Source organism: Heterocephalus glaber, unplaced genomic scaffold (assembly GCF_053883595.1).
Source record: "Heterocephalus glaber isolate CG9 unplaced genomic scaffold, H.glaber_assembly_v1.0 deba00001687, whole genome shotgun sequence".
In the NCBI taxonomy this organism is placed as follows: Eukaryota; Metazoa; Chordata; class Mammalia; order Rodentia; family Bathyergidae; genus Heterocephalus; species Heterocephalus glaber.
The window spans coordinates 21,799,149-21,868,566 of record NW_028258412.1 but is presented as its reverse complement, the minus strand read 5'-3'; the positions used below and the strand labels follow the sequence as shown (position 1 = coordinate 21,868,566).

The 69,418-nt window shown below is 49.5% G+C and overlaps 2 protein-coding genes and 1 pseudogene across 4 annotated transcripts; 2 read left to right on the top strand and 1 right to left on the bottom strand.

Moving 5' to 3' along the window:
• The first annotated feature begins 19,153 nt into the window (after positions 1–19,153).
• Positions 19,154–30,531, top strand: Morn3 (MORN repeat containing 3). 3 transcript variants are annotated; one of them, XM_021257530.2, is made up of 7 exons: positions 19,154–19,261; positions 22,059–22,287; positions 25,034–25,191; positions 26,985–27,027; positions 29,488–29,672; positions 29,807–29,893; positions 30,346–30,531. In XM_021257530.2, the coding sequence occupies exons 2-6, from the start codon at positions 22,143–22,145 to the stop codon at positions 29,885–29,887; spliced, it is 612 nt and encodes a 203-aa protein (XP_021113189.1). In that variant the 5' UTR covers positions 19,154–19,261; positions 22,059–22,142; the 3' UTR covers positions 29,888–29,893; positions 30,346–30,531. The 3 variants fall into 3 exon arrangements, with proteins under 3 accessions (XP_021113189.1, XP_004843917.1, XP_087054685.1); XM_004843860.3 differs by having other exon boundaries at positions 26,985–27,144; XM_087198559.1 differs by lacking the exon at positions 19,154–19,261 and having other exon boundaries at positions 19,279–22,287; positions 26,985–27,144.
• Positions 30,532–31,114: 583 nt separating this feature from the next.
• LOC101700012 (protein S100-A10 pseudogene) lies at positions 31,115–31,495 on the top strand (annotated as a pseudogene).
• A 4,701-nt stretch (positions 31,496–36,196) lies between these two features.
• Positions 36,197–50,003, bottom strand: LOC101699660 (calcium release-activated calcium channel protein 1). The gene is made up of 2 exons (XM_004843859.3): positions 49,533–50,003; positions 36,197–37,160 (listed from the first exon to the last, which is right to left on the bottom strand). Exons 1-2 carry the CDS (start codon positions 49,815–49,817, stop codon positions 36,558–36,560), a joined length of 888 nt encoding a protein of 295 aa, XP_004843916.2. The 5' UTR covers positions 49,818–50,003; the 3' UTR covers positions 36,197–36,557.
• Positions 50,004–69,418: the final 19,415 nt, after the last annotated feature.

The following is a 69,418-nucleotide window of genomic DNA, read 5'->3' as shown; positions in this document are numbered from 1 at the left end:
CCACTGCGCGACGCCTGGGCCGGGTCACTGCGCGCCCGGGAGTCCAGGGCAGAGCGCCAAGGTCTCACTGTCACGCTGTCCTTGTCGTTTTCTGCAGCCAGTGCCTCGTAGAGTCTTGCCCTCCAAGACTCCGGGTGACTCTTGACAGCTGTTTCTGTCCCTCGCTCCAGGACACAGTTGTCTCCAAGCCAAGCGAAGCCGGTTCCCTCCCCTGCACAGCCCTGCACGACCTGCCCAGCCTGGCGCTCCGGGCACCGCCTACCGCTCCCACTCGCGTCCTGCTCGCCAGCAGCCTTTTTAATTTTAAGACAGTGTCTTGGGCTGGAGATTTAGCTCAGTGGCACCGCGCCTGCCTCGCAAGCTCAAGGTCCCGAGTTCAATCCCTGGTACCAAAAAAAAAAAAAAAGAAACTTTTACTATCAAAATATCTAAAGGATTCGATGCATTTTTGAAACTAAAATTCTAAATATCACTTGAAGAAGAATCTGAAGACACTAGACTCCAGGCTACACTAAATCCAGAGTTCACCTATGACCTGGGTTTTGAAGCTTTTCACCTAAGTTTTTGGTCCTTCATCCTGCTCCTTCCTTGCATGCTTTCTTCATTAGTAAATACAAACTATCAGTTTTTTTACACTGGACCTTCTCCAGTGTCCTATCAGATAACTGTGTAAGCGTGCATTTATAGCCTTCATACACCAACATTTTTAACCGAGACTAATGCCAAGAACCACATTTCTTTTGTTTGTTTGTTTTTGGTGCCGGGGATCGAACTCCGGTCCTTGCACTTGCGCAGCAGGCAGCGAAACCACTGAGCTAAATCCCCGGCCCCACATTTCTTGTTAAAAGTTCAGCACTAAAGATTTACAACTCCAGGGGTCTAACCTAACACGACCTGAAAAATGAACCATGTTCCAGATAGTTCTGTACATCTTAGAAGCCAAAACTGGAATTCTCATAAGGTTTTAAAAAATGTATCTAATGAAGAAAAGGCAACTGCACTTAGTACATCAACACTCTTTAAAGGATAAGTGACTGTAATTCTTTTTTTTTTTTTTTTTTTTTGGTACCAGAGCTCAAATTTGGGACCTTGCACTTTCGAGGCAGGCAGCAGAACCACTGAGCTAAATCCCTGGGCCAGTGACTGTAATTCTTTCTTTTCTTTTCTTTTTGGTACTGGGCATCAAACTTGGGTCCTTGCGCTTGCACAGCAGGCGCCGAAACCACTGAGCTAAATTGCCAGCCCCCAGTAACTGTAATTCTTTTTTTTTTTTTTTTTGGTACCAGAGATCGAACTCAGGTCATTGTGCTTGCGCAGTAACTGTAATTCTTAATTGAGGCCTGAACAGGTGTGTGATCTACCCAAGAGCTAATTAATGACCACCTGTGAATTGGGTTCTTGTCTCTGACTCTTAGAAGCAAGTTCTCCCAATTAGGAAGCCTGAGGTCCCAAAGCTCATGGGTGTGCTGGGGCAGTCAGATTCCAAAGCTGTTTATTGTGCTGGAGTGTCAGACCCCGGGGTAGGGATGCTCGAGTGTACACAGGTCAGTGTTAGGCTGTGGATCCAAAGGGTCCCCAAACGCTCGCTGTGCTGAAGGCTTGGGCTTGGGGGAAGTGATTCAATGAGGGGCTCTGACTTCTTCAAGTGGATTCATAGTTCACCAGGCTGTTAGGAGGGGCCCTGGCTGAGGACACAGATCACTGGGACTGTGCCTGGGGAGTGTGTGTCTTGCCCCCACCCCCTTCCTCTCCCTTTGCTTTCTGCTGCTATGAGCTGAGCAGCTTTCCTCCACCATGTCTTCCACCATGATATTTTGAGTTGTTTTATTTTGGGGGGGGGGTTGCTTTTTTGAGACAGGATCTTGCTATGCAGTTTAGGCTGGACTTGAACTCACTATGTAGCCTAATCTGGTTTCAAACACAATGTGATCCTCCTGCCTCATCCTCCCAAGTACTGGAATTACAGGTATGCGCCACTACACTCAGCTTCACCATGTTTCCACCTTGCCACAGGTCTGAAAGCTACAGAGCCAGCTGACCATGAACTGAAACCCCAGAAACCATAAGCTCAAAGAATTCATTCCTCTTATGTTGTTGTTCTTAAATATTTTCTCACAGCAATTGAAAGCTAACTAATGCAGTTGGTTTCTGACTTTGGACAAGTACTTCCCAGGGTCTAATGCTGGAAAGGAGCATTCTTTCATTTATCTATTAAAAAAATACATATGCAAACCAGACATGGTGCCTCACGCCTATAATCCCAGCACTCAGGAGGCTGACGCAAGAGGAGCACCGAAGTTCAAGGGCAGCCTGGGCTACACAGTGAAACCTTGTCTCAAAAAACAAAACAAAAAGAATGCAATTAACTCATGACCAATTTTGTTTCATCTACATCCGAACCCATTTCCCTACCTCTTGTGTTATTTATTTATTTATTTATTTTTGGTACTGGGGATCGAACTCAGGTCCTTGCTCTTGCGCAGCAGGTGGTGAAACCACTGAGCTAAATCCCCAGGTTCTTGTGTTATTTTGAAGGAAACCATAGACATTGTATTCCAAAGCAGGGCCAGAGATCTAGCTCAGTGGTTTTGCCACCTGCTGTGCAAGCCCAAGGACCGGAGTTCGATCCCTGGTCCCCCCACCAAAAAAAAAGTAGTTTCTTCCTGTAAGATTCAACAAGGTATAACTGACCTGTAGTAAAATTTGCTTTTTCTGGTACACAGTTTCATGTGTGTTGACAAATAGTCATGTAATCACACACCAAAAACGGACAATTCCTAATGTTCACTAATCTTTTCACTAATCTAGTTCACTAATCTTTTCTCTTGTAATGCCTATCCTGCCATTAATCCCACCCAAACTACAAGTTTTCCTTTGGTCTTTGCCATACCTTCCATATGCCTACTTGACCTTGTCAGTATATGAAATACGGGTGCAGTAACGATGTTAAATTTCCTTGTCTGCTAATTGTAACATCTGTGTCAATTCTGGATTATTTGATTAATTTATTTTACTTTTTGCTTTTCTCTTTGTTTTGTTTTGTTTTTTGGTACCAGGCATCGAACTCGGGTCCTTGTGCTTGCGAGGCAGGTGGCGGAACCACTGAGCTAAATCCCCAGCCCTCTTTGCTTTTCTCTTGAGATTGTCTTGCTTGTACCCATGCCTGGTTATTGTGGAGTTATGTCAGATTGAATTGTGAATTTTAATTTGTTAAGGGTTCCTTCTCTCCTTTTTCTTCTTTCTTCTCCTCCTCCTTCTGCTTCTCTTTTATTTCAGAATTCCGAAAACTATTTCTGTCTGTGTGTTTGCTAGGGATTGAACCCAGGACCTTAAAACAAACTTAGATTCTCAGCCCTTTTTCATTTTTTATTCAGAGACAGGCCCTTACTCTGTATTTCAGGCTGACCTTGAACTCACTATGTAGCCCAGGCTGGCCTCTAACTAGTGGTGATCCTCCTGCCTCAGCCTCCCGAGTGCTGGGATTACAGGTCTGTGCCACCCTGCCGGGCAGGGTCAATCCTTAATAAAGTTGCAATAAACGTTGATGTAAGATTTTTTGCCGGGTGTGGTAGCACACACCTATGCATCCTGGCACTGGGGCGGCAGGCCTGAGGGCTTCCCCAGCCAGGAGACTGAGGAGCGAAGGCACATGGAAGGCGCATGCGCGGCATGCCTGTCCGTGCCAGACGTGTGCGTGGGGTCTTCAAACCGCCTCGACCATTACCGTTCCTATCTGACAGCCAGGTACAGCCGCTCACCCACTGCAGTGAGGGTGTAACCCAGGCAACCCCTCAGAGGTTGAAAATATCCTAAACCCAGGCCGGCCGTAGTGCCCCACGCCTGTCATCCAGCACTCGGAGAGGAGGACCTTGTGTTTTCGAGGCAGGCTCGGTGCCACTGAGCTAAATCCCCGGCCTGGTAAATGTTGTTTTTACAGTTTATCTTTAAGACATAGGGAGGTAGGCAGCTGTGTCTCAGCAGTTTATCTTCCGGGCACAGTGACCTTCGTGGGTTTAGCAGGAGGGGCAAGCCTTAGACATCAGCCTTGAGACAGTCTCTGCCAAGCTTTGACGCTGTCAGTCTCTGCTCCATCTTTTGTTTTTTCCATTTTACAGTGAGATGATGTCTCATAAACAATCTCAAGTCCAACCACAGAAAGTCACAGATTGTCCATATTCTAGGGCATGAATTCTCCAACGTTTATTTAATGTACCTGTCTCCTGAGGAAAAATGCAGAAAATGCAGATTCCCCACCCTCACCCCCGTACCAAAAAAAACCCCAAAACCAACTAGGGCTGGGGATTTAGCTCAGTGGTACGGCCCCTGTCTTGCAAGCACAAGGCCCTGAATTCGATCCCCAGTACAAAAAAAAAAAAAGCAGGTTTTTTTTGCTTTTTCAGTACTGAGGATTGAACACAGGGGTTTTGTGCTGAGCAACATCCTCCAGTCCTTTTTTAATTTTTTATTTTGAGATGAGATCTCACTAAGTTAGAGTTGCCTAGTCTGAGCTCAAACTTGCAATCCTCCTGCCTCAGCCTCCCAGAGTGCTGGGCTTTACAGCGCTGCACCACCACACCCAGCACAATGCAGATTAGGATTCCCCAAATGCTAGGAGGCCCAAGATCCTGAATTCTGGGCCATCACATGGAATGCCAAGGCATAGCTCAAGGAAAGAGCTGGCCAGGATCACCAGCTACTAGGAGGTGTGTTACGTTTGCCATGCAAAATGCCCAGCGCCAAGTCTACGAAAAAGTGCATTTGTCTAAGGCAGAGTTAAAATCTCCCTCACCTACTTCCTACAAATGTTTTTGCTCAAAATAGTCCGGAAGAGGGCCGGGGATTTAATGCAGTGGTTCCGCTGCCTGCCTCACAAGCTCAAGGTCTCAAGTTCGATCCCCGGTACCAAAAAAAAAAAAAAATCAAAATAGTCCGGAAGACTATGATCTGCAATCCATGCAGATGTTTATAGCAGCACTTTTCAGACCCGCCACTGGGGGGCTCCACCCCGGGTTTCCACGCGCGGGGACAGTGAAGCACGCATGCTCCGTCTGTATCTTGTAACATGACGTGGCTGTTAGTGGTAATTATGGGGACTGCAGGTGCCTGGAAACATAGTAAATTATGTTTGGTAAGAAAAAAGTAGAGCCACAACCAATGCATTCGTACTGATTATGGTTATTGATCACTTGTAAAAGGTTGGGCGAATTTAATATAACAGAAATGGTCATGCCGGCTGTGGTGGTGCACGTCTGTAATCCCAGCACACAGAAGGCTGAGGCAGAAGAAGCACCGTGAGTTGGAAGCCAGGCTAGGCCACATGGCGAGACCCTGCCTTAAAAAAATAAAAAACAAACAAAAAAACATTTTTTCTGATCCACTTGAGAGTAAATTATAGATGCATCCCCCCCACCCCCCGGCCTTCACTCTCAAAAATTTTGGTGGCATTTGCTAACAATGAAGAACATTCTCCTAGTTGGCCACAATATGATCATCAAAATAAAAGTGGACCAGGGCTGGGGATTTAGCTCAGTGGTTCCACTGCCTGCCTCGCAAGCGGAAGGTTCCAAGTTTGATCCCCGGTACCAAAAAACCAAAAACAAAAATAAAAATGGACCAAAAAAGACAAAAAATAAAAATAAAACTGTCAGCGACCTGTTACTGCCCCCTGCTCTTCAGACCCTACCCTTGTTTTCTGACTATGTCAGTGATACCCGTGTAGCACAGGGGTCTTACCTTGATCTTCCAGTGCATATATAGTTGTCTCATGCCTGTAGTTTCCTGTTTGCATTGAGATATACCTCAGCCCTTTTTGTCTTTTATTTGGAGACAGGATCTCATTAAATTACTAATTTGCCCAAGCTGAGTTTAACGTGGGATCCTCCTGCCTCAGCCTCCCAGAGTGCTGGGATTCCAGGTGTGCATGAGCAGGGCCAGTCTGAGACACTTTACCAATGTAAAGATTCTGCTCTTTGAAACAGCCACCCTTTATACCCTTTAATTTATATCAGCACAAACTCATGTTTCCTACTTTGGTGGATGATTTATGATCTACTGTGACTATGGAATTTTTTTTTCTGGAGTTAGGGTCTTACTACGTAGTTCAGACTGGCCTTGAATTCCCTGTGTAGCCCAGGCTGGCCTCAAACTGACAGTGATTCTCCTGCCTCAGCCTTCTGAGTGCTGGGATCACAGGTGTGAATCACCACGCCTGGCTAGACTATGGATTTTGATACTCAAATTGTCACAAATGTGGCCACATGATCCACGTCCCCAGGCTGGCTTCTGGGCCCCATCATGCTTTGGGCATTGCCTTCCTTGTGACGTAAGAAGCTGCTTCTTGTGCAATTTGTGCTTTCCATCCCCCACCTGTGGAGTCAGCCATTCCTGCAGCAGATACTGGTTCCATTAGTGGGGAGTCATGTGGAGAAACCAGACTGTGGGTTCTGGAGGTGTGTGAGCATCAGGCCATGTCACAGGCCAGGCTGTCTCAGGGGCTGGTGAGAGACTGCATATGTGTGCATGTGTGCGTCCATGTACACATGGATGCCCGTGCATATGTGTGTTGATATGCATTTATACCTTTATAATTGTATCTGTCTACAATTTTGGGGATTTGTTTGTTTGTTTTGGTTTTGGGTTTTTGATTTTGGTTTTTTGGGACAGAGTCTCACTATATAGCCTAGGTTGGCCTCGAATGGCAATCCTCTTGCCTCAACCTCCTGAGTATTCTGATTACAGGCATGAGCCACCATGCCTGGCCTTCAAATTTTATAGATACAGCCAGATATGGTGCTGTACAACTGCAATCCCAGCAAGGCTAAGGCAGGAGGATCATCAGGAGTTCGAGGGCAGGCTGGGCTACATAGTGAGACTCTGTCTCAAAAAAAAAAAGTTAAAACCGCACCAATATCCAGTTTCAACTCACAGTACTCATTAAAGTTTCTTCCTTTTTTCTTTTCTTTCTTTCTTTCTTTCTTTTTTTTTTTTTTTTGGAGAGCGGGTCTCGAGATGTAGTTCAACCTGGCCTCAAACTCATTATGTAGCCCAGACTGGCCCTGAACTCATGGTGATCTTCGTGGATCAGCCTCCAGAATACCGGGATTACAAGCGTGCACCACCACTTCTGGCTAAACCTATTATTTTGAAGCAACAACCCCGCTGCTGAAACCAATGTCTTTCTGTGTTTTTAACTATCCCGTGCATTTGAAGAATTGCCTAACCGTTCCACAGTTCAGCCATATTTAGAAAGTTCTTTTGTCTAATGCCAGACATGGCTGGAAAATTTGGAAAATTAACAAGAAATTTTTTCCAGTGACAAGAGAATGTGGCTTTGTTTGCTTTGCTTTGGGGAGAGCTAATTAAATCTTGTATCATTCCGCCACCTGCTGGCCATGTCTTGAATTTTTCTATTTCCTCCAATAAGAGGCAAAAGGTTTATTCAACAATTTACGAACTAATACTATTTTTTCCCTTCACCTGAAAAGCTACAGCTCACAGAAGAGCCAATTAATATGACTGAGTAGGAAAAATGCTTCAGATGTATTCATGTTTAATAAGGAAAACTATTTGCTTTTTAAATCTTCAAAAATACCTGGGCGAGGGCCGGGGATTTAGCTCAGTGGTTCTGCCACCTGCCTCACAACCGTAAGGACCCAAGTTCGATCCCTGGTACCAAAAAAACCAAAAAAACTTGGCTTGGTGGACCTGCCTATAATCCCAGTACTTGGGAGGCTGAGGCAGGAGGATTGCTGGGCGTTCAAGGCCAGCTTGGGCTACATAGTGAGTTCAAGCCCAGCCTGAACTACATAGGGAGACCTTGTCTCCAAACAAAAACAATGACAAATTTTCAACAATGATATGCAGAAGAAAAGTGTATATACTTCATATGAACAGTTTAAGTCTTGATTATAAAGGAAATCTTTGCAGCTAGGACTGGGGTCAGGAATAAGCCAGTGCTATCACCCTGAGTGAAACATGCTCTTCATCCCTGATCTTAATTTTCTTCCCCCCTCCCTGAATGGTAACCAATATCCTAATTTGCCAAAAATAATTTCAATGTGCATTATTTCTATGACCAGAAAACAACTAAACTATTAATTTTTAAATTAATTGTATAAAACTTATGTGTTGGTATTTAATTTGGAAATTTCCACGGTTGTTCCTGCATGTATGTATGTATGTATGTATGTATGTATGTATTTATTCTGGTGTGATTTTTTTGTTTTTGTTTTTGTTTTGGTACCGGGGATCAAACTTGGGTCCTTGTGCTTGCACAGAAGGCGAAACCATGAGCTACATCCGAAGCCTATTCTGGTGTTTTGCCGGGTGTGGTGGTGCACACATGTAATCCCAGCACTCAGGAGGCTGAGGCAGCAGGATTGCCATGAGTTTGAGGCCAGCCTGGGCTGCATAATGAGTTTCAGGCCAACTTGGACTACGAAGCGAGGACCCTGTCTCAAAAAACAAACAAACAAAAAAATCTGATGTTTTAAGACAGGGTCCTGCTGGGTGGTTCAGGCTGGCCTGGAACTCATGGGAATGCTCCTGCTTCAGCCTCCTGAATGCTGGGATTACATGTGTGCACCATCACACCTGGCAAAACACTAGAATAGGCCGGGGATGTAGCTCAGTGATTTCACCGCCTGCTGCGCAAGCGCGAGGACCCAAGTTCAATCCCTGGTACCAAAAAAAAAAAAGAAAAAAAATGGCTAAGGCCTAAAACAACAAACAATAATAGATGATATTGTGGCTGTTGAGAAACTAAATCCCTTCCATACCACTGAAGCCACTTTGAAAACAGTGTGGCAGTTCTTCAAAATATGAAACAGAGTTGCTGGGAGTTCAAGGCCAGTTTGGGCTACATTGCGAGTTCAAGGCCAACCTGAACTTCATAGGGAGAGCCTGTCTCAAAACAAAAAAATTCTGTTTCTTGTTTGTGCAAGCCTTTGAATAAAAAGCAAAGTTCATTTGATTGGTGGGTCTCCTGAAAGCTGCCAGTGGGCTGTGTGCACTGGGGAGAGAACTGCTGCTTGGAGAAAAGACAGCACTTGGAAGACTTCAGCCCGATCAGATTCAGTGTCCTGTGTTTGACAAGACGCCAAACAGCATCTGGGTGATTTTCCACATCCTTAACACGAGCCTTAGCTCAGTGTTTACAGCCCACTTTCACAAGTACCGTTTCCTTTAGTCCTCATAGAACTCTGAGAGGTAAATGTGATTATTATGTTTTTGAGATGATGAAAATCAGCATCAGAGTAATCACTGCCCAGGTGAGCCAGTCCATGGCAACAAGGCAGCTTGTACTTGAAATTACTTCTTTTCATAACTTGGGGACTAGGAGCCAGAGATAGTATCTTATTGCACAGAATTTTTTTTCTTCTGTTGGTAATGGGATTGAACTCAGGGCTTTTAAACTGAGCTGTATTCCTAGCCCTTTTTAAATGTCTTATTTTGAGCCCAGCGTGGTAGTGCACACCTGTGATCCCAGCACTCAGTAGGCTGAGGCAGGAGGATCACCAGAGTTTAAGGTGAGCCTGGGCTACATAGTGAGACCTTGTCTCAAAATACAAATAGATAAATAAATAAATAAAATTTTTATTTTGAGAGTCAGATGTGGTGGGTCATGCCTGTTATCCCAGTACTTGGAAGGTGAGGCAGGAGGATTGCCACAAGTTCAGGGCCAGCCTAGGCTACATAGTGAGCTGAAGGCCAGCCTGACCTACATAGCCAGGACCTGTCTCAAACAAACAAACAAAACAAAACAAAAATTTTTATTTTAAGATGAGGTCTTGCTAAATTGCCCAATTTGAGACCCTCCTGCCTCAGCCTCTCAGACAGCTGGGATCACAGGTGTGGGCCACCACACCCAGCCAGCAATATTTTTCAAAAGCCTCATTGTAACCAGATCAGCAGAGCCCAAGATCCTGCATAGGCAGAGGGTGTTCCTCTATTCAGTTTTGAATTTGGTCATATAACTTGTTTTGGTCGACATTATCAGTGGTGCATGCCTGTAATCCCAGTTATTTGGGAGGCTGAGGCAGGAGAATCAAGTTTGAGGCCACCCTGGGCAATTTAGTGTGACCCTGTCTCAAAATTTAAAAAGAAAGCAGTTAGGGCCGGGGATTTAGCTCAGTGGTTCTGGTGCCTGCCTCACAAGCTCAAGGACCGGAGTTCGATCCCTGGTACCAAAAAAAAAAGCCCTGAGATGTAGCTCAGCCACCACCCCCATGCCCAATGCAGTAACAATAATCACCACACTCTCTGAGACCCTGTGACTTCCTGTGGCTTGGGCTTCTCACTGTGTCCTGAAACAATTCCTCCCACAAACCACAGGGTCTCCTGTGTCTACGAGGCCATAGCCCCAGTGCTAGCCTGGTACCTGGCACTTGATGCTTATTAAATGAGTGAACACTCACCATACTTGGCGTTTGCCTCTGTTCTGTTTTGGTTTTTGGTTTTTGGTTTTTTTGAGGCAGAGTCTCCCTTTGTAGTTCAGGCTGGCCCTGGACTCACCATGTAGTCCAGGCTGGCCTTGAATTTGAATCTTCCTGCCTCAGCCTCCCGAGTGCTAGGATTATAGACTTGTGCCACTACACCAGGCTGTTTCTGTTTGTTTTTGGTTTTTGGGTACCAGGAATCAAACTTGGGTCCTTGCGAGGCAGGCGGCAGAACCACTGAGCTAAATCCCTGGCCCCTGTTTCTGTTTGTTTTTGAGACAGGATTTCACTATGCTGTTCAGGCTGGCCTTGAACTCACTGTGCAGCCCAGCCTGGCTTCAAACTCACAGCGATCCTGCTGCCTCAGCCTCCCAAGAACTGGGATTCAGGGATTGCACCACCACACCCAGGTCCAGGAGCGATTTTGGCTAAGATACCTGAGAAGCACGACACTGGTCCAGAGTCCTTCGAGTGACCCGAACCCAGGTCACACCGCCCCTCCTCCTGTCCCACCACTCCCACTGCGGTGGCTTCTATCAGCATCCCGGGTCCCCACTGTCGCTCTCTCTTTTCTCTTCTGCTGTGATCTGCGTGTTTGTGTCCACAACCAGTTGAAATCCTAACCCCGAGGTGATGGTGTTGTGAAGTGAGGCCTTTGGGGAAGTAGAGGCAGGGTCAAGAGCACAATTTGTTGGGTCCAGCACAAAATGTAAGTATGTGATTACACAGGTCACACGACCAGGAAGCCAGCCCTTCGGAGAGCATTGGACTGAATCCATTTAAGTTTTCTTTTTTATTATTTTTCTGTGCCCTCTCTGAGGTCCTTACAAAGCAGTTCATTGTGTGCAGTACTGGGAATTGAACCCGAGGCTTTCGAGCTGAGCAATATCCCTCTCCCTCCCCCTTTTATTTTGAGGGTTGCACTATGTCACTAGTCCAGGCTAAGCTGGAACTTGGTTATCCTCCTGCCTCAGCCTCCCAGAGTGCTGGGAATTACAGGCAGGCGCCACCAAGCTGGGCTTCCCGCACTTTTGGATATCATCCTATTTTGGAGCCAAGACACCCTCCCAAGAAACCCTACATGGCCCTGATTCTGTCTGGGCTGGTCCTATGCCTGACTGTGCCGTCCTGCCCTTCGCACTCTGTCCAAGCAGAGGCAGAATGACAGTCACTTGCACTACCTGTGTGTTTCCTCACAAGCTGGTCTCCTAACTGCTGGCAGGTAACAGCTCATGCATACGCGTGGGACTTCAAAGCACTTGCAAACCTTGATGACTGGAACCACACATAACTCTGCAGACTTTTTTCTTTTCTGGCTCGTGTTTTAAAATTTCCCATGAACCCTTATGTTCATGTAGATGAAAATCTTTTTCCCTACCCTCTTTTCCCGCAGTACTAGAGCCCTCTGCCACCAAGCTACTTCCCCAGTACCTTTTATTCTTTGATACAGGGCCTCACTTCGTTGCCCAGGCTGAGAATGCCTCCCCACGCCTGACAGTTTTATTTAAATAATACTGTTTTCAAGCTGGGCACCTACAGGTTCAAACTGGGCACGCGCAGGGATCCAAAGTCTTGAAGTCATCTAGAAATGTATGAGGAAAAAGAACATTAAGGTGTGTGGGTTGGGGTACTTCACTGTCCCTAAAGCCTTTAACACATTTATGGGCAAAAATGATTTTGTGAAACTTTTTCAAAATCTAAAAGTAAAAGCTGGGAGATGTTGTGCATGCCTGTAATCCCAGTATTCGGGAGGCTGAGGCAGGAGAATCACCGGGAAACTGAAGGAGAAGCATAGCCGCGAGTTCGAGGCCAGCCTGGGCTACATAGTGAGTTCAAAGCTACCCTGGACTATATAGCGAGACCCTGTCTCAAAAATATAAAAACTCGAAAAGTAAGTTCTCTGCCTTCGCACTTCGATCTGTACGTTTGTAGGTTTAGTACGTAATCAGGGAGACTGGAGGTTGCCGCCCACAACCTCTGCGACAAGCGCTGTGACCACGCCCTCTCCCTACGCCCTTTCGATTTAGTAACGCTTCCCGCCCACTTCCGGCAAGGATGCTCAGAGCGCAGGCGCAACTCCACCTGCCTTTCAGAAACCTCCTAGTCGAGTGCTGAGGGCTGCGCATGTGCAAAGGGAAGAAGCTGTTTAATTGCGGGGGAGAAAGTGGGTCCTCTGAGCTCACGCGACTATCTCCGCCCACCCAAATAGGCGGGCCGACCAGAGCGCCTGCTCGCCCTTCGACTGGCGCAGGCGCAGTGAGTACCGGAACTTGGTTTTACGCATGCTCATTTAAATAAGGCAGGAAGTTTATGACGTCAGCCTCATAACCCGCCTCCTTTTTCTCTTCACCTGCCTCTGGCTTTAAAGGGCCGGACCGGGGCCCTCTGAATAGTGTATTTTTGTTTTATATAAACATATATATGTGTGTGTGTATATACACACACCACTCACACACACATACAGAGTCGCCCCCAAAATGTATACACACTACAGGAAAAGAAAAACGTATAAATATTTTAGTACTAAATTTATTGAAACATCATGAGATTAATACACGTTACCTCTGGGATCTACAATTATAAGAGGTGCTCAAAGTGGTGGCCATTAGCTTCCAGGCGTTTATTACCGCGAACTGCTGCTTGGATAACCTTGGTCATTGAGATTGATGCTCCTGCATTTTCAATTTCTTCTCTAAGGACCCACAGTGTGGTGGTGGGGTGTTTTTGTTTTTGTTTTTGTTTTCTGGCACTGGAAATTAAACTCAGGATCTTGCACTTCACTGAGCTAGATCCCTGGCCCAGTGTGGTGGGTTTCATGCGATACACCACATCCTCTAGGGTCCCACGTTCAAGGGTAACACCACCTGTTGAGAAAACATCATACTATTTTTCTTATCCTGAAGTCTGTGTACATTTTTTTTGGCGAGCTCTGAATATATATGCATTTTGTGTTGTTTTTGTGGTACTGGAGATTGAACATAGGACTTCTGGAATGAGCTACATCTCCAGATTTTTTTTATTTTTTGAGAAAGGATTTCACTAAGTCCTTAAATTACCCTAGCTGGGCTCAAACTTGTGATCCTCCTGCCTGAGCCTTCCCAAGTCCTGGGATTAAAGGCATTTTTAATTTAATTTTACTTTATTATGATAAAAACACAACAGGAGATCTACACTCTTGATAAGATCTTAAGTATGCAATACAGTATTGCTGGGTATAGGTACAATAGAACTACTTTTTAAAAAATTAAATATTGAGTGTCTGTTGTGTGTCAGGCCCAACCTACATTGCTTCCTGTGGGCATTTTGCAGTTTTTCCTTATATAATAATGTGTAACAATTACATTCATGTGTATATTTTTGCAAAAATGTCTCCCCCTACACATTGAACTATTCCCTTAGAGGTAATTCTGTGAAATGAGAGGTACTGTAGTCTTCCCAGGTCAAGAGGTTTGAGGCTAAACCTTGGCTCCACATAGACAGAGGTCACGTGACATTGGTGACCCTCCGTTTGCTGATTTTTTTTTTTTTTTTTTGAGGCAGGGTCTCGCTGTGTAGTTCAGGCTGCCCTCGAACTCACAGCAATCCTCCTGCCTCAGCCTCCCAAGTAGTACTGGGATCACAGGTGTGCGCCACCATGCCCAGCTAAATTTAAACGTTTGACATTGTTCCCAAGAAAGTCCCAGTGTGTCAGTTCTCACAGAAAGCTGCATTCAGTTTGTGACAATGCCTCAAACTACGCACCGATGATACATCCACTTTCCTACGTATTTTACACTGTAATACGAAAGTACACCGGGGCTGGGGTGTAGCTGAGTGACAGACAAAGCCCTGGCTTCAATGCCTAGCACAGCAGCGAAAGTAATTAAACATGGCAGACCACGCTACAACTTTCGGCATCTCTCTGGTGCTTAGCAGATGTGGAAACGAAGTGGGGCTGAGAGTGTAGCTCCCGAGCAAGCACTGCCCCTGGTTTTACTTCTTAGCTCCACAGCAAACGAAACTAGCCAGGCATGGCTCGTAAGCTTGTAACCCCAGCGCTCTGGAGGCTGAGGCAGGAGGATCAGGAGCTCAAGGCCAGTTTGGGCCACATAGCAAGACCCTGTCTCAAACAAAATTGGTCAGTGACTCACTCTGGAAATTTGAGATCCCCTAGAGGGCGCCCGTTCCGCACTGCAGATTTAAAAATGACTTGCTCGGGCTTGGTGGCGCAAACCTGTAAACCCAGCACTGGGATCAGATCGCTGTGAGTTGGAAGTCTAGCCGGGACTACTACATAGTCAGTTTAGAGTTAGCCTGGAATACATAGGTAGGCCATGTCTTAAAAAATGAAAAAATAAAAATAAAAACGGCCTTCTTTTTGGGGGGGGAGTTAAGGGGATTGAACTCAAAACCTTGAGCTTGCAAGGCAGGAGGCGGCACCACTGAGCTAAATCCCCGGCCCATCTCTTTCTTGAGATATAATTCACATGTCATACAATTTACTCATTTAAAGTGTACAATTGAATAGTTCTTATTCCATTCACAGCGTTGTGCAACCATCACCATTGTCAATCTTATAATTTTTTTTTTTTTTTTTGGTACTGGAGATTGAACTCAGGACCTTGTGCTTGCAAGGCAGGTGGCAGAACCACTGAGCTAAATCCCCGGCCTAACCACTGTCAATTTTAAAACAACTTTGTCATCCCAAAAAGAAATCTCATACGCTCCCCTCTATCTTCTCCCTTCTTCCATTAATCTGTGTTTCTGCCTCTGTGGATGTACCTATTCTGGATAGCTCAGCTATGTGTACATGTTTGCCTGTGTGTGGTACCCAGGGCCTTCACACTGAGCTTTATCCTCAGCCTCTTTTTATTATTATTATTATTTTTTTTTTTTGGTACTGGAGATCGAACTCGGGTCCTTGCTCTTGCAAGGCAGGAGGCGGAAGCACTGAGCTAAATCCCCGGCCCAATTTTTTTAATCTTTTAATATTTATTTATTAATTTTTTGTTTTTGAGACAGAGTCTCACTTTGTAATTCAGGCTGACCCTGAACTCATTATGTAGCCCAGGCTAGCCTTGAACTCAAAGAGATCCTCCTGCCTCTGCCCCCTGAGTGCTGGGATTACAGGTGTGGCCCATCATGCCCAGCCATACTATTTTTTAAAATCTTGAGACAGAGTCTCTCTAAATTGCCTAGGCTGGGCTCAAACTTGTAATCCTCATGCCTTAGCCTCCCAGAGGGCTGATATTTAAAGTGAGCACAACCATGCCAGGGTGATTCTGAACATTTCAAATGAATGGAATCATGGTTAGTGGTCTTTTGCATGTGGCTCCTTTGACTCTGCATTATGTTTTCAAGATTGCTCCCCATCCTAAGCATGTATGGGAACTTCATTCCTTTTAATTGCCAAATAATGTTCCATTGTATGATAGACCATATTTGTTTGCTCACTCACCTGCTGATGGATTCTTGGGCCGTCTCCACCTTTGTCTATTGTGCAGACAGCTGGGTCCTTTCTGCTACTTCTGGGAATGCAGGGACCTGGCTGCTCACCCTTGAGTGCCCTTACTATGGGCTGTGCTGTCAGTGGGAGTGGCACCCCCTGGATAGGACAGCTCAAAAGCCAGAGCTCTGCAGAGGAAAACGTCCCCGGGGCCTCACCTCAGAGAACATTTCGTGGGCATGTGGGGCATCCCTATGCTCCAGACTCCAGTGGGAACTCCCTGTACCCCAAGTTGTAATCAGCCTCCCGTGGAGGAGTCTGTACTCCAGCCATTGATAGGCCAAGCAATAAGGAAGGGTATTTGGGGCAGGAGCCCCCAGGTTGCGGGGGAGAGGCCAGGCCATGCCACCCACATGGAGGCCTGTGGAAAATGCCACCAGATTCGTCCCTGTCACAGGGAGAAGAGTCTGGTAGATTCGTGACCTGCCCTTCCTGCTGCCCTACTCAGATAAGCCACAGCCTGGACTTTACCCTGTGGGGCCAGCCTTGCTGCCCCTGACCCAGGATCTCATCGGGGGCCAGGAAAGTGTCCCTCACGAGGGGGAATGAGGCTGGGGCTGTGCATCAGCCTGGTTACCTTGAGAAGCTGCTCAGCAGGTGGCAGGGCGGCTCAGACAGGGCCACTGGCCAAGGGACAGTTTGTACCAGGGTGAAGGCTGGCTAGGGCTGCTGGCCAGGTGCCTGAGGAGTTGAGGAGAGGTGATGAGGTGTGAGGGTCAGGGTGGACTCCAGAATGTGGCCAGGGCAGTGAGGAAGGCGGGCTTGGAATTTGGGACGGCAGTTGACTTCTGTGAGAGATGGGACAGGTGGTCAGCTAAGGGGCCACAATCTCCACTGTGAGCACAAGGAAGCTGATCGGTGTATAAGATACAGAACGGGGCCGGGGATTTAGCTCAGTGGCACCGTGCCTTCTTGGCCAGAGTAAGATCCTGAGTTCGATCCCCAGTGCTGAAAAAAAAAAAAGATACAGAATGCCAGGCATGATGGCACATCCCTGTAAGCCCAGCAATCAGGAGGCTGAAGCAGGAGGATCACTGGGAGTTTGAGGCCAGTGTGGGCTCCATAGTCAGTTCAAGGCCAGCCTGGACTACCTGGTGAGACCCTGTCTCAAAAACAAAACAAAACAAACAAACAAAAATAATAAATAAATAACCCCCCCCAAAACCCCCTAAATCGCCTAGCCTCAAACTTGGCATCCTCCTGCCTCAGCTTCCCAAAGTGCTGGTGATACAGGAAATAATATTGGAGATGAAATATGAAATATAGGCTGGGGATTTAGCTCAGTGGTTTCGCCGCCTGCTGCACAAGCGCAAGGACCCGAGTTTGATCCCCGGTACCAAAAAAAAAATAAGAAATATGAAATATATCTTCCAACCTGTTAGCTGTTTGATACGCCCAGTTCTTATTCTCTAATAATTGAAGAATGAATTCTAGGAACAACAGAGGTTAAGAGTAGGAAGATAGGGCAGGGGATTTAGCGCAGTGGTTACCCCACCTGCCCCGCAAGCGCAAGGACCTTAGTTCTATCTCCGGTACCAGAAAAAAAAAAGAGTAGGAAGATATTTATTGATAGGAAGGCCCCTGAGGGGCAGAAGGGGTCCCAAGTGGGAAGGCAGGGACCCCACTCTACAGGAGAATTTTATAGAGTGAACCCATGTAGGTACAACATGGGCTACAGCCATGATCATCCAATAAGTTTACAAGTATAGTCACTTTGGTAATGGTGGTCCAGTTGGGAAACAAGTCACGTAACAAGCGTGGATGCAAAGAACAAAGACTTCTCCTAGGAAGTGGGGGGTCCAAGGTCCTGGTCACCCACTGGGGTGGCTGATGTCTGTCTAGACTTCATTAGGCCCAGTGTTTGTCCTTTGAGGACACACGTAGGTCTGGTCACCTTGTCTTTATCTGGAGCCGATGTGTCTCCAGTGCAGCTGTGGTGTGTTTCACCTTTGACCTGACTCTGTCGAGGACCCGGCCCTATCTGACTGCCTACAATATTTCTACCTAACTCAGCTGTCTATAATACTGGGATTATAGGCATGCACCACCAACCCCCACATGAATTTTTTTTTGGTACTGGGGATTGAACCCAGGTTCTCATGCATGCTAGACAAGCACTCTATCCCGAGTAACATTTTTTTATTGAAAATAAAAGTGGAGGGCTGGGGATTTAGCTCAGTGGTTCGGCCACCTGCCTCGCAAGCAGAAGGACCCGAGTTTGATCCCCGGTACCAAAAAATAAAATAAAATAAAAGTGAGTGATAAGAAAATCTTATCTTCAAAGACAAACAATTAGTGTGTGTGCACGAGGGCCCAGGATTTAGCTTGGTGGTTCTGCTGCCTGCCTTGCAAGTGCAAGGACTCGAGTTCAAGCCCCGTGCCAAAAAAGTAAATAAGTGTGTGTGCCCGAATGTGTTGGTGCTAAACACTACACAAAACACAAACAGGATTGAGGACTGGCAAGTAGCTGTGGAAATTCTGATTGTGAACAGGGTGGCTCTAGTGTGTAGAAGACCTAGCAGCCCTGAGGCAGGGACGGACCCAGCATTTTCCAGGAGCAAAAGGAAGTGCGAGTGTGGCTGGGGCAGAGACTGAGGGCGAGGAGTAGGGGACACAGCAGAGAGGAAAGGGGAAGGGCCAGGGAGGTCACCCCAGGTCTCCAAGGCCACTGTAAGGACTGAACCCAGGACCTTTGCACTGAACTACATCCCCAGCACTTTTTAAATTTTTTATTTTTTATTTATTTTTTTTTAATTTTGGTACCGGGGATCGAACTCGGGTCCTTGCGCTTGCAAGGCGGTGGCAGAACCACTGAGCTAAATACCCGGCCCAATTTTTTTTTTTTTTTTAATTTTTTTCTAGTACCGGGGATCGAACTCTGGACCTTGTGCTTGCGAGGCAGCCACGGTGCCACTGAGCTAAATCCCCGCCCCTAAATTTTTTATTTTGAGACAGAGTCTCCCTAAATCACTAAATTGCCCAGGCTGGCTTTGAATTTGCCACCCTCTTGGCCCCCTGAGTAGCTGAGATTACAGGGCTTTGCCACCGTAGCCCGCTAGGACTGTGGCTTTTGGGGACTTGAGCCCACTTGTGTATGTGACATGTATGTATCCTCCGGGGCTGGCGTGTGTACGGAACTTCCACAAGACTAAGACCCAGTGCGATATTGGTTCGCCCTTCAAAATTTCCCGCTACAGGGTCTCAGCAGGAAGGGGCGGGCTCTGCAGTGCTGTTCGCTGGGGCGGCGGGTTGCCATAGCGACCCTGACCCGGCGGCTCAGCCAAGGACAAGAACTGTGAGGCCCACTCGGGAAGCCGCGATCGATCGCCGGTGGGCGCAGGTGGGCCGGGCTGGACCTGACCCCAAGGTGTCTGGGCCCCGTCCCACCCCCTCCACTGTTACTCTCATTCAGGGACAAAATAACCCGGCGGGCTTGCAAGCCTTTCTTCTCCTCTCCACAGCTTTGCAATGAGGCTGAAAGCTCCCCCGGAGTAGAGCCTGTGTTCTCCAAAGTTTGGGGCGGGGGGTGGATTTTAAGATGCACTGGTGAAGCAGTAACATCTGGAAACCTCATCGGAAAGTTATTAGACTCGCGCTGAGGGTGTGGCTCCGTGTGGTGCACTTGGCTACCATGTGCAAGGGAGTAGCTTTGATCCTTTCCACCAAGAGAAGAAATAAAAGGAAATTAATTAGAGTTAGGGTTCTCTTAAAATTCTGAGTAAACCAAGGAGAAAGTGTCAGTTTGGGAATTTGGGGTTAATGTGGTCTCTCCCCCTCTCTGGTATTGGGGATTGAATCCAAGGCCTTCACACTGAGCTATATTTCCAGCCCTTTTTCACATTTTGAAACAGAATCTCACTAAATTGCTGAATTGCCAGGCTAGGTTTGAACTTGTGATTCTCCTGCCTCAGCCTCAGAGTGCTGCTTGTGCCACCGTGTCTGGCTTAACAAACACACACACACACACACACACACAGGGTTTTGCGATGTCTTTCACTATGAGATTATAGATGTGGATCACCATGCCTGGCAACACCTATTTTATTTTATTATTATTATTTATTGATTGATACCAGGGATTGAACTCAGGACCTTGCACTTTTGAGTCAATCCTGGTGCCACTGAGCTAAATTCCAGGTCCAACAACATCTATTTTAAATTTTGCTTATCTCTCATCGCATGGCTTACTGTTTTGTTTTGAGACAGGGTCTGCTATGCATCTCAGGCTGGCCTTGAACTCAACTATGTAGTCCAGGCTGGCCTCAAACTTGTGACAATCCTCCTGCTTCAGCCTCCTAAGTGCTGGGATCACAGGCCTGTGCCACCACAACCAGCACATCTCATTTAACAGAGACCTTAGAGCCTAGCCAATTATAAACCATGGTATCAAACTCAGACTGGAGTTGAGTTGGTCCTTTTCAATATTTTTATTTTTTACAGTTATCTTCAGTTTAAGGTACCTAGTAGTGGTTTTCCAGTTTTAGTAATGATGTGTAAAGTCTACTTTTTGGATAAATGTATCAGTTTTCTAAAGTGAGTTAATTTAAAAATGAGGTACTCATGAGCACGTGGTACTCAGCAGAAAACAATATGATATCTAGGACCTAGTCTGGTTCCTGCTCCCAGTTTTCTTTGCCTGCAATGATTTTCTGTCTTCCTGGCCATGACTGTCAAAGTATGGAACAACTGGTATGGTCCAGGCCTCACTGATGGCTCAGGCACAGAGCAGTGCTCTGCCCATCTGTGTCTAGATGGCCATACGTATAGTCAGACACTGGAAGTCTGAAGTCCCAGGAAATCCTTTACTTGGAGGAAGTGAAATGGCAGAGGGAGGAAGGAGAAGGAAAAAAAGAGGAAGGATGCAGTGAGAGCCCACTTGGCTCTTCCTGGCTGATAGCCTACTATGTCCAGGCACTGGCCATGGTGGAGACACAGTCCCCATGGCCCTGCCAAGGAAACTGCTCTTGGAGGAGGGGGCTGTGCAGGGGTGGGATATTCCAGGCCCAGCATCCCAGAGGGAGAAGGCAGGATTGAGCTTGGACTCCAAGAACACATAAGGATGCTTCGAATACAGACTGGAAACCCTAGTGCTCAGCCAGGAGCAAAACCCTTTCACACTGCTGCCCTGGCCAGCCAGACTCCCTTCTCCCCTTCCTGAGCTCTCCCTGGGACTCTAGACTCCCTCAACATCCAGCAACTGGCAGGTGTGTGCAAGACTGATTACCTAAAGGGCAGTGTAAGGTATAAATGTACCCGGGTAATCCCAGCACTCTGGGAGGCTGAGGCAGGAGGATCACAAGTTCAAGCCCAGGCTGGGCAACTTAGTGACTTAGCAAGACCCTGTCTCAATAAAAGGAGGGGATTTCTGGGGATGTAGCTTCCTAAAGAAGCCCCAGAGAGAGAGACAGATGGACATGAATGTCTGCATGAGGTCCTGAGGACACAAGGAACACAGATATGGGCTCCTAGACACTGTGGGGAGGCCCTGGGCCACCCAGCATCCCTCAGTGACTCCATCAGGCAGCACCAGGAGCACAGCCAGGTCTGGTGGAAAAAAATAACTAGGTGATGGGGTCGACTCACATGCAGAGTCCTGGTGTGCCTGGCACTGTCTTGGTTTTAACACTGAAAGTCTGACATCCCAGAAATCTTTCATTTCCAAAACAGTTGTCACCGTCGAGGCAGTCTCTCCACTTGGCAGTCTCTCCCAGTAGTTCTCGTGCCCCTGCTAAGTCTTCACCACTGTCCCATCTACCGGGCAGCTGTCTACCAGGCACCCCCAGTCCCCTTGCATGGGCCCCAGTGCTCCGCACCACCTTGCCCTTCCCCCTGGAGCTCCTCCAGACTTAAGGACCAGCACCTCTGAGGTTGGTCATTCTGGTCCTTAAATACGTGGGTGTCATCCTTCTCCAGGGACAGCTTCTCCCTGGTGCCATCACAGACCCAGGTTTCTACTGGTCTCCCTGGGTTCCCGAGCAATTGTGCCATCAGACCCCCTCCCCAGAAGGGGCCCCCAGGGGACACCAGAGGAGGGGACAGCAGAGGGTCATTCCAGCACAGCAGGGTCCCCCACCAAAGGCTGCTCACCTGCACTGGGACTCAGCAGACACATGACTCCCCCCACTTTGCTGCAACAGGAGCTGGGCATCACACGAGGGGCCCTGAGCCCCTGATGTTCTCACCCCCTGCCAGTACCCTGTGGCCCCACACAAGCAGCTGACATGCCAGTCTCCAAGTGTCCAAAGAAATCAGAGCCCCTGTGGAAGGGCTGGGACGAGAAGGCCCAGAAGAATGGGTTGAGGTGCCAAGTGTACAACATGAACGGCGACCACTACACGGGCGAGTGGAAGGACAACCTGAGACACGGTACGTGGGGATCTGGGGGCAAGGTGGCCACCATATGGGTGGAGGTGTGGTTGGCAGTGATGGAGCCATGAAGCAGTGTGCAGAGCTCATCGGGGACAGAAGCCATCCTGGAACGCTCGGGAGACTTAATTGGGCTATGGGGCCCTGGGTCTGGCCAGAGTCCTGGCGATACAATCTAAACCCTAATGAGGGAAAAAGTTTTTAATTTGAAAACCTGATCAAACTTCTAACTTGCCTTGAAATTCTAGAGAGTTCACTTTTTTTTTTTTTTTTTTTTTGAGACAAGAACTCACTATGTAGCCCAGGCTGGCCTGCTGGCCTCAAACTTGTGATCCTCCTGCCTCAGCCTCACAATGGTGGGATGACAGGCGTGTGCCACCAAGCCCAGCTGTGTACAAGTTTTTTCTTGAACATCTGTTTTCAATTCTCTTGGAGAGTTGAAACAATTGCTAGGTCAAAAGGTGTTCTATGTTTAACTTTAGTTATTTATTTTGTGATCAAACATAGGGCCTCACACATCTAGGCAAGTACTCTTCACCCTGAGCCTCTTCTCTGTTTCCATGAGCTTTTTGGCTTTTTAAAGATTACACATATAAGTGAGATCGTGAACTATTTGTCTTTCTGTGTCTGGCTTAATTTCACATATCATAGTATACTCAGGTTCATCCATGTGGCCACAATGGCATGATTTCCCTCCTCATCTTCCTTTTCCTCTTCTTCCTTCTCTTCTTTTTCCTTTTTGGTGGTACTGGGAATAAAACCCAAGGAGCACTGAGCTAGATTCTCTAGCCCTTTTTACTTTTTATTTTGAGACAAGATCTTGCTAAGTTACCCAGGCTGGCCTTGAACTTGTGATCCTCCTGCCTCAACCTTCTAAGTAGAATTACAAGTGTGTACCACCATGCTCAATTTCAGCTCCTTTTTAAAAATAAATTTATTTATTTATTTTTGTACTGGGGGTTCGAACTCCGGACCTTGCACTTGTGAGGCAGGCAGCAGAACCACTGAGCTAAATCCCTTGGCTCAGCTCCTTTTTAAAAGCTGAATAACATTCTTTTATCTTGCTCTATTGTCCTGCTTTGTTTTTGGTTTTGTTTGCAGTACTGGGGCTGGAATCCAGGGCATTCACACGGAGCTACATCCCCAGTCCTTTTTATTTTTTGAGACAGGGTCTTGCTCAAAAAAAAAGAAAAGAAGAAAAAGAGTGGCCGGGGACTTAGCTCAGTGGTTCCACCGCCTGCCTTGAAAGTGCAAGGTCCCGAGTTCGATCCCTGGTACAAAAAAAAAAGAGAGAGAGAGAGAGACAGGGTCTTCCTAAGTTGCTAAATTGCCCAAGCTAAACTTGAGCCTCCCAGAGTGCTGGGCTTACAGGATACCCAGGATACTTAGGATATGCTGGGGATATGGCTTAGTGGTAGAGCACTCACCCAGCATGTGTGAGGTCATGGGTTCAGTTCTCAGTACCACACACGCACGCACACACACACACACGCACACTTAGATTGTCCCAGGAGATATTCTTGTCCCCATTTTATACAGGAAGGCTCTCTGAGGCCCAGAGAAACCCAAAGAATTATTTGTCAATGTCACAAAGTTCATAGGGACAATGTTGGCTTTGTCCCAGGCTATCAAGGACCAAGACATGAATTAACCCAGGCAAACACTTCATCAGTATTTTACTCATGGCCAGGTGTGGTGGTGCATACCTGTAATCACACCACTCAGGAGGCTGAGACAGGAGGATCACTGTGAGTTCAAGGCCACATAGGGCTACATAGACCTAGTCTCAAAAAAAAGTATTTTACTCATTCTTTTGCTCACATTTCCCCAGGAGAGGTGGGCAGTAGATGGTAAATGTCAGAGTAAGGGAAGTAGCCACTGTGTTAGGAGCCTCCAAGGGTCATGGAGACAGCAGAGTAAGGGGAGAGGGGTGGGTGTTCAGGGGTGGTCAGAAAGCGGGCTCTGAAGCAAGGCTTGGAGGAGGAGGATGAGACCCTGGACATGAGGGTTCCAGGCCAAAGCGCAAGCTGGTGCAAAGGCTCTGAGGTAGGAGCACAGCCAGTATGAAACCTAGAGCTACTGGACTGCAATCGTGAAGGGAGCAGGCGAGGGGAGGGCCTGGATTAGTAGGACATGGATGTGTTTAGAACTCAAGAAAACATCCAGAACATCTCCTGGGAACCTTGGCCACTTGTGGCATCCAGGTGGAATTATTAAGAGGTAAAGTTAAGGGGGCCAGGGATTTATCTTAGTGGTTTCGCCGCCTGCCCTGCAAGTGCAAGGGCCCGAGTTCGATCCCCGGTACCAAAAAAAAAAGAGGTAAAGTTAGGTGTGTTGACACACACCTGTTATCCCAGTACTCAAGAGGCTGAGGCAGGAGGATCACTGCAAATTTGAGGCCAGCCTGGGCTATGGTGACTTCAAGGCCAGCCTGAGGTACATAGCAGATCCTGTAAAAAAAAAAAGAAAGAGAGAGAGAGATGGGGCTGAAATGCTGAGGGGCAGATTTCTCCTTGGGGTTTAGGGTTTACTTTGTCAGCTTGGCTCCAGGGCAGAAGGCTGGAGAGCTACTCTTTGGAGAAAGGGGGCTGCCCTGGGGTTCTCCTGGGTGGTCAGTCTGGCGAGGAAGTGCACACCCTGACTCAGCCTACAAGAACATCAGGCACTGGTCCCGAGGCCTGGCCAGGCCCATGGCCACCAGCCCCGGGTGGTCATGTCTGCAGCACTGGGCCCTCTTCATCACCAGGGAAGGGAACACAAGTCTGGAAGAAGAGAGGAGCCATCTATGAAGGGGACTGGAGGTTTGGGAAGCGAGAAGGCTACGGCACCCTCAGCCTGCTTGAGCAGGAGACAGGAAAATACAGAAGAGTGTACTCAGGCTGGTGGAAAGGAGACAAGAAATCAGTGAGTGTTCCCTGCATCCCCTGGGGCGTGGCCAGGCAGGGGTGTGTGTATGTGTGTAGAGGAGCAGTCAGAGATGCCTGGGAAGCTGAGTGTGTGGTGGCACATGTCTGCATTCTCAGCACCCTTGGAGGCTGAGGCAGGAGGATTGTAAGCTTAAGTCCAGCCTGGGCAATGTAGCAAAACCCTCCTTCAAAACAAAATTTAAAAAATTAAAGAAATAACAACAAAAAAATGGGCCCGAGAAAAAAGGGAGGGTCCTCTGGGGAGAGATCAGGGTTGCCAGATGGGTGGGAGAGGAAAAGGGTGGGGGAACAGTCAAGGGTTCTCAAAACAAAACCCGGCAAACAGGAAGCGAGAGTGGCAGGCCCGGGAGGAGCCGGGTATGGGGTGAGGCCTCCTCCACCCTCTTCCCCTGGTTTCCGGCTTCCTTTCCTCTGGGTGTCCCTTTCTGAGAATGCCCCTTGTGTTGGGCCTAAGTCAAAGGGGAGGGTAGGAAACAGGACCAAGAAAGCAGGGGCCATGCCCTTGGGCACAGATGGACAGGAAGAAGGGGTAGAAGCTGGCCAGAGGTGCGCAGGCAGCCACGATGCCCAAAGTGAGAACACATTTCTTCAGCTCACTCTCCTAGACTTGGACAGACCCTCAACCATGGACCATGGCGACCAGTAATGACAGTGTCTTGAGTAAGAGGTGGTGATTCACACCTGTAGTCCCAGGTACTTGGGAGGCTGAGGCATGAGAATCACATGAGCCCATGAGGCCAACCTGGGCAAATATGGAGACTCTGTCTCAAAAATAATGACAACAGTATTGTTATTGAGCAACTATTATTGTGAGCCTGGAATGTGTATGCGGCACCTGAATTAACTCTCAGAATAACTTATCATCGTCATCATCATCATTTCCATTTTGCTGATGGAGTCAAACTCAAAAACACACAGCATCAGCAGGTGTGGTGGTAAATGCCTGTGATTCCAGCACTCTGGGAGGCTGAGTCAGAAGGAGTGATAGTTCAAGCCCAGCTTGGGCAATGGGGAACAGAGGCTTCAGAGTAGACTCGGCTGCTTGACGCAGCCTCCAGAGCGACCTGCAGGCAGTGCCTGGTCCTGGGGGCTGGACTCAAGTGGGGCCTTTTCATTCATTTGAGGAGAAAGTTCATATAGCTTTGATGTGATTCCCAGAGGTGGCTGATGTTAATGGGGCCAAAATCAGAGTTGGCTGGGAGTGCTGGCCTGGTGTGAGCAGATGAGTGGTTAAAGATCTTTCTGAGCTGGCGTGGTGGTGAACGCCTGTAATCCCAGCAACTCAGGAGGCTGAAGCAGGAGGATGGCAAGCTGGAGACCAGCCTTGGCAACTTACCAAACTCTTGTCTCAAAATCAGAATAGAGGGGCTAGGGATTTAGCTCAGCAGTTTCGCCACCTGCTGCACAAGCGCAAGGACTGGAGTTAGATCCCTGGTACCAAAAAAAAAAAAAATTCAGAATAGAAAGGGTGAGGGTGTAGCTCAGTGGTAGACCCCTTGCCTAGCATAGTCTAGGGCCTGTGTACAACACACACACACACACACACACACACACACACACACACACAGAGTCTGTCTGGCTGCTGTATGTAGGGGAGGGGAAGGGACAGAGGAGAAGCGATGGGGCTGCATGACCACGGAGGCAGAGGGCTAGAAAAGGTAGAGGTCGGAGGGCGGAAGCAGCTCAGGTGTGTGCGGCTTGGGTGCCTAGCAAGGTGGGGACACCGTGAACCGGGCACCTCCGCGAACAGGGCCACCTTCTCGCTTTCAGGGCTATGGGATCCAGTTTTTCGGACCCAAGGAGTATTACGAGGGTGAGTGGTGTGGCAGCCAGCGCAGCGGGTGGGGCCGCATGTACCACAGCAATGGTGACATCTACGAGGGCCACTGGTGGAACGACACGCCCCACGGGGAGGGCATGCTGCGCCTGAGTGAGTGCCCCGACCGCCCAGCGCCCCGCCCTCCATAGGCCACGCCCACGCGCACTTCGGACCACGCCCAGACCCCCTCCCCACCCACAAGGTCACTTTCCTCTGGACCCTTCTGGCCACGCCGTGCCTGGCCACCCCCCCCACAAAGCCAGCTCCTTAGTGAGTTCTTTTTTTTCTTTTCTTTTGTACCAGGAATCAAACTCAGGACCTTGTGCTGGCGAGGCAGGCGCGCTGCCACTGAGCTAAATCTCTGGCCCATAAATTTTTAAAAATAAAAGAATCTAGAAAAAAAAAAAAAGAATCTAACAATAAGCAGATAAATAAGACGATTTTCTTATACTAGCAATAATAATCATAGCCCTGAGGTCATTTAATTCTCACAACAATCCTAGAAATTAGACACTCATAACTGAGGTACAGAAAACTGAAGTCCCCACTTAATGTTATACAGGCTCTTAGGTGTGGGTCAAATGCCTTGCAAGTGCAAGGTTCTGAGTTCGATCCCCGGTATCAAAAAAAAAAGAGAGAAAGTGCTAAAGACTTCTTAGGAACCGGTGACAAAGGAGTTGGGAGGCAATGTTTGAGCATTTCAACAGAGACCTGAAGGGAAGGAAAAAGCCAGGTATGCATAAAGCCAAGGAAGACAATCGAGTGGACCTCGTTATTCCTTGCTCCCAGGCCTTCTGTGGCTCCATACTGCCCTGGGCTGAGTTCAGGCCCAGGAGTTTGGCCCCATTCACCCTTCCGCTTCCTCTCCTCCTTGGGGCAGCTGGGAGGGCAAAGGTGGGTATGTTAGTCAGCTTTATGCTGTTGACAAAATGCTTGAGAACAACTTTTTTTTTTTTTTGGTACCAGGGATCGAACTCGGGTCCTTGCATTTGCAAGGCAGGAGGCAGAACCACTGAACTAAATCCCCAGCCCTAACAACTTTATGGAGGAGAGGGTTTGTTTTGGCTCATGGTTTCAGAGGTGGAGTCCATGGTCAACTGCCTCCATCTTGTCATGGCAGAAGGGCCTGACGGAGGAAAGCTGTTCACCTCGTGGCAGCCTGGAAGCAGAGAGAAAGGGGAAGGGCCAGACAAGAGGGGTCAGGGACAAGATACAGTCCCTGAGGTTACCTTCCTATGACCCACTCTCTTCAACTAGGCCCCAAAATCTTTTTTAAAGCACTGGTGACTGAATCCAGGGCTTTCTCACTGAGCTATGTCCCTGGCCCTTTTGAAATTTTTAAATATTAAAAATATTAGGGTCTTGGGCTGGGGATTTAGCTCAGTGGTTTCGCTGCCTACTGTGCAAGCACAAGGACCCGAGTTCGATCCCTGGTACCAAAAAAAAAATATTAAGGTCTTGCTAAATTGCTCAATTGCTCAGACTGGTCCCAAACTTTTGATCTTCCTGCCTTAGCCTCCCAGACTGCTGGGATTACAGGCATGGGCTACCAGGCCCAGTGGGCCCCACCTCTTAGGAGCCTAGTCAGCAGTGCATCACTGGATCAATACATGGGTGATGGATGAGGCTAGCACCTTTGGGATCTGATCGCTTTCCAGAAGTGCCACCCCTTAACACTGCTGTAAGGAGAACAAGGTTTCACCACAGGGAGCCCTATGGGGGACACTTTAGACCCCAAACTTAAGAGCAGCCACTCTGTCCGTCCAGCTCCGGGCAGCCTCCCCTGAGCACCGACCCGAGTGGCTGCACTCAGCAGGTGCCCACTGTGGCCAGCGCAGGGCAAGAGGATCAGTGGGTCTCCTCTCCTGTCCTGGACTCCATGCCGGCCTGCCTGGGTTCAGAACCCAGCCTGCACATGTCCCAGTGCTGGGACCTCAGGTGATTTGCTTGAACTGTGTGCTTGGATCTCTTCATCTATAACAGGGATGAAAACAGACCTTGGAGCTGGGGGTGATGGTACACACCTGTAACCCCAGCATTATGAGAAGCGGAGGCAGGAGGACCCTAAGTTTGAGCCCAACCTGGATGACTTAGGAACTTAGTGAGACCCTGTCTCAAAATAAAAAATTGAAAGAGCTGGGGGTGTAACTCAGTGCAAGGCCTCAGGTTCAATCCCCAGTGCTGCAGCCAATCAGTCACCCTTGGGCAGTGATGTCGCTCAGTGGCAGAGCAGGTGCTTTGTGCCCATGAGACCCTGGGTTCCATCCCCACCACACAAAATACAATACAATACAAAGAGAAGGTATCTCCTAGGCTTATTTCGGAGGTTAAATGATGCTTCTGTTTGTGACGCACTTTCACATGGAGGTTGCACTCACCAGTGATCCCAGGCTGGTGGAGGCCCCAGTGGTGAGCTGGCTGTGCCCCGTACCCACCCACCCCATCCTTTCCCAGAGAACGGGAATCGCTATGAGGGCAGCTGGGAGAGAGGCCAGAAGCACGGGCACGGGCGCTTCTTCCACCTGGACCACGGCCAGCTCTTCGAGGGCTTCTGGGTAGAGGACGTGGCCAAGTGTGGCACCATGATGGACTTTGGTCGTGAAGAGGCCCCTGCACCCACTCAGTTCCCCATTCCTAAGGTGGGCAGCCCTCCGGGGTCCTGGGGCCCCAGACAGAGAGGGACAGAGCCAGGGCCTGGGCCCCGCCAGCCCCAGGAGAAACCAGGACCATGTCTTCTGCATGCTGTCCCAGCACATCCCTCTACCTGCCGCAGGTCAAGCTTCTGGACCCTGACGGCGTGCTCCAGGAAGCCTTGGCCATGTTCACGAAGACAGAGGAGGAGGGAGGAGACTGATGCCAGGTGAGGAGGTGGGCAGGCCTGCCACCTCCAGGGCCCAGAATGACACACAGGTCTCCTGGGTCTCCTGGGGAGGGCAGAGAGAACTGGGTTCTTGCTTTTGTTTTTTGAGATAGGGGCTCACAATGTAGTTCAGGCTGACCTCGAACTTGTGGGGATCCTCCTGCCTCAGCCTCCCAAGCGCTGGGATTATAGGCGTGTGCCACCACTCCAGGCTTGAGGGCCAAGCCCTTGCCTCCGGAAGCCAAGCTCTGCTTTCTGTCCCCGGAAGTCTAGCCCAGCCCTGCCCACATCTTTGCTCTCTGGGCCTCCAGGGTCAGTGCTTCAGATGAGGTGGGGGCCCCAGGCCTGCCTGGCAGATCTCACATGTGCAGACCCTTGTAGAGCAGGTACAAGTGAGGCTTCAAGGAGAAAGCTCCTGTCCAGGTCTTTGAGATGCCATCCCTCCCCTGCAGGAGAGACCTTGTCACCCAGCTCCTCAGACGGGTGCGGCCCCTGGGGAGGAATACAGCTGCTGGCCAACTAACGCCCCCCAGTACCCGAGGGCTCTCTGTCAACAGAGGGGAGAGTGCTCCTCTCCCTGAGAACCTCCTGTCTCAGCCTTCACCCTGTGAGTGTGCAACAATAAAGAACCTGGCGGCTTCCAGGACCTGTGGTAGGAGGAGGCAGCGGGAGGGCTTGGAGAGAGGCCAGGTGTAGAAAAGTTGTGCTGAGGCCTCACAGGTTTGCCTGGGGGGCAGAGGAGGGGAGTGGGCTGCCAGTCTCTGATCCAAGATGCCTCAAAAGACCTGGAGCCAGCACCCGCCATACTGGCCCCCACGAGGCCTGGCCCATCTTCGCACCCTGATATAGGGGTCACAACCTGGGGATCCTGTGGAAGCTTAAAAAAACATGATGGCTGGACGTGATGGCACAGGCCTGTAATCCCAGCACTCAGGAGGCTGAGGTAGGAGGAGCGGTGCAAGTTCTAGGCCAGTCTGGGCTACACACCGAGACCTTGTCTCAAAAAACAGAACAAAACAACAACAACAACAAAACTTTAAAGATAGATAGATAGGGCTTCGGATTTAGCTCAGTGGTTCTGCGTCTGCCTCGAAAGCGCAAGGTCCCGAGTTCAATCCCTGGTACCAAAAAAAATGTTTTTAATTAAAAAAATAAAAAATAGGCCACCACCCGCCCAACGCCCACAACCCGAGAGCCCCAGTTTCGACAGACTTCACCAAAATGCCATCCCAAATGGAACACGCCATGGAAACCATGATGTTTACATTTCACAAATTTGCCGGGGACAAAGGCTACTTAATGAAGGAGGACCTGTGAGTCCTCATGGAAAAGGAGTTCCCTGGGTTTTTGGAAAATCAAAAAGATCCTGTGGCTGTGGACAAAATCATGAAGGACCTGGACCAGGGCCGAGACGGCAGAGTGGGCTTCCAGAGCTGCTTTTCACTAATCGCAGGCCTCACCATTGCGTGCAATGATTATTTTGTAGTGCACATGAAGCAGAAGGGAAAGAAGCGGGCAGAATTGAACATTTACTCCTGCCCAGATGAGAGTTCTCCCAAAGGGCCACTTACGGAATCTGCCCCTCAGCTTCCCCGTGTATAAAGATTCCATGAGCAGATCAGGACCCTTAGAAAATGTACAAATAACATCCAGCTCTCATTGGGCAAGCAGAGAAAGGAAAGTTAGTGAAATGCTAAATAAGCTTTGATTTTTATATTGTTTGCATCCTCTCGCCCTCAATAAATAAAGTCTTTTTTTTAGTTCTGGAAAAAAAATAATAAATAAAAATAAATAAATAAAAAATAGACAGGGCTGAGAATGGAGCTAGGTGTTAAAATGCTTGCTGAGTGTGCATGAGCCCTGGTACCCTCACTACCACGCAGAACAACAAAAACAGGCTATGGATGTTGGGATCCCATGCCCAGGGTTACCTGTACATTCCATAGGGAATTCTTTTTTTTTTGAGGTACTGGGTTTGAATTCAGGACCTTGCACTTGGGAAGCAGGCGTGGCGCCGCTGAGCTAAATCCCCGGCTATCCATACGGAATTCTGACATGGATCTAGGTCCAAGAACCCCCAGCTAACGGGCCACAGGACCCTTAACAAGTGGCCTCAGTTGCTCTTCCTGTAAAACGCAACTAAGGAATCTTTTAAGGCTTTGAGAGCAGATGCAGTAACACGTATTCAAGTTAACTGTGGACCAGATGCCCACAGAGAGGCATCACAGTATTCCTTTATTTTTTATTTTATTTATTTATTTATTTATTTTTGGTACCAGGGATCGAACTCAGGATCTTGTGCTTGTAAGGCAGGCACCAGAACCACTGAGCTAAATCCCTGGCCTCCTATTTTTAATTTTTGAGATAAGGTCTCACTTTGTAGTCCAGGCTGACCTCCAACTCAGTGCGATCCTCCTGCCTCAGCCTCCTAAGTGCTAAAATTACAAGTGTGTGCCACCAATCCTGGCACTATTAGTGGCATTTTAGAGGAGAAAACTGAGGTTCAGGGAGGTTCACAAGTCACCTAGTTAGTACCGTGTCTAAACCTGGGATCCATTGCTGGGCGTGGTGGTGCAGACCTATAATCCCAGCACTTGGGAGGCTGAGGCAGGAGGATTGCACTGAGTTTGAGGCCAGCCTGGGGTACACAATGAGTGAGGCCACCCTAAACTACATAGCGTGACCTTGTCTCAAAAAACCCAAAAAACCCCAAAACAAAACAAAGCAAAAACAAAACAAAAAAACTTGGGATCCATTTCCTTTTAAGGTACAAAAATGGTAAATGGTTTATAAAACCATTTTGTTTTAGAAAAAGTGAGAGGATGTGCTTGTTTATGTATTAAATGTCATCAGAGGGAAACACAATAAACTGGTGACCCAGGAATTGGGCGGGAGAACTTCACATTGCTGTATTTGGAACTGTGTGAATGTATTATCTACTGTGTCCAAGATATAAATAAACCATAGACTGTGTTCTTTGTTTATTTATTTGGAGGCGGGGATGGAACCCCAGGCCTCACACATGCTAAGCATGTGCATCACTACTGAGGTACACTCCGGCCTGATCCTGTGCTGGAAGGACCAGTACTGGCCTGCTTTACTTGGTTGTGGGAGTAGCTAGGTGCTGGTCGCTAGGTTCTGGGGACATGCCCAGCCTGACCGGAGTCAGAGTCTCCAGGGGGAGCAAGGTGACTGGAAATCTACGTTTTCTGTCCTTTGTGATAGAGAGGATTGAACCCAGGGGCTCCCTCTGACCTACACACCCAGCCCTTTTATCTGATAGTGTCTAAAGTACCCAGGGTGATCCTGAGTTTGTCACCCTTCTGAGCACAGTAAGTCCCCGACTTAAGGGATGCTCTCCCAGAAAGGAACTTGTTCACAGAAGTCAGGGACTAACTGTAGCTGGGGTTACAGGTCTCAGCCACTGTGCTGGGCAACAGGCTGGTGATTCTTGAGTCCAGGCAAGTTTAGGAGGGAGAGTCTAAGAGCACAGGATTAGAGTCCAGGAAGTACTGAGCTGAATCCCAGATCTCTGCAGAAGTAGAAGAGGAGCTGGCTGTGGTGGTGCACACCTGTGATCCCAGCACTCTGGAAGGCTGAGGCAGGAGGACTGCAAATTCCAGTCCAGCCTGGACAACTCAGCAACTTAGTAAGACTCTTGTCTCAAAATTAAAAATTAAAAAGGGCTGAGGATGTAGCTCAGCGTGAAGGCCCTGGGTTCAATCTCCAGGATGACAAAAAGGAGAGGGGAGAGGGCATCTGAGAAATGTACAAAAGATGTCCAGGCCTTCTCTGGGGAGAGAGGGGATTGCAGTGAGGCCAGTGCCTAGCCAGAGGTGACGGAGGGACACGTAACAGGCCCATCAATTCCAACCCTCACTTCGGCCAGAGTCCTTTATCCACTGGGCTTCGGAGACAAGCAGGAATCTTAAACTCAGGGCCTACGTGGGGCTGACAAGTTAACGCATTTACTAGGGAAGGTGGCCCGCTGTGGGGCGAGGGAACAGTGGGGATTGTGGCAAAAGTTGGCTGGGGAAGGGGGTGGCTGCATCTCAGCTCCTGCCTTACCACTCGGCAAGTTGGGCCCAGTGCGCCTGGATCGTCCCATTTTTCAACTAAACCAAAGTCAGCCCTGGTACGATTTCTGCAAGGGACTCAGCTGTGAGCCAGAGTTTGTAGGTCGGAATCCTGGCCAGGTTATTCCACCTCCCTGGGCCTCAATTTTGTTACCTGAAGAATGGGAGGATGCAACAGTCCTCAGGCCTAAGGATGCCGGCTGAGCTTGGGCAGCCTGTGCACTTCATGGCTAACTGGTCTTGTTTTCAAATGGGTCCTGACAAGATCTCACAGAATATCCCTCTGGACACACCACACCCTCCGATTGAGATACTGAGAAAACAGCAGAAGCCGAGTGGACAGAGCACGCTACAAAACTATGGGGCTGAATGCTTCACAAACGCTCATGTTACAGACAATAGCTGAGGAACTGATCCACATGAAAGCAGACAAAGTGGACCACCAGCCTCCTGCTGCTTGGTAAGGACGAGAAGCTAGAAAGGAAGCTCCAGGGACAGGTGGGAAACTGAACATCAGTGTCACAGAACTGGGTGTGCGAGTGCCAGGCTGCCCAAGCCGGATCACTGAATTGTGGCCATGCAGGGGAGAGGCCCTGGCTTTAGGAGGAAGTATCAGGCTGAGACCACGAGGTCTGCTGCTAAGGCATGTGGCTCAGGGGCTCAGACACAGCCTACCCTGTTTTTGGTGTTTTGAGACAGGGTCTTGCTATGTAGCTCAGGCTGGTCTTGAACTCAGCAATCCTCCTGTCTCAGCCTCCCAAGTGCTGGGATCACAGGTGTGTGCCACCATGCCTGGCTTTCTAATTCCATTATTTGTGAATTTATTCACTTGCTAAGGTCAAATAATAGCGACACTCAGCTTCCATACTGTGAGCAAGGATCCTTTCATAATCCAGGGCCGGGGATTTAGCTCAGTGGTTTCGTTGCCTGCTGGGCAAGCACAAGGACCTGAGTTCAATCCCCGGTACCAAAAAAAAAAAAAAAAGAAATATCCATAGTCTATTTAGTGTCACAGTTTTGTCCTTTCTATTGGTAGTTTTTTTTTTCCAGTATGGGGGATCGAACTCAGGACCCTGTGCTTGCAAGGCAGGCACAGCACCACTAAGCTAAATCCCCGGCGCTTTATTGGTACTCTTGGTGCTTAATGTGAAACCCAGTGAGCTAAGGATATAGCTCAGTCACAGATGCAAAAGCCTTGGGTTCAGTCTCTTTAGCACCAAAGGGATCTGTGTGGCATTCTAAACCCATGAATGTTGTAATGTGTCTTACAGATAGCCAGGCATGGTGGTGCACACTCAGGAGGCTGAGGCAGGAGGACTGCTGTGAGTTCAAAGCCATCTGGCACTCCACAGTGAGCTCAAGGCCAGCCCAAACTATATAGCAAGACCCTATCTCAAATTTTCAAAAATGCCTTACAGAGAAAATACATGTATTACATTTCAATCAATTCAAAACTATTACATGCTGTTGTCTAAAACAGATTAGAAAATTTATAACTGGAAAATACACGTATTAGATAAGCTTTGTTCAGGCTTGAGCTACATGCTCTTGGCTGTGAGTGCAATGGTCATAAAACAATATAAAGGTATCTTTAAACAGAATTAGACCTACAACAAGGTAGCGCCTTAATCAGGGGCAAAATATCAGGCCCGAGGCTGGCTCCTGGTTTTCCCCAGGAAAACCAGTGGTTCCATATCTGCTAATCCAATGTTCATGGTTCATGGTGACTTCACAGAATGTAACTGCCTCCAACAGAAAGAAATGAGGGTGTGCACATTTTGGTTACCAGTCATGCAGCCTTTCTGTGTGCTTGGAAATCCGCCTCCCCGCCAAAAAAAGGTTAAAAGCTCTTTTATTTTTGCAGTGATGAGGATCCAACACAGGGCCTCCTACAAGCTAGGCAAGGGCTGTACTACTCTAAGCTACAGCCTCTGCCCCCTCTTTTATTTTGCAGTACTGGAAATTGAACCCAGGACCTTCGTACTAAGCTACATCCCCAGCCCCATTTTTATTTTTTATTTTGACACAAGGTCTCCCTAAATTGCCCATGCTAGTCTCAAACTTGTAATCCTCCTGCCTCAGCCTCCCAGAGTGCTGGGATCACAGGCATGCACCACCAACCCTGGCTCCCAAGTTTTTAAACTCTACCTGGAAGCTCCGGTGACCAGGGAACCAGGAGAAATCACACCAGACAGCCGAGCCATGACACACACACAGACACAAGGAGGAGGTGTCCCTTAGGAGTATATTTCTGTGTTCACGCGTGCACACACACGCACACGCTCGACACCAAATGGGGAGGGAGGTGGGAACGGAAGTGTCTGGGTGGCACTGGCACAGGGGTGGAGGAAGGGGACAGAGAGCATCTGTCCTCACTCTGCCCCCACCACTTCCTCCCTGGAGCTGGAAGAACAGGAAGTGCTTATTCTCTCCAAGCAAAGTCTCAAGGTGCAGTCGTTTTTCTAAAAGCCTCTTCCTGTCACTCTGTGCCTGCGAAGCCCTGGCTCACACAGGCTGCCCCTGAGCTGGCGCAGGTCGAGGCCACTAGAAGGAAGGGCGTTGAGGCCCAGGCTCCCGGCCCGGGGGGCTCAGGCATAGTGGCTGCCGGGTGTCAGCGGGTGGTCCCCTCTGTGGTCCAGCTGATCCTGCAGGCGTGCGAACTCCGCCAGCTCGTTGAGCTCCTGGAACTGTCGGTCCGTCTTGTGGCTGACTAGCGAGCGGTAGAAGTGCACGGCGAAGACGATGAAGACCAGGCCGAAGGGCACCATGATGGTGGTGGAGGCGATGGCCGCTGCCTGACCTGGCGTGATGCCGCTGCTGCTGGTGTTGGCAGCCGCCTCACCTGCGGGCGGCTTGCTGGTGGGGCACGGCAGGCCCGGCTGCTTCTTGAGAGGCAGGAACTTAACCCAGCAGAGCAGCACGACCTCGGCCAGGAAGAGCAGCGTGCCGATGACGGTGGAGAAGGCCCAGGCCAGCTCGATGTGGCGATGCATGCGCTCGTGTGGTGACTCCTTCACCGAGTTGAGGTTGTGCACATTGCTCACCGCCTCAATGTTGGGCAGGATGCAGGTGCTGATCATGAGTGCGAACAGGTGCACGGCCACCAGCACCGTGGTGCAGGCGCTGAAGGCGATAAGCAGCCCTGGCGGGTAGTCATGGTCCGCATCCAGCTGCACCTCCACCATGGCCACCTGAGGGAAGGGAGGGGCAGTGAGGTGAATGCTAGAGTGGAGAGAGTCCCTCTCAAGTCCTGCTCCTCCTGCAAGCAGAGACTGGCGGGACTTTGGCCTTCAATTTCCACACGGATGTAACTGGGACAATGAAGCCTGCTGTGGATGGTGGTGCACACCTGAAATCCCAGGTCTCAGGAGGCTGAGGCAGGAAGATCTCAAGTTCAAGCCCAGCCTGGGCAATTCAGGGAGGCCCTGTCTCAAAAATTAGAAAAAGGCTAGAGAGATGTACTTCTCTCTAGTGTGTGAAGGCCTTGGGTTCAATTCCCGGTATCACAGAGAGTGGGGGGGCCTGATAAAACCCATCCACCTAGGTTTGAGGACAAAGAAAACTGGTGAAAAAAGAAACCTTGGAGCCCATTAGCTGAGTGTCTTTAGGAAAGTCATTTAACCTCTCTGGTTGAACTTTCTTTTCTTTTTTTTTTTGGTACCAGGGATTGAACTGAGGACTTTGCACTCGTGAGGTGGGCACAGTGCCACTGAGCTAAAACCCCAGGCCTCTTTTTTTTTTTTTTTTTTGAGACAAGGTCTCACTATGTATTTCAGGCTGCGCTTAAACTTTTTATGTACCCTTGGCTGGTCTCAAATTTGTGGAGATACTCCTGCCTCAGCCTCCTGAGTGCTGGGATCCCACCATGCATGCCTGGCTATCCTCAAGAAAGTTTAACTTGTAAGATAGGGATAGCCTATTAATTCATAGGATTATCTTAAGTTCCTTAAGTATCTTCTAGTTCCTGGAATATGGGAAACACCTCCCAAATGGCAGTGCTGCCATAGGCAGCCAACCACCATAAGTGGCTAAAGTAGTAAATCTGACATTATGCACATTTCACTGTCATTTAAAAACAGGGACAGAGGGCCGGGGATTTAGCTCAGTGGTTCTGCCGCCTGCCTCGCAAGCCCAAGGATCTGAGTTCGATCCCCGGTACCAAAAAAAAAATAAAAACAGGGACTGGGCTGTCGCTCAGTAGTAGAGCGCTTGCCTAACATGTGCAAGGGCCCAGGTTCCAAGCAGCATCGCCACCCATTGGTCCCACCCAAGCAGGGCTGCTCCTTGCTGACCTGTGCTGGAGGACCAGGAAGGGGGGACAGGGCCAGCCTCCAGGTTACATGGAGGCCCTTTCTGAGAACGAGCAGAGCACACAGGCAACGAGGAACCAGAGAGGCTTCCGGGAAGAGCCAAACTCAACCCCAGGGGGCAAGCGGGCGCCAGCAGCCCTGGGCTGTCTCCTGGGCGGGGGCGCTCCCACTGCAACCTGCTTCCTGGAGACCTGAGGTCACCAGGGCCACACTCTGGGGCATGCCACCTGCCCCTGTCACCTGGGCCCAGCACATCACATTCACACAAAATAGCCAACTCATCAGATTCGGTGCAGGAGCAGCGAGTGTGCTGCCAGGGCCCAGGCACCAGTGACAGTAACAGCATCAAGCGGGGACTGAAACCAGGGCCCCAGGTATGTTAGGGAAGCACTCTACCGCTGAGTTACACCCCCAGCACCCTGCTTTTGTTGTTTCTCTGTTTTTCTGAGTAGTTCAGGCCTTGAACTCACTATGTAGCCCAGGCTGGCCTCAAACTCACAACAATCCTCCTGCCTCAGCCTCCCGAGTGCTGGGATGACAGATGTACGCTACCACGCCTAGCTACTCCACTTCATTTGTGGTCCTGGGGATTAAACCCAGGGCCTGCACATTGAGCCACCCCTCCAGCCCTTTCTTAGATTACTTATTTTGAGACACCCTGGTCTCTAACTTGTGATCCTCTGGCCTCAGCCTTACCAAGTGCTGGCATTACAGATGCATGCTAGCTTTTTAATGAGTTTGAGACAGGGTATCACTAAGTTGCCCAGGCTGGCCTTGAAGTTGCCATCCTTCCTCAGCCTCCCAAGTAGCTGGGACTGGTCTCACTGCGGCAGCACACACACTAAATAGCTGGGACTGCAGGTGTGTACCCCATGCCTGGCAGGGCAGTGACTCTACAGAGCGCTGCTGTCTCAGTGGCAGGCTCAGAGGGGAGTCTGATGCCGATGTCTGCCCAACAGCCCCAGGCAGGGCGGGAGCTGCTGCAGCCTGAGCCCTGCAGGACCCCAGGGAGGGGGCGAGCTCTCCTCTGCCAGCCTGCCTGGCTCCCAACTCTCACCTCTGCCCTTTGCTAGGCTGCATGACTCTGGCAGGTCTTTGAACTTTCTCTGCCTCAGTTTACACATCTGTAAATGGGAGTAATGGTACATGCCTCAGAGGGCTGTCCGGAGGATTAAGCTCATCCACATGAAATACGTAGTGCCCGGCACAGAGTTCAAAGGTCAGGAAAAGTGAGCTTTCATTATTATTGTTTATTGAGACAGGGTCTCGCTATGTAGCCCAGTCTGGCCTCAAACTCCCCGTGATATTCCTGCTTCAGCCTCCCAGTGCTGGGATGACAGCACACACCACACTCAGCCGTTATTATTCAGTTTAGAACCTCAAACACAAAACCACTGTCTCCCTGAAACTGTCCTGGAGGGTAGACTCAGCCCCAGAAAACCCTGGCTTTACCATAGCGCCTTAGGGAGGACCGTCCCCTATGAGAAAGGGGGCCATGGCCAGAACCAGGTCACAGTCCAGAGCTGACCTCTAAGAATCTGAGGAAAAAGGCAGGCAATCTCCTTACAACACCCAGGTTTGTATGTTCATAGGCCTTTTGAGACCATTTCAAAAGGCTCCCTTGTTTTGCCTAAGAATTCTCATAACTAATCCCATTGTTATGGGAGGCTGAGGCAGGAGGATCAAAAGTATAAACCCAATCCGGGGAAGTGAGCAAGACCTTGTCTCCAAATAGAAAGCACTGGGGATGCAGCTCAGTAGGAAGACCCTCAATTCAATCCCCAATAAGGAAAGAAAAAAAAAGAATTCCCACAAATATAATGAAGATAGATATTTTGTAGCCTGGGAGTTTACCAAACAGCTCCAGCCCCTGTAAATCTGGGACAGTGCCGTCACGATTTTGGCTATAGATCATTGGTGGCCTAATGCCAACCCTGAGAACTCTCAGTCCATCCGGGTGAGGGATCAGGGGCAGTGGGGCAGGCAGGTTAGGGCGACACCCCGAATGCCCCCAGCCCTGCCCTCACCTGGGAAAGGCCTCGCCTCCCCGCCCCCAGGCTTCCTCTTCCTGTTTTGGCCCTTCGGTCGGTCCTGGAACCTGAAACCAGAGAAAGGACAAGAGGAGAGGCCGCAGCCTGGCTGCTCCAGGTCCTTGGTACTCAGCCTCTCCAGAAGCGTCCCCGCCCCTAGGTGGGTGTCTAGGGGAGTAGGGATCCCAAGCCGAGCCTCATATCCCAGCCACCCTCTCTGCCAGAGGCCTGGCTCCACATATGCGCTGGTGACCTCCAAACATATAACAGCCTCCCTCTGATGCAGGTTCCATGTCTGTAAAAAAAGGGCCTACTGCTTGGGGCTGTCACCAGCATCCAAAGATGCTCAGAGGACACAGATCCCCTGACCGGACCTGGCATACAATAAAGAGCTGACAGTTCTTAGTACCATCATTATTACCTTTTCTTTTTTCAGTACTGAGGATTGAACCAGGGCCTTTGCACTGAACTACATCCCAGCCCTTCTTTTATTTTTTATTTTGAGACAGGACCTTGCCAAATTGTCTAGGCTGGGCTTCAACTTGTGCCTCAGCTTCCCAGAGTGCTGAGATTACAGGTATATGCCAGTATGCTTGACTCAATTGTATTATTCTTTTACGAATGTGTCAACTGAGGCTCTAAAGAGGTGAGACCAGCGGTCCAAAGGGTTATCTTCCTACTGAGTACGGGACTTGAAGTCAAAGCCACTGTAAAGTCCATTTATATGTGGCACAGGCCTGTGACACCACTCTGGGAGGCTGAGGCAGGAGGGTTGAAGTTCAAGCCCAGTCTGGGCTTGAGTGACTTAGTGAGACCTTGTCTCAAAGTGAAAAATTAAAAAAAGGGTTGTGATGTAGCTTAGTTCGAAGGTCCTGAGTTCACCCCCCCCCCCAGTACTATAAAGTAAAATAAACTAAAGCCTTGGTACAATGGAGGTCACAGGGCGCTTCCCTCAGTCACTGGGAAGGTTAAATGAGGTTCTGAAGTGTAAATGTTTAGCACAAGCCAGCCCTAGGCAAAGCTCAATAAATCTCAGTTAAAAAGCTAAACAGAGCTCGAAGCGGAAGAGAAACAGGTCCCAGACTCCGACCCAGGCTGGAGAAGGTGAACCCTGCTCGCCCCGGTCCTGGCCCCTGCTCTGGGCTCCTCTGTACCATCCCCAACCCCGTACGGGGAGCGTGCACCCCACCTCACCCGGCCAGAGCCACCCCAATCTGCACCATCTCTCACACTACGGGCTCCAGAGCCAGAAATCGCAGCTGCTGGGACACCAAGCCTCGGGCTGGGGAGAGCCAGCCCTCAGAGGAAGAGGAAGGACACCCCACTACCTCCCTGGACCCCACTGTTCCCGGCTGGCCATGCACGTTAGGAACCAAGTGCAGCCCGGTGGGGCTGTGTGCAAGATGTGATTCAGTGAGGAGAAAGTAACGGCTTGGTGTAAATCATGGGCCCTGATGAAGAGGCTTCGCAGGCATCCAAGTCACTGCTTTCTCCAGAACCCTTCCCATTTGGGAAATGTGTTCCCTGATGGGGACAGTTGAGGCAGGGAGGCCTCCTGCGGTCTGGCAGCTGACTCCAGGGCCCCAGCAGAGTCCCAGAGAGATCAGATCAGATCAGATTGCAAACAGCTTCGCAAGGTAAATATAGCCTGAGAGCAGGCCGTTAACCCAAAATAAACAGCTCACAGCACAGCCCTGGGCCTCCTTGAACCTGGCCGCATGGAAGACCCCCCACACCAATCCCCAGGGGAGACAGAGGCATTGTGACCCTGGCTGGCTCCGCCAGGCGTCTGCCACCCACCCTTCCTCACTTGTGCTGGGCAGGGGGAGACCTGGGCACCTGGAAGCCCAGGTCCAGTCTCAGCACCTGCAGCTGGAGAATCCAGCTTCTCTCACCAGTATTCTCGGGCTCATCCCTTGGGGGCCCTCAAGCTGCAGTCACACTGGGTCACTCAGAGTGGTCCCAGCCCACCAGCCCCACATCAATGGCAAAGCAACTATTAAGAGAGGGCAAGGGCCGGGCATTTAGCTCAGTGGTTCTGTCGCCTGCCTCACAAGCGCAAGGACCTGAGTTCGATCTCCGGTACCAAAAAAAAAAAAAAAGAGAGAGAGGGCAATTTACAAACTCCCTTGATTACGACAGTCCGGTGCTCCAAATGTTCCTATAGATAGACACATGCACTTTTATAACAGACAAAGGCACCACCGAGCACCACTCACCCCTGACGCATGCCAACACTGCCTGTCCTCAGGGACAGTGCAGCTGGCACTTCATTCCTCTCAGGTCATTTACAAAAATGCTGGCTGCCACTCACCAAATTTATGTCAGAAGCCACTAACGAGCTGAATCTGTACATGGAGAAAGGAAGACAGGCCTAGACTTTTTTCTATCTTGCAGAGACTCACCAAGATCCCTGGGCTAGGTCTGAACTTGTCATCCTCCTGCCTCAGCCTCCCAGAGTGTTGGGAATACAGGTGTGTGCCGCCAGGCCCAGTTTCAGGCTGGGACTTTCTCTTCATTAGGATAATTCTGATTTTTGAAAGTTTTCATCGTCCAAGTTACTCCTGTCTCTAGCCTCCCAGGTGAATACCACGGCATTTATTCATTGGTAGAAAAGAGTCACTGCATCAAGGGTTGTGTGGCTTTATTGGAAATAATGCAGGAATAAAACACCAAGATCTCACTGGATGTGGTGGTGCAGGCCAACAATACCAGCAGTTGGGAGGCTGAGGCAGGAGGATTGCCACACATTCAAGGACAGCCTGGGTTATATACTGACAGTGAGTTCAAGTAAGCCCAGACTATACAGCAAGACCCTGTCTCAAAAAACTGAACAAAACAAAAAGCAGTATCGCAGTCCCTAAGAAGGGGGCTAGGGAGATATGGCACTAATAAGCAAATAAATATTTTTAGACTGTGATAAGTACCTTCAAGCCATGCTTCCCTTTTGTCATGCTTACCAATCATGTCCTAAGGTGGAATTATGTCTGCTTCCTCTACTCTCCCCTGGGGGGCTCAGTAAGAGGAAATGAAGGAACAGGGCAGGTAAGGGGCCTGACCTTCACAATGTTCAGCCTAGGGTCTCCCAAGTGTCCAGTGGATGACAACCCTAGGGGATCCCTTGGGAAGTGAAAGACTGTCTTAGACCTTCCATGACATGATTATTTAGCTCATCTGCTACTTTCAACTCTTCCATTTTTATTTTTATGTATGTTTATAATTACAGGGTGGGGTGTTTTTTTTTTGGTACCAGGGATTGAACTCAGGACCTTGTGCTTTCGAGGCAGGCGGTGAAACCACTGAGCTAAATCCCTGGCCCTCTTTCTTTTTCTTTTTTTTGAGTCAGGGTCTCACTATGTAGTTAAGGCTGGACATGAACTCACTATGTAGCCCAGGCAGGGTTCAAACTCGTGGTGATCCTCCTGCCTCAGCTTCCCAAGTGCTGGGATTACAGGCATGTACTAAAGCTACCACACCCAGTTTGTAATTTGTTTTTTGGGGGGGAGGGAGTTTGAGACAGAATCTCACTGTGTAGTCTAGGCTGGCCTCAAACTCAAAGCAATCCTCCTGCCTCAGCCGCCCAGGGCCTGGGATTACAGGTACATGCCACCACACCTGGGATATATGTAATTTCTAACCATACAAATCAGTAAGGTTAGTGATAACATTTTTTTTGAGACAGAGTCTCACTGTGTAGCCCAGGCTGGCCTCAAACTTGCAGCAATACTCCTGCCTCAGCCTCTTGAGTGCTAGGATCACAGGTGTGCGGCACCTCACCCACCCAATGCTAACAATTTTGATAGGGCTTTGGGCTCAAAGGTAAGCTCATTGGTAGAACACTTGCCTGGCATTCTCGAGGACCTGGGTTTGACTCTTAGCACACAGTTTAGAGACCACAACTACAGACTAATTTTTTTTTGCTACCAGGGATCAAACTCAGAACCTTGCACTTGCGAGGCAGGCATGGTGCTGCTGAGTTAAATCCCTGGCAAGACTAATTTTTGTAAGTAAAGTTTCATTGGCCCACTGCCACACTCATTAATTTACATACACTCTACGGTCAGTGGCAGGGTCGGGACAGTACCACAAAGACAGCATTGCCCTTTACTGAAAAAGGTGGCTGAGTCCTGGATCAAAGCCCTGTGCCCCAAACCAAAGCATGTGTGGTCTTCTTTTTTGGGGGGCGTACCAGGGATCGAACTCAGGACCTTGCAGGCAGGCGTGGTGCCACTGAGCTACATCCCGGCCTTGTGGTTCTCTCTTCTGAGATAGCTGAAGTCCCTCAGCAGGGCCATCGGAGGGGAATCTGCTGATCATGTTTAAACTTGGTGTTCAGTTTTCTTCCTCTGAGGAGGGAACTCTCCCCCCACCCCCGGCCCCCGGCTGTCACCATAGTGCCACTTAGGCAACCTGCTCAGGCTCCTCCTTTGCCAGCAGGGACCCGGCAGCAGGAGGGCTCACCCTACTGAGAGGACCAGAAACTCACCTCGGGCACTTGAAGCTGGACAAAGGTTTCTCTGCTGGGCAGACAGCACCCTTGTCTCAGACATTCTGCAAAATTCCATTTACACAAAGCCCAGCACACAAATGGTGCACCCGGAGCCCGGCATCTGGAAGACTGCAAAGGCTCACTCTTCACCAGTGAAGGGGGCAGGGGCAGAGTGGAAAAGGCCCCAAATCAGACAGACCAGAGCTTGAGTCCTATTCTCTAGTGACCTGAGCCTCTAGGAACGTTTGTTTTCCTGTCTAGAGTACCTACTTTCAAGAGCTGTTGTACAGATTAAGATTGAAAGAAAAAGCCGGGGATTTAGCTCAGTGGTTTTGCAGCCTGCTGTGCAAGTGCAAGGACCTGAGTTCGATGCCCGGTACCAAAAAAAAAAGAAAAAAAAGATTGAAAGAAAAGAGTTCAGACTCATGCTTGCCATAACAGGGATTCAGTAACTAATAATAATCATTGCCACCAATATTATAGATTCATACAACCCCTCTGTCTACAGCCTTCGATGGCTCCCTATTGCCTATACAAGGGTTCAAGCTTCCTAAATACCCAATCAAGGGTCCTCCATTATTCATACCCATGAGCCTAGTCACTCCAGCTCCTCAGCCTTGCCCCAAGACCACCTCACTTCTTTCTGTAACTGTCCTGCCATTTCCCTGACCAGAGGGCTCTTCTCCAAGCCCTAACCCCACCATCCCTGATGCTCGGCTGGAATCACCTTCTCACTCAGTCACGCTCTGACAGTAGACTGGATGCCATGCGAAGAGGGCGGTAAGCTTCCTGGTCAGGTACTGTAAATGCTCTGCAAATATACACCAGTTCTCACTCCAACAAGCTGCTATTATGACCCCATTTTACTTTTTTTATTGTCATTGTTTTACGGTGCTAGGGATTGAAACCCTGGGCCTCCTGCATGCTACGCAAGCACTATACTAGCCCTGTTGGTCCATTTTATTTATTATTATTTTTCTTTTGTTGAGACAGGATCTTACTATGTAGTTCAGGCTGGCCTTGAGCTTGTGGCGATCCCCCTGCCTCAGCCTCTGGGGTACTGGGATTGCAGTCATGCACTGCCATGCCTCGCTTGCCCCATTTTATAGATGAGGAAATAGATGCCCAGAGAGAATGACTTCTTCAAGGTCAAACAGTCCTAAGAGGCACAGCGGGGATTTGAACCCAAACTGGGTCCAGATCAGGCTGGGCCCCTGTCTTCCTTTCTTCTGCTGGAATTCAGTTTCTCAGCTCTGTCTTCCTATCACTCAGACTTGCTCTCTTCCAACACCAGTCACAAGGCTCTGTGGCTCCCTAGCCAGGTGACCTTGGGCAAGTTGTCCGCTTAGGCTGACCCTGCACCTCACCAGGTTGCAGGCAGATGATGCTGGCAGCGGCACATGTGGAGCCCGTGGCCCAGGGGCCAGCCCAAAGCAAGAGCCAGATCACCCAGAGCAGGATGATCACTTTGGGATGTGTGCAGAGGAGGGACTGTGATTTCACCATGTCGCCTCCCCACTCCGCTCAATGAAGTCTCATGATCTGAGCATTTCCCTTCCAACTCCCTGGCACAGAACTCGCAGCCACTTGTGAACTGCTCCAGACCAGGAACAAAAGGGTGCTGGTGGGCAGAGAACCCGAGGAGGCAGATAATCCAAAAATAATTGATCCCAGGTCATGGAAAGCATTTTGTTTACGGTGGCAGGCTGACCTTCCCAATTATCATCTGCTTAGGCTAGCATTACAGCCTGCCCTCCCCTGCGGCCAGATTGCCGAGGTCCTTCGGGGGACAGGATCAGGCCCAGGCTGGCTGTCCAGCGCCCAGAGGAAACCTGAGGCGGATGGCCTGCAGCAAGGCCTCCCAGGGTCCCCTCTGGCCAGGAGCACCGGGGACACAGATCCTAGCCACAGGCAGGGCCCCTGCCCTCCTTTCATTTCTGCAATGCCCAGGGGAGGGTGGCTGTTTGCAGAAAAGCTGTTAGGAGAGGGAATGGCATCTGCAAACCACAAAGAGTCCCAATCCTGAAATTCCTCAACCCTTCCTTCACCCAGTGCAGCCTCATAATGAATCTTTACGTGGCCCAAGGGGAGACACTGTTTTTCTTGGCAGTACTGGGCACTGAAGCCACAACCTTGCTCATGCCAGGCAAGTGCTTTACCATCGAGCTGCACCCCAGCTCTGAGAGTAGGTTCTTTCTACCTTTAGACACAGGAGAAAACAGACTTCAAAGCAGTCAAGCCACATGCCCCAGGCCTGCCAGCCTGTCCCTAACACTGAACTGGCACCTGGCCAGGCCCCTCCACCGCCAAGTGGGAAGTGGGGAATCACTCACTCCCCAGCAGGCCTTTTGGGGGACCTTCCCTCAGCCTCACCTCCAGAGCAGATGAATTCAGCATCCCCGACAACCCTCCCACCCCTGGGGTCCAAACATCACAACAGCTCCTTGGGCTCTCCAGATCTGGAGGAAGGAAGCCCTCTGGGGGCAGGAAGCTGGTGCTGCTGACTCACAGGCCAAGGGGGAGTAATCCAGGAAACTTGTCACTGTCACCATGGCTTTGGGGCTGCCTGGCACCCCTTCCTCTCTGAGACTCCCTCAAGGGTTGGGTATTGGCTCTGGGGGCGGTGCAGGGTCAGACTGCCCACCCTGCACCGGAATCTCTCCCAGAAAAATGCTCTGCTAACTGTTGCCCCAGATGGAGGCTATCAGGGTTCAGACCTTCTCCACCTGCAGAACTTAGGGGAGGCCATCAGCCAGCAGAGCCACCCAGTCGGAGGAAAATAAGGGCCCCAAGGAGATGGTAAGGGGGAGCAAAGCCCACCTGTGTCACAGGCTGCCCAGCCTCCCTTCCCCGAACTGCTTTTAGGAAGCAAAGGAAGAGAAGTTGAGAAGTTGCTTCAAAGGAAGAGAAGTTGAGAAGACAGGAAAGTGTCACCATCTGACCCTTATCTCTGCTGGGGTGAGAAGGGGCAGCTACGATTTATGATGCCCAGAAGGCTTTTTGTTTGTTGCAGTACTGAGGACTGAACCCAGCCTTTGCTCTGAGCTGCATCCTCACACCCCTCTTCATTTTTTTGAACACAGGGTATATGTTGACTAAGCTGAGTTTGAACTTTGGATCCTCCTGCCTCAGCCTCCCAGAGCGCTAGAATTACAGGCATATGTATTCCATCATGCGAGCCCAGTTTGGGTCCCACCATCTCAAACCCAGAGCACTGGGGAGACACACGGACGGACGGACAGACACACATGGACACGGACACACACACACACACACACACACACACACATGAAACTGGTGGTTCCCTCCCCTCAAGGTGTAAAACTTTCTTTGGCTTCAAAGAGACTTTTGCTCATTCCCTAGGCCCAGTCCCACCTTGTCTCCGGCTAGACACTGACCAGAGCTCCATACATCACAAACACCACATGTACCTAGCTATGGATGCCAGCAGACCTAGGTTCAAATCCTGCCCTGACAGATGAGTTCCTGGCCTTGTGAAAGTCCCCTGACAGACCGGAAGGTCTGCAGAGGAAGGAGCGAGTTCAGGAGTGAGGAGTCTATCCCGAGCCTGGGGCTCAGGGAGTGTTGGGTAAATGTCAACTATTCTTGGAGATTCTGTAGGCATCAGGCAGGGGCTGATCTCTCACAATTCATCATGTTGGCCCAAACTGAAAACTAGAAAGGCACCTCTTCACTTTCTCTTTCTCTCTGCTTTCTTCCTCCTTCTGAAGGGTGCCTTCAATTCCATTCTTAAAGTCAGAGAAACTTTTGCAGAGCAGTCTGCATGTTATCGTTTTGGAAATCAAGTTCCAGACAAGGAGTGACCAGCCTGAGGTAACACGGGCAGCAAGTGGCAGAGCTGAGCGCTCTGCTTTCCGATCCCGCATCTCCCGGCTCTCCCACAGTGGCCCACTTGTTTGCAGAACACAGGGAGAGACCCAGACACACTCTATTCCCAAGCAAACACCCTGCTGCGGCCACTCCCTTCCTCAAGGCCAAGGGCTGAGCTCACTCACTGGGGAAGGAGTGCTGGGAGGGGGACCCCATTTGCACAAGCTGATGTCACCTAAAGTGACAATCATATAGTTGTTAAGTAGTGCTGGGCCCCAGGGTTCCCCTTCTCCCAGGCTGCGGCCTCACCCACCCCAGCCCTCAGAAGCTTCTCTCGGGGCACAGAGGGTGGGAGCCATGCCACCTCCGCATCAATCAAGGTTAGGGAAACGTGTACCACCCTCCTCCCCCACACCCAGTGACTCAGTGGAGAGTTTCTGCAGAACTGAGGTAGCGAGTGGTTGTCAAAGCCCAGGCTGAGGCTCTGGAAAATGTGCACAAGGGTGTCAGGAAATAGAAGCCAATAAACAAATAAATACCTTCCAGCCTCAGGTGTGGGGGCACGACAGCTCTCCTCGTGTCACACTTCCTAACACCTGCCCCGAAGTGGGTCGGCCCCCGCGATCCCTCCTTTCCGCACGCACAGCCGGACTCTGTTCTAACTTAGTTCTAACTTCAGGGACTCATGTTTCCGGCCGTGTCCCTTCCATTTTTGCCGCCGCGAGCTCGCCCATCTGGAGGCACCCTAGTCCCCCAAGTGTGGGAACCTGCACAGCTAGTCACCGCCCCGCTTCGGGTGTTCCCGTCGCGCCCTCGCCCCGGCTGCCAGGGCCTGCTCCCCACGGCCCTGTCGGGGCTGCGGGAGGAGCGGCGGCGGGGGCAGGGCAGGGCGGCCGAGCTCACCATGGCGAAGCCGGAGAGCAGCGCCGAGGTCCGGCTGGAGGCTTTGAGCTTGGCGCGGCTCAAGTACAGCTTGCGCCAGGACAGCGCCTGCATCGAGTGCTCGTTGAGACTCATCACCTCGGAGTAGCTCTGGCCTACCCAGTCCGGGTAGCCGACGGCGGGCTGCGGCGGGGACCCCGGGGGCTCCCCGTCCCCGCTGTGGCGACCTCTCCGGCGGCTCCCGCTGCCACCAAGGGGAAGCTCCGGGCTGCTGCTTCTCGGGGGCGGGGCGGGCTCCGGACGCATGAAGCACGCGGCACCACCAGCGGCCGGCCGGCGGCACCCTCGCCGGCGCCCCGCCGCGGGCCCGGCCTCACCCAGCGGGACGGGGAGGTCGGACAAACGCCTGCAGCCCGGGTCGCAGCGCAGCTCGCCAGAGAGCCAGGCACAGCCGCGACACGAGCCCGCACGCCAGCCAGCGTCCCGTCCCGGGCCCGGACCCTTGGCGCAAGCTGCGATTGGCCGCCGCCCGGGATTATTTGCATACTCCCCGCCCATCAGGAAGCCCAGGCCACGGAAACGGGCGGTGTCGATAAGGACATGTGATCCTCGCGCCCGACGGCCCCGCCCACAATCCCTGGCTCACCGCCTTCCGTCCCCGCCCCTTCCTGGAACCGCCTCTCCCCGCCCGGCTCCCCCCCCTCCCGCCCACGGCCCCGCCCACCTTGGCAGCTGCTCCACCGCCTGGCTCCTGCCGCCCGGCTCGCGGGTCGGGTCGGCCGCCTGAGGTCAACCTTTGCGCGCCGCCTGAGGCCCGCTTTCCCCTTGGAGCAAGGTGGCGCAACATCTGTTGGAAAAGAGCGAGCGCGGGTCGAGAGCTCAGTCAGTATCTGTCAGCGCCTCCGGGGCCCGCACCTGAGGTGGAGAGCGGACGGGCTGACCCGGCGAACCGCGCTCTGGGAGCCGCGTCCTGCTGCAAGCGACGCGCACACGCCCGTGAAATTAATGGTTCAGAGAGCTGTCTGTGTGGAGGAATGAAGCAGAGTAAGCGGGTGGTAGTAAGGGCGCTGCCATTCTTTCCTTCCTTCGTACCGGGGGTCGAACTTGGGCTTGTGAGGCAGGGGCGGGAACCACCAAGCTAAATCCCCGGCCCTCTCTTTTTGAGACAGGGTCTCACTATGTAGTTCAGGCCTGGACTCGAGATACTCATGCCTCAGCCTCCCAGAGTGCTGGGGTTACAGGCCTGGGGGTTACACACCTGGCTAGAGAAGCTGAGGGATTCTAGGGAAACAGCCTTCGTGGAATCCCATTTTGACAGACAGTGAACAAATGCGTTCACGCTCTTCTGAGGAGGTCACGTTGGAGCGGAGACCCAAGCCTTGCCCTGCGGCGGGTGTCTCTAGCTGTTGGCCCATTGAAAGGTCAATCAATTTTGTTTTGAGTCCCCAGCAAAGGGACTGTCCTGTAGGATGTCAACTCCAGCACAGGAAGAGGCACTGTTGGCTTCACAGCTCTCCTCTCAGCAGCCACTATATTGCGTGGCACACATTCACATTCAGGAAATATTGTTGAATGAATAAATGTGAAACAGGAATTAGTGACAGAATTAGCCCATTGTCTAGGCACCAACCAAGCTACATTCAGGGTCCGCGATGTGAGTTTAAGTCCTGTCACCAGTAGAGGGAGCCCCTGCGCCCACCCATAGTAAGGGCCAGCACTGGACGCCCCTGCCCCGCCCCTCCCCTCCCCTCCCCTCCCCTCCCCTCCCCCTCCCCTCCCCTCCCCTCCCCCTCCCCTGTCCTCCCCACCGGGGATCGAATTCAGGACCTGTGCTTGCGAGGCCTGCAAGGCGCCACTGGCCTAAATCCTCGGCCCATGGATTTTTTTTGGTACCGGGGATCGAGCTCTGGTCCTTGTGCTTGCGAGGCAGGCGTCAGAATCACTGAGCTAAATCCCCAGCCCTCCGCGTTTTTGTTTTTTGAGACAGTCTCACTATGTAATTCAGACCAACCTTGAACTCACTATGGAACCCAGGCTGGCCTTGAACTCACAGCAGCGATCCTCCTGCCTCAGCCTCCTTAGTGCTGGGATTACAGGCACACTCCACCATGCCCAGCTCCACTATAAAGATTAGGGGTTTGGAGTTTGAAACCGCACTGGACACATTTCTCTGGTAGCCTGTTTTGTTTTTGCAGTAAGGGGGACTAGCCCAGGGCCTTCACACTGAGCTGCATCCCCAGCCCTTTTTTACTTTTTTTTTTTTTAATCAGGTTCTCAGTCGCTAAGTCGCCCAGGTTGGACTGGAATTTGCAGTCCTCCTGCCTAAACCTCCTGACTATTGGGACTGCAAGCATGTATCACCATGGTCAGCTCTCTCTGGCGGTGTATATATCTGATCAAATCTGTAGGTCCTCTGCCACTGACCTAGCCCTTTTTAAATTTTTTCTTTTTTTAAATTAAAAAAAATTGTTTTTATTTTGAGACAGGGTGTTGCTCATTGCTAAATTGACCAGGCTGGGCACAAACTTGCAGTCCTCCTGCCTCAGCCTCCCAAAATGATGACCTGGGCTCAAACTTGAGAGCCTCCTGCCTCAGCCTCCCAGAACGCTGGGATTACAGGCTTGCGTCGCTGTGCCTGGCTCTGGTGGCTTTTGCCCTTACTCCTCCCATTTACCAACTGTGTCTCAGCTCAGTTGTCACCTCCACTGAGACCATCCCTCTTCCTTAGTAGCTCACATGTCAGGATCTCAGGTATCGTTCCCTGATATCATTCCCTCATAGCTCTCATCACTACAGAGTCTGCAGTCATCTGGCTTATATGCTGACATGTTTGTTCCTGTCCCTGACTAGCAGATGAGCATCGTGAGAGCCTGCTGGTAGAAACAGGTTCAGTGAATAAAATAACAATGCCTCCTTGGTTCAGAAAACCCCCAGTTTGGATAGGCTGCACACATTTGGAGGTTGGTGGGGCCTGAGGTCTGGAAGGGGAGAGGTTGGAAGCCAGGAGAGATTTGCTGATTTAGAAGAACAAAAGCACCTGGGAGTGTCAACTCAGAAAAGGGCTTTGGGAGCAGGCCATGTTGGGACACGCCCACAATACCCGCTGTTCAGAAGGCTGGTGCAGGAGGATCTCAAATTCCTGGCCAGATTGGGCAATTTAGTGAGACCCTGTCTCAAAATAAAAGAGGCTAGAAATGTACTTCAGGGGTAGATTGTTTGCCTAGTAGATGTGAGGCCCTGGATTTGATCCTAAAGAAAAAAAAAGTAGGACTAGTTCAGTTCTCCAGATCATATGTATCTCTCCCTCTCTTTCTAACTCGGGGTTGAAATATCCCTATCTGCACAGATCAGAAGGAAAGGCTGGGGATGCAGCTCAGTGGTAGAGCGCACACTTAGCATGCATGAAGCCCTGACTTCCATCCTAGCACCAAAGAAGAAAGAATAAAAATATTCTCCAGTGGAGGTGGGGAGCATCGAAGGACAGGTAGTTAGTACCTTTTTTCCACCTTTCTAGAGGCACCCGGAGCCATGAGCCACTCCAAACCTATATTTGACAGATGGAGAACCTGAGGCTGTAGGGAGAAAGCACTTGGCCGAAGGCCATAAAAGCCAATGGACAAGCAGAATTGGCGCCCCCTCGTGGCCAGGAGGTATGCACTCAGCCTTTCGAGTTTGCATCTGAAAAAAAGCCAGGTAGAAAATTTTCAGCCCACTCTGTGCACAAGGGCGTAGGGATCCAACCCAAAGGACTGGAGCACCTGGGCCCACGGTGAACAGCAGCCACAGCCCGGGGCTGACCAGAGACGGCGTGAGCTGCTCGGGGAGACGGCTCGCTTCCCTTCACGCCGGGTAAACATAGTTAACGCTATAATAGTCGTACTTCCCAACGATAGGCACGAAGCTGAGTACTTTATTAAACATATAAAATTATATATGAACTATACTATAAGAACTATCAGAAAGTATTTTATTCTATTAAATATATTAAATTTGAGAATTTCTTATGACAACTCTGTGGTACTAATGTCACCATTTTATGGATGAGAAAAATGAGGACAGGTCTTTCAACCCAGTTGGTGGATCTCCAGAGTCTGGGACTTTACTACTTCACTCATCCCTCTATATCAGAACCTCCAGAGGTATTGTTGAAATGTAAGTTACGAAGCCGGGCTTGGTGGTGCACACCTGTAATCCCAGCACTCCGGAGTCTGAGGCAGGAGGATCACTGTGAGTTCAAGGCCAGCCTGAACTGCATAGTGAGATGCTGTCTCAAAAAACAGAAAACCAAAACAATGCAAGTTACAAAAGCCTACCCAAGCAGTTCAGTTTTTGAGAGTTCTTTGGGTAAAATCTGAGAACACTGAACTAGATCAGATCTTTTATGGTGCTAAGTGGCTGGCCCCTGGCTGCTCTGTTGCAGTGTGACCTTGGGCAACTTACTCACCTCTCTGGGGCCTGATTCTCAACTCTAGAAGAACTCCAGTGCCCCTCCCTGCCCAGTAAGGCCTCAAAGATGTCTATTTATTTAGTTTGAACAGAGAGGTCAGAGCAGTTATTCCATTCCCCTTTGCCTACTGTAAAGCTAGAAACCTGAGTTCCCACTGAGAAGAGCCACCTTTCTTCAGCCCCTGCCCCAACAGAGCAGTGCTTATACGGCTTCGGTAACAGGAGACTCTCTCCTTCAGGAGCCCTGTGTGTCTGTGCTGTCTGTGGCCTTGTTTCTTAGAGTTCAGAAGTTGTCCCATGAGTTCCTGAATGCAGGGAATTGATGCCAGCTTCACAGGTGATTTGGAAGGCAGCTTGAGTGAGTGATCTGGAGGGTTTTCGCAGAGAACTGGCGTGAACAACAGACAGAGTTAGAAACTGTCAGAGACTGGTGGCAAAATTCAGAATTCAAGGCAGCCATTGTGGCATACACCTGTACTCCCAGTACTGAGGATCACCAAGTCTTCAAGGCCAGCCTATGCTACATAAGGGAACCCTGTCTCAAAAACCAAACAAACAGGGCCGGGGATTTAGCCCAGTGGTTTGGCCACCTGCCTCACAAGCACAAGGTCCCGAGTTCCATCCCCCCCAAAAAAAACCCCCAAAAACTAAACAAACAAATAATGGAAAGGGCTGAGGATGCAGCACAGTGGTGGTGTATCCTTGGGTTTGATCCCCAGTGTCACAAAAACAAAAACTATCCAGATGACTCAAGGCCTTGGTGTAGCTCAGTGGTAGAGTGCTTGCCAAACATGCAAGGTCTTGGGTTTGATTCCCAGCACCAGAGACTGGCGGGGAGGGGGGTTCAGTTAAAAATAAAACAGTGGCACACACGTGTCACCCCAACCCCTCGGGAGACTGAGGCATGAAGATCACGAGTTTGAGCCCATGCCAGGCAACTTAGCGAGACCCTGTCACAAAATTTTTAAAAAATCAATTAATCGGGCTGGGGATTTAGCTCAGTGGTTTCACCACCTGCTGCGCAAGCGCAAGGACCCAAGTTTGATCCCCGGCACCAAAAAAAAAAAAAAAAAATCAATTAATCTTTTTTTTTTTTGGTTTTTTGAGACAGGGTCTCACTGTGTAGTTTAGATTGGTCTCGAATTTACTATGTACCCCAAGCTGGCTTCAAACTCACATTGACCCTCCTACCTCAGCCTCCTAAGTGCTGGGATTACAGGCATGTACCACCACTCCCCAATAATCAATCTTTTTTTTTGGTAACAGGGATCGAACTCGGGTCCTTGCACTTGTGCAGCAGGTGGCGAAACCACTGAGCTAAATCCCCAGCCCCCAATAATCAATCTTGACATAGAGGTAAGAGCTTCAACTTTGTTCCTTTTCAAAACTGGTTTGGCTGCATTAAATCCTTTATATATAAAGACACAGGGAGAAGACAGCCATCTATAAGACAAGGGACCAGAAGGCAGAAGAAGCTAGAAGGATCCTCCTAGAGCCTCAGGGCGGGGATGGGTTGGGATGAGGTGGCCAGGCTGACAGTGATTTCGGGGTGGTGTGACCTTAGACAGTGGCTGATCACAGACTCAGGCCTGCAGGATTGTGGGACGATGTGGTTCTGTGCGCCCCTCATGGTGGTGATGTTACAGCAGCCCTAAGAAATCAGTGTGGGGACCTTGGAGGGTGGCATGGGGTCTCCACCCGGCAAGAAAGTTGATCCTAATGAACTTATTGGGGGGCCCCAAGTGTGTTCTGGATGTCGGACGGAGGTCAGAAAACCAGACTCTGGAGTGAGGCGCATACCTGGATTTGAACCCCAGCTTCGTCAGTGCAAGCGACCCAGCCTGTCCAAGACCCCATCTGTGTGAGTGGGAACAGGGGTGACATTTGGCAGGAAGGGCTGCTGCGAAATGTTCCGCAAAAGAACATTTGTCTGGCAGTCAGCACAGTGCTGGATAGATGGTGGCTACTGTTTCGTCTCCTGTGGGACGTGCTGTACTCAGGGAAAGAGGATCGCCTCCTTCCAGATCGAATGAATCAATCGGCCTATCTGCGAGTGTATTCCTGAGACTCCATTGGGGAAAACCAGGCGCCCGATAGAGGCGCTCATATAGGAGTTGCCCTGCAGGCAGCACAAGGGCAACTGAGGAGAGCAGACCAGAGAAGAGAGAGAGGGCAACCGCAGGCGGGAGCCAGGCGCTGGAACAGCCAGGGGGCCCCGGGTCGCTCGGGGCCACTCTGGTGAGAGGAGGCGGAGCAATGCCCTGGTTGCTCCCTCCTGCCAGCCTTTCCCTGCCTCCCCTTGGTTGAACTGTACAGAAAGCCACCTGATTGGCCAGTCACAGGGGGCGGCCTCCCTATATCTAGAGCAAGTCAAGGGTTGCATTGGAGGGCAAAGAGGCCCAGGCCCAGCGCTGGAGAGTGGATTCCGTTTACTCTCTGGAGTCTCCGACTCCCCACCTAGAAGGCTGGAACAATAATAGCATCTACTCCTTGAATAGTTGAGTGCCTAAGACAACACATGTACACAGTGCCTGGTACCCGGTGTGGATGTGAAGGAAGGTTTGTGTAGATGCAGCGTGCAGGGCAAAAGAGGACAAGGGTGCAGGAATAAGCTCAGTGTGCAGGTGCGGAACCAGTGTGTGTGATATTTTTATCGCAGAGATACATCCGTCTGCCTGTCTCCGTGCTAAGCCGGTGAGTCTATGGACTCCTTTTAGCAGTCCTGAGTCAGCCTGACCACTCCACAGTCAGGGTAGCTTGAAGTTTGGTCTCTGCTCCCACAGAAGTATTTCAAATCCATGCAGTTTTAGCATCTCTGCCTCCAACTGCTGCTGCCAAACTTCCCTTGCCTCCCCCAGCCTGAGGCTGAGCCATTTCCAGGATCTCTCTTTGTATAATTAAAAAAGAAAAATAGAACCGCTGATGTTGCCAAACATGTATTTAAAGTGACACTCTTGAGTCCAGGGAGTGAAAAATAAAAACGTTTAAGGTTTAGATTAAAAGTCTCCACGTTCAGCTGTCTCCTGACCCTGGGATTTCTCTGCAGCCGGGCTGCCTTTAATCCCCTGCCCTGGCTCATAAAAACCCTTTAGACTGAGGGCATTTATTTTCCGGAGAACCCGTTCCAGGCTAATCACATAAAAGCACCCAGTGTTCCAGGAGCAACCTGTCAAGTGTGGTGTGGGTGTGTGAGGCCCCAGGGAGAGTGGGGAGACAGGGTGCTGATCCCCAGAGGTGATGCCCTTGAGTCCCTTTCCTTCTCTATGCCCTTCCCCTATTGTATGCAATCCATCAAAATGTCCAGGCAATTCTGGATCTTACAATTTCCTGGCAATCTGAGCTTTTCCTTCCAGTTTGCTCTCTTCCACCTTACCCCGGGCACCATTACCACTCACCCAGATGTCTGCCATCACCTCCTCACTGTCCCACCCCACCCCCACCTCTCAGCCCCTCTTCTCAGTCCTCTTACAGCCCATTCTGCAACAGTAACCACAAAAGCCTTTCTTTCTTTTTTTTTTTTTTTTGCAGTGCTGGGGATCAAACCCAGGGCCTCACACAAGCGCTGAGCTACATCCCTAGCCTCAGAAAAGTCTTTGTATTAAAGTGTATATCTGGGCTGGGGATGTGGCTCTGTGGTAGAATGCTTGCCTAGCATGTGTGAGGTCCTAGGTTCAATCCCCAGTATAGTAAGAAACAAAAAATACTTCCAAGTAAGTCCTTTCTCTGATTCTATTAATTTCCTATTGTGACTAAAAGAAACGATCATAAATCTAGTAGCTTGATAGAACACAAATATACTCTCTTAGAGTTCTGGAGATCGTAAGTCCAAAATGAATTGGTAGAGGCTACAACTAAAGTGATGCCAAGGGCGGGTTCCTCACCTTTCATTTCCTCAGCTTGAGCAGGCATCTGTGTTCCTTGGCTTGTGCTCTTTCTTCTGTCTTCAGAGCCCATCACTTCTTCCATCGTCACGTCACTTCTCTTCTCTGATCCTTCTGTCCACCTGCTGTAAAGACTCCAGGGATGACAACCAGGATAATCTCCCCATCTCATGATCCTTGACCCAATCACATCTGCAGAGACACTTCTTCCACGTAAGCTCACATATTTGAAGGCTCATGGGGCCCTTATTCAGCGTATGACACCGCGAAAGGCCCTCTAGTACCTTTGCACCCAAGTTAGAACAAAGCCCAAGCTCCTTACCTTGGATGCTAATCTGACCCAGCCCTGCCTATCCCCCAGCATCAGAGGCTCCACCTCCCTCCCACACTTGGCCAGGAGACCGCACTGCTTTATCCATGGGTTGGGTCCTTTTTTTTTTAAGTTTAGCTGGCCTTGAACTCACTGCAGTCCTCCTGCCTCAGCCTCCCGAGTGTTGGGATTACAGGTATGCACCACCACCCAGCTTTGATTGGTCAAGTCCTCTACTGTTTCAAGGCCTGTGCATGTGTTGCTTGCTCTGCCAGTAATGCTCTTCCCGAACATCGTCCCATGCCTAGCACCACAATCTGATTGTTTATACCCCAAAATTCACATGCTGAAACCAAACCCTCAAGTGAGAGCATGAGGAGAGATCGTAGGAGGTGATTAAGAATATGGAACCCTAAGGGCTGGGGATTTAGCTCAGTGGTTCTGCCACCTGCCCTGCAAGTGCAAGGACCCGAGTTCAATCCTCAGTACCAAAAAAAAAAAAAGAGTATGGAACCTTCGTGAATGAGATCAATATCAGCAGAGGCTGTGGAGAGAACTCTCCTCCCTTCCTCCACATAAGCACAGAGCAAGCTGGGGCCAGCTGTGAGCCAAAAAGCAGGTCCTCACCAGACACACAATCCGCTGGTGTCTTCATCTTGGACTTCCAGCCTCCAGAACTGCAGAAACAGATGCCTGATTCTATAAGCCGCCCATTCTGTGGTACTTTCAGATGAAGCCCAAGTAGACTCTTCTTTCCTTTTATTTCTTCATATTCTTTAGGTGCTGGGACTCAAACCCAGGGCTTCAAACATGCTAGGGAAGTGTTCTATCACTGAGCTAATATCCTCAGCTCTTTTTAAAAATTTGTTTACTTTTTTTTTGTCTCCTCCATTAGCACATTGAAAAATGAGAGGAAAAAACCTCTTCCCCACCTTGTTCACTGCTGTGTCCCCAGTGACCAGGACATGGTATTTCCTTGATGAATGGTGGTTGGATGGATAGAAGGATGGAAGGAAGGAAGAGTGGATAGATGGATGCATGGATCAACAGGTGAATGGATGGATACACGCATGAGTGGATGGGTAGATGGATGGATTGACAGATGAATAGATGGATGGACAGATGATGGATAGACAGGTGAATAAATGGATAGATAGTTGAGTAAATGAATGGATGAATAGATGGAAGGATGGAAAATGGAAGAATATATAGTTAAATGGTCTGCTTTCCTTTCTCTTTGGTCTCTGAGCTTAAGTGTCTGGCACTCATATCAGAAAGGGAGATTTGTGCAACACTAGAGGACTTCCTGCATCCTAGACCCCCTGGTATTTCTTCCATCCCATAATTCAGCATTTATCACACTACATAGCATGGTCCCAGTGATTTGTGCATGCATTATTTTTTCACTTTGAGGAGCCTTTATTTATTTATTTATTTATTTATTTATTGGTACTGGGGATCAAACTTGGGTCCTTCCACCTGTCAGGCAGGTGGTGGAACCACTGAGCTAAATCCCTGGCTAAGGAGCCTTTATTGAGTGCCTACTGAATGCTGGGCCTAAGCTTTGCATTTGATGCAGTGAAACTTTATCAAGTACCTACTGGATACCACTGTCCCAAATCAGTGCCTGGCACAGTAGCTTAGTAAATGCCCAAATAAATGATTCCTCCAAGGAGTCCTAGCCTTCTGTAAATAAATAACCCTACCATGTAAAGATAAGGCTGTCACGTGGGTGTGTTTTGAGTGCAGGGGCCCCTGTCACCTTGTACTGCCAGGTGCCTTTCGGGAGCCTTATCTTCCCACCTGGGAAGCAGCTCTTTGAAAGTGAGGCCCAGCCAGCCCCTCCCACTTGCTGTCCATCTCCTGGCACCCTAGCACTGTGCTGTGCCACCTTCCTCTGCCAGCAGTTGCCCCTTCAGTCATTCACCTGGCAAGAGGGCAAGACCTGGGCCTCCAGCATGGTGTAGCTGGGCTGAATTTAAGTCTGACAGGCTGTGCTCCTTCATTTGGCCTGAGTTCACAGTTGTAAAATGAAGGGTTTGACTCTTTGTCACGATCCCTTGTCTAGACTTCTGTAATGGCAGTTTTCTTTCTTGCTTTTTTTTTTTGGTACCGGGGATCGAACTCAGGTCCTGTAATGGCAGTTTTAAAAAAATGATAGAGGTCATATGTAATCTCTTCTTGTAAACATGTAGACAATGCGTAGAAAGCATATAGGCTTCAATCCTTGCCATAGTCACAAAGCTTTGTGCCATATATTTTTCTTCCCTTTTTTGTTTTATTTTATCTATCTGTCTATCTATCTATCTATCTGTCTATCTATCTATCTATCTATCTATCTGCCTATCTACTGTGGTACTAGGGATGGAACCCAGGGCCTGGTGTCCTTTTTATCTTTCAGTTCTCCTACTTCAGCCTCCCAAGTAGCTGGATTTCAGGTGTGTGCCACCATGCCTGCCTCCTTTGCTTTTTTTTTTTTGAGGGTGATGGGTACTGGGGATTGAACCTAGGGCCTTTGCACTGAGCTACATTCCCAGCCCTTTTTATTTTTTATTTTAGATAGCATCTTGCTAAAGTGTCCAGGTTGGGCTTGAACTCACGTCCTTCTGCCTCAGCCTCCCAGAGTGCTGTGATTACAGGCAGGTGCCACTATGCCCAGTTTCCCTCTTCTTCCTTTTTTTAGACAGGGTCTCACTTTTTAGTTCAGGTTGTCCTTAAACTCACTATGTGGCCCAGGCTGGCCTTGAACTCGCAGTGATCTTCCTGCTTCACCCTCTCAAGTCCTTCCTCTTTTTAATTCTGGTAAAATATACACAACATTAAATGTGCCATTTTAACTCTTTTTTTTCATAATAAGGATTAAATCCATGCAGTGTTGAGCTATATCTCCAGATCTTTTTTATTTATGTTTATTATTTATTCATTTATTTGGTACCTGGGATTGAACTCAGGACATTGTGCTTGTGATGCAGGCCGTGGCACCACTGAGCTAAATCCCAGCCCTATTGTATTTATATTTATATTTATTTGATACAGGGTCTCACTTTGTAGTCCAGGCCAGCCTCCAACTCACTATGTAGCCCAGGCTGGCCTTGAACTCACTGTGATCTTCCTGCCTCAGCCTCCTGAGTGCTGGAATTATAGGCATGTGCACTTTAATGATTTTTGTTTTTCAGTATCGGGGATTGAACTCAGGATCTTGCACTTGAGAGGCAGGTGTGGTGCCACTGAGCTAAATCCCCGGCAAAACTTTAATGATTTTTAAGTGTATAGTTCTGTGGTGTTAGGTACAGTCACGTTACAGTGCCACAATGACCTCCATCCTTCCTTTCTATCTTAATTAAAAAGGACTCATTCATTTTCACCTTATCTTTTACTGTAGTCTTATCATCAGTTACTTTAGGACATTTATAAATGTCCTAACTTTAATGTGCCAATTACGTTGGTAAGGAATAGCTAGTAAAGAGTTTGTCATAGTAAAGCTGAGTCATTACATTACTTTTGGAGCTACTTATTGTCAAGCAAAGTAATAAAGATTGTACCACTGTGGGCAAGTATGAAAATAAAGTATATTATGAAGTGCCAAGTTTTCAGGAAGAAACAACACAGCTTCTCCTAGACTCCCACAGCATGAAATATTTCTGGGGCTTCAGGTCACCAAGAAGTGTGTGGAGATTTCTCTTCAACACCAACCCATGCATCCCTGTTCCAGACTCCTGATGGATGTCCTCTAACTCAATCCCAACACCCTCTGGGCTAGGGGTGGAGCTCGGTGGTAGAGCGCAGGCTCAGCATAGGTAAAGCCCTGGGTTCAACCTGCCCCCCCCCCAAAAAAAAGGAGAAAAAAATTTCTGACACTGTCTACCTGGCCAAGCTTCAGATCCCACATGTTGATAGTTCAGTCCCTGAGTGCTTCTGAAGGACTGGCTACAAACGGAGGTTCCCAGGACCCTCTCTTCCAGTTGAGTTTTAATTTACTAGAGTAACTCAGAGAACTTGGGGAAACTTCCCTTTACCAGATTATTACTAAGGATGCTCCTGGGGATACAGATGCAGAGACAGGACCAGGCATGGGCGGGGCAGGGGGGGGGTGGCTCCCTCCAGGAACTTCCTGTTCAGGTTCGAACCCTGTCCTTTAGGGTTTGTGTTTTGCAGTGCCAGGGCTCGAACCCAGGTCCTCCACAACACAGTCAAGTACCTGGCCCTTTTGCTTGCTTATTTGTTTGTTCATTGAGGCAGGGTCTTGCTGTGAAGCCCAGGCTGGCCTTGAGCTCGCTATGTAGCTGAGACTTCATTATGTAGGCACGACTGATGAAAATTGCTGCCAGTGGTGATCAGTTTACCCTCAGCCTCGCCCCCCTCTCCCTTTCCTGGAGGCAGGCGGTGGGTTGTGGCACTGAAAGTCCCAACTTCTGAGTCTGCCTTGGTTTTTCTGGTGACCCTTGGCCAGCCCCATCCTGAAGCTGCCTAGGGGCTGCCAGCCCCTAGTAAACTCATTACATGGAAAAAGACAATTTACTTTGGAAATTCCAAGGATTCTAGAAGTTGTATGCCAGGAAACTGGAATGACGACCATTTCATTTGGGAACATCACAAGTGCCAAGCTTAAAAGTTAGGATGTAGGGCTGGGGATTTAGCTCACTGGTTTCGCCGCCTGCTGCGAAAGCACAAGGACCGGAGTTTGATCCCCAGTACCAAAAAAAAAAAAAAGTTAGGATATAAACCTATACAACATATGATAGAAAAATAAGGGGAATGTTTTAAATTTTAAAAATGTATTACAGGGCTGGGGATTTAGCTCACTGGTTCCACTGCCTGCCTTGCAAAGCACAAGGTCCTGAGTTTGATGCCCAGTACCAAAAAAAAAATGTATCGCAATAACAGATTGGCATCAATTCCCCTCAACATGCCCCCACTTTGAACATGTTTATCCTTTTTTTTTGTTTTTCTTGAGACAGGATCTCACTATGTAGTTCAGGCTGACCTTGAACTCACTCTGTAATCCAGACTGGCCTCAAACTCACAGCAGGCCTGGGATTTAGCAGGCACCAGGCCTGCCTCCCAAATGCAAGGTCCTGCATTCCATCCCTGACACCACAAAAAACAAAAACAAACAAAAAACAAAACAAACAAAAACTCACAGCAATCCTCCTGCCTGGGCCTCCCAAGTGCTGGGATAGCAGGTGTGTGCTACCATGCTTGGTTGTTCCATCATTCTTGCCACTTTCTGAAGCAGTTCTGGAAGTCCTCTTTCACGTTCGTTATGCTATCCTGGTTGTCTTGATTCCCCGGAATTGATTCAAAGCATTTACCTTTCACTGTCACTTTAATTTTGGGAAGAGCCAGAATTCCCAAGTACCAGATCACCACTGTGTTTACAAGCCCGCTACTCAGTTGGATGGCACCTTGTAGCAGCACGCACTCTTTTATCACACCTTCTAAAGACACTCAGGAAAGAGGACTTCAGAACTGCTTCGGAATGTGGTGAGAAGGATGGGATAAGAACATCTGAAGGAAATGGGAGGGTTTTCAGGACAGGTGGCAAGATGTCTTGGGAGCTTGCTTGGAGATTCTAGCAGGAGAGGGCAGCTGCTCGTGCACCCTTGACCAAGGAAATGGTCCGCCTCCTCCTCTCGGGGTGGTCATCCTCTTCCACTGAGCACACAGCTTTGGGAAGGATGAACATGGACCAGTGAGGGAGGAAGGGGACTCGCCTGGTCAGCCAGAGCAGCCGAATCAACTCTGGGGATCAAGTGGGTGATAGATGTTGCAGCCAGATCGCCCTCACATTGGGCAAGGTGTCTTGTACTGTAGTACATTTTTGTTTTGTTTTGTTTGTGGTACCGGGTATCAAACTCAGGACCTTGTGCTTGCAAGGCAAGCACGGTGCCACTGAGCTAAATCCCTGGCCCTACTAGAGTAAATTTTAAAAATTTAAATAGTCACCATATATTTCTAGTTTTTTCACGTTTTTGTGATGACGTCTAATGCTACTAGGGTCAACGTCTGATTTCTAGTTTTTTTGAGATAAGGTCTTGCTATATAGCCCAGGCTGGCCTTAAACTCACAGTGATCCTCTTGTCTCAGCCTCCTGGGTGCTGAGATTCCAGGTGGGCACCACTATGCTCGGCTTCTACGGACAGCACCCTTAACCATGGTTCCCAGGTACTTGTGTACTTTTTTAGAATTCTCCATCGGGGTAACTGCTAGACCCAGGGTTGCTCACACCTTCAGCTTTCCTGGACATTGACTGGCTAGATCCCAGAGTGCCTCGCTATTTTTCCAGTCTCTTTCCTCTTGGACGCCATGCTCATTCCACACCACTTGGGTCAGAGTAGCATTCTTTTGGTTCCCTTAGCACACACACACCCTAGTCACAAGGCCTCTGCATCTGCTGTTTGCTCTTCCTCAACATGCAGCTTAGCTCAGCCCTGCTCTCCCTTTGAGATCAGCTCTGTATCACTTCCTGGGAACAGTCTCTCTGACTACCTCTCCAACTGACACCATGCCAGCACCCCTCTATCATGTGTCCTGTACCTCTCCTGCTAGGGGTGTAGCTCCATGGTACTGCACCTGGTACCATGCAGAGGTCCCAGCCTTGATACCCAGAGCTACTAAATAAATAAGGGGAGGGTGTGGTGGCACACACCTGTTTTCCCAGCACTCGGGCTGAGGCAGGAGGATAGCTGAGAGTTCACGGCCAGCCTGAACTACAGATTGAGACCCTGTCTCAAAAAAACAACCTCCAGCCGGGGATGTAGCTCAGTGGCAATGTGCCTGCCTTGAAAGCACGAGGTCCTGAGTTTGACCCCCGGTACCCACAAAAAAACCCAAAACCAACCTCTCCCTCAAAACATAAATTCTCTTTATTCTGCTTATCAGCTGGAAGATTCCATTTATCTGTGCAACTATGAGAGCACCTGTGTCTCCCACTAAGTTGTGAGTTCCCAAACCAGTGACCACCAGGTTTGTTCCAGCTCAGGGCCAAGTCTGCACACCAAGATCCTGTCCTGCCCAGGAGGAAGCTGACACTACTCTCAGAGCTGTTCTCTGAGCCACACTGGAATTCAGTGTGTGATCTTCCCGGCTGTTTTATACATTAATTAACATCCACCAGGTCCAAGATCATGACAGCGTAGACGTGGTTTCTCCCCTCCAGTTCCCAGACTCGGGTCAATAGACGCTAATTGATCTTGTGGGACCATGACATATTTTAAGTGCTTAGCAACTGTTTAATTGACTCAGAGGTCTCCTGTAGTCTGAGCGGTACTGTAAAGTGTAATGCCGAACCGGTGTTTGTTGAGCACTTATTAGGTGCCAGGAAACTCTTCTGAGTGCTTTCCATTTACATCTCCTCCAGCCTCCCACTCCACCTGGGAGGTTCTGTTATTACCTCTGTTCTACAGGTGAGGAAGCAAAAGTCAGTCGTAGTCCACACAGCTGGGAAATGGTACAGACAGGACTTTTCAGCTACAGTTCCTCATACTTTTCTGTTTTTGAGACAGGGTCCTGCTATGTATTCAGGCTGGCCTTGAACTTGTGATCCTCCTGCCTAAGCCTCTCAAATGTTGGGATAACAGGTGTTTTGTACTTCTATGGTGCTACATTCCTTTGTCCCAGTTACACTGGTTTCAGTTAAGATTCCCGAGACCGAATTCTATCTACTATTATTGGACACTTATCAAACCTTCGTTTTATTCAACAAATATTTACTGCAGACCTACAGTGTGCCAAGCTCTGATCTGGGGCCGGGGTCATGGAGGTGAACAAAGTAGAATAAAATCTGTGCTTTGTGATGTTGACATCCTTCCTAATGGGAGGAGAGAAAGTATTAAAATAACTAAAATACATAAATGATGGATGGTGGTCACTGCTTTTGAGAAAAGGAGAGCAGAGAGGAGGACGACTATGGTTCCCACGGTCTAATTCTACCCTCCTAACAATGTTGTTTTTCCCATTGTACAAATGAGGTCCAGGAAGGTCAGTTCGCTTCTCCAGGGCATTCACCTCAACTGTGGACCAGTCTGGCCACTGTGCTCCTTCCAAGTGCCTTGGACTGAGGTGGACAGAAAATAAACATCCAACTTTCCTCCAAGAGCTTAAGATCTGGCAGGAAAGTAAGGTGACTCATGTGAGTCCCGAGGTCGCAGAATTCACGGTGCCCAGGCAGTGCCTAGGCAGACAGTGTCAGAATCAGGCTGACAAATCGATTGCAGAGATCAGGAGCAGAGGCCAAGGTGCCCCAGGATGTTCTGGGGACTTTGGACAAGCTGAGATCCTAACAGCTGGCTCAACACTGCAGCCTTCAATTCTCTGTCTCCAGACCCTCAGCCACCACCCAGGGAGACCCAAGGGGGTCCAGGGGAAGCCTCTCCCACAGGTGGTGGAGGAGAATGCAGGGCACAGGTGTTGAGAGCTTCAGCTTTGGGTAATGGCAGCTGGTCCTATGCCTGCAGGTGGCCTTACAGCTCAGCTGATGTCCAGGGATCCAATGACTGTGGTGGCCATCTGGACTGTGGGAGTCTGGGCTGTGGACAGGTATACAGCACCACTCCCCTCTGAAAAGCACATTATCTACACATCTTCAGCACTTCATGAGGGCCTCTAGGAAACTATATGCACTTCAAAGACATGCACAATAAGACTTAGTTGATTGAGCTGAAAATAGACATATTTTGGAGTTACAAGGAATTCATTCATTCAACAAGTTCCCCTTACCCTTTGTTGGGGATTGAACCCTGGGAGCACTGAGCTACATCTTCTAGCCCTTTTCCAAAAACAGTTTTGAGACAATGTCTCAAGAAGTTGCCCAGGCTGGCCTTGAACTTGTGATCCTCCTGGCTCAGCTTCCTGAGTAGCTGAGAGTACAAGCGTCCAGCTAACCAGCATTTTTTGCGTAGCTTTATGAGTCAGGTGAAGATAAACAATGATAAGACGGACAAAGTCTGTGTCGTCAGGAACTTTTCCTTTTAATGACAGACAGATGTTAGACAGTTAACACCAGTGTTTTATTGTAATCATGAGGTATTCCCAAGAAATTTACACATTTGTTTGTTTATTTATTTTTTGAGACAGGGTCTCACTATGTAGCTCAGGCTGGCCTCACACAGCGAACCTCTTGCTTCTGCTTCAGCTTTCCAAGTGCTGAGATCACAGGTGTGCACTGCCATGTCCAGCTTCCAAGAAAAAATTTAGGGTAAGGAGAAATGGCAAAAACTCATAGGCTCTCAATTTGTACGAGGCTCCTTCAGATATGCTTTTTTGGGGGGGCATCAACTGTCTTCATTCAGAACACCCCAGAACATCTATTCACACCAATGGAAAAGCCCTGCACTCTGTCAGGAAGAGATGCTTTGGAGAGAACAGGAAGGCTCCCCATAAAGGCTCCTCTGGGGATGAACCAAAGTTGCCCTGGCTTCATGATTAAGTGCTAATGAATGTCACCCCCACGCTGGGGAACACATGCAGAGGTGAGCTACATCCACCCCTTTTTATTTTGGGACAGGGTCTTGGTAAATTGCCCGGGTGGGACTAGAACTTGCGATCCTTGCCAGCCACGACACACTGTGATGACAGGAGTTTGCCACTGCCCTGGTATTGAGGGGATGTAAAGAATACAGGAGGAGGGGAAGAGGTGAGTAGGTCCTATGCAAACACGGTGCCATTTTACATAAGGGACCTGTGCAGGCTTAGATTCGGGTGTGCAGGGGGGCATCTGGATGGGCCCTGGGGGACCGTTCGGCATTAGGTGGGGGCAGGAAGGAGACCCCTAGCCAGGTCCCCAAAGTGACAGCGTTGAAGGGAGGCCACGTGGCAGGGCGGTACTGGGGAAGGGGTTAGCATGGGCTGAGGCCTGGAGCTCGGGAACGAGAGCGGTTCAGTCAAAGATCTCCCAACAGTACAGGAGGCAGCGTACTCAGGATAGGGAGACAGGGCCTGGAATGGTTTCACCCATCTCTGGGAAAAAGTGAAGTTGCTAAGGTGAAGCTAGTTTTTAGGGTTATAGAACCAAGAAGATCAACTTCATTTGAGTGAAGATGTTGACTGAGTACTTCCATAGAACATCAGCTCATCCAATTGCCTTATTACTCTAATGCAGTTCACATTATGATGCCCATTTCACAGATGAAAAAAACTAAGATGGATTCCGAGTGCTTTGTCTGAGGTCAGGTAGCTCACCATACTCTGGGGATTCAGAATGTTTTTCACGTAAATGCTTCTGCCTTAGCAATGACTTCTGTGTGCGGTAACACAAGTAAAAGCTTTGCTGTAACGGGGCCATCGAAACTTGGGGCATAATTATTCATTTTGTTCAACTTCTGGCTCCATCTAGTTCAGCCTTCAGCATGCAGGGAGCCCAGGAGGGGACAACAGTTAAAACTAACAGGCCCAGTGGGCTCTCAAAATTTCCCTGTCTATTCTGGTTTCCTCTTTGGGGCACCTCCAGATATGATCTTCTGCCAGACAAGTTTGTTTCTCAGAAGTTGCAAGATGTGGGTGGTTTAAAAGAAATCAGCAGCATCAACAAGTACAAAAACTCCTGCAGCAGGCTGAACACAAAGGGTTGGAGCTCTGAACAAAGGGCAGGGTGAGATGGAGAGTAAATGCTGACACATCCTCTCCAGCTGTGAGCTGGGGGTCTGCGGGCTGCTGAAAAGGTCATCAGTCTCTACATCTTTGGGCAGGAAATGCAATTCAATCCTCTCAGTGACCGATCACTTCGCAAGATTAATGGTAGCCTCTCCAACATGGGTCTCTGTTCTGACAGCAGAAAGTGAATCAAACTACTCTCCTCCCACTCTGAAAGGTCAGCTGATTTTCAAAGTTCAAAACTTTTCTCCGGGACATTTGTCCCTGAGTATTCCTTTGTTAGGTGAAATCCTATCTTATGGAGTTAGACCCAAAGGAGGGACACTTGAAGGATTCAGGACATTTCTAGCATTTCTAGGCTTTTCTTCGGTCCCTATTTCAGCTTTCAAAATAAATGCAAAGGGCATGGTACTCTGCAAAAGGGTTAACTGCCAGCCTTCTTGTCTGTCCCTAGGGACTTGTCAACCAATGACAATTGAGCATGATGAAGTAATGCCTGGCCTTTTATTTCCATTGGCTAACACACTTGTCCGTCAATCCAAAGATGCAAGTTTTTGAAGAATCTTTGAACTTTTATGACTCTCTTCCTGGCGTTAACCCTTCAATTAACTTATCTATTATTTCCAAATTTCTTTCCGGTCCTCAGGCAGGAAGAGAAATATGAAATACAAAATTTTAGC

Bases quoted from the DNA above. Each gene is read 5' to 3' on its own strand.
- Morn3 (XM_004843860.3), top strand. From the start codon at position 22,143: ATGCCAGTCTCCAAGTGTCCAAAGAAATCAGAGCCCCTGTGGAAGGGC. The intron at 22,288-25,033 runs GTACGTGGGGAT...CTTCATCACCAG, and splicing joins GAAGGACAACCTGAGACACG to GGAAGGGAACACAAGTCTGG. The intron at 27,145-29,487 runs GTGAGTGCCCCG...ATCCTTTCCCAG, and splicing joins GGAGGGCATGCTGCGCCTGA to AGAACGGGAATCGCTATGAG.
- LOC101699660 (XM_004843859.3), bottom strand. From the start codon at position 49,817: ATGCGTCCGGAGCCCGCCCCGCCCCCGAGAAGCAGCAGCCCGGAGCTT. The intron at 37,161-49,532 runs GTGAGCTCGGCC...CCCTTCCCTCAG, and splicing joins TGCTCTCCGGCTTCGCCATG to GTGGCCATGGTGGAGGTGCA.